A 72,089-nucleotide genomic window follows, 5' to 3' on the forward strand; every position below is an offset into this window, starting at 1 on the left:
CGCGCTTATGTGCTAAGGGCCTTTGGTCCAATGAAATCGCGTACGTGTGCTGACCTGCTTACGCGCTAAGGGCCTTTCCTCGAATTACACACTTACGCGCACATTTTTACGTGCCAAATCACTCCGTATCAAGCTGGCCATGCATACACACACGGAAGACCACGCTCCTGCCCTGAAGGCCATTTTCCTGCCCCCCAGATCCCCGAGCATGCTCCCACCTGCCATCTGCTGCTGCCTGACTGTCTGCTGCCCACATGCCCTGCTATTTGGTGCCTGCACATCAGCCATCTGCAGAGGTCTAGTTGCTGTGTCCACCCCTGCTGGAACAGAAGACTCCCGACTGGGATACCATCGCTCCACAGCCCAGCCCCAGGACCCAGTTGCCCACCCACTCCTGCCTCTGGGGTTGCCATGTCGGGCACATCTCTATCTGGCACCACTGGCAACCCCCAGCCAGAGAGGCAGAGGGCCACCAGCTTCACTGCCACCGAAGTTGGTGTCCTGGTGGAGCATGTCCTGGGGCATTATGATGCCCTCTTCGGAACATCACACGCCAACAAGGAAGGACGGGAGAGGATCTGGGACGACGTAGTGGCTGCCATCAACGCGGAGGGGGTGGCAACCCGCAACATCAAGCACATCAAGAATCGCTGGGAGGACTTCAGGTCTAGGACCCTCCACAAGGCCCGGCGCCTCGTGGAGGAGGGCCGGGCACGCATGAGTAACATCCAGATGAGGGTCCTGGAACGCATAGGCCCAGCGCTCCACGCCCAGATCCTTCGGAGGCAGACCCGTCCGGAGTTGAGCGGTAAGTGGCCAAGCATTGCTGTGTGACACAGGGCATGTTGCAGTGTGCTGCTAGTCTGATACTTGCCTGTATGTGTGACATAGGCCATGTATGGATGTGTGTGTGCAGGGACATCATGGTCATGCATGTGAGACCAGTTATGTGTGAACCAGATGGTTGGTGCATGTGTTTTAATGCAACATGGGGAGCTCTATGCGGAATGCACAAATGAAAGCATGGCTGTCTCTGTTCCTGTACATGAAGGGGGGTGAGGAATGGGTGCTGATGTCATGTACTTGTATGGTGCACGTGTGTGTGTGTGTGCCATAGAAGTATGTGTGTGACTTTGAAACGCCATGGCTGCATGTGACTTTGAAGGCAACATCTTGGTTTACAGGGGCCCTTCTACATGGATGTTGATGTTGATTGCATGCGCCGGGACTGTTTCTGCATGTGTGTTGTGTGCATTGACCCATGGGTTGTGGAATGACAGGATGGAAGTGACATTCGACAGTGCCATTCATGTGTTATTGCTTCCTGTCTAGGGTATTTTGTACTGTACCCTGATGCCTGTGTTCTATGTCTCCCTCTACGCAGCGTCAAGTGAAGAAGAGGGCGGAGACGGCGCTGTGGAGCCAAGCGGCGGGGATGCCTCCACTGGGCGGCGACGCAAGGCCCAGCCACCCTCCCAGGAATTACCATCATCCGGGACCAAGGGGGCTGGTGCTGCGTCTGCCACAACGGCTGTGGCGGAAGGGCCGGGTGAGCCCCCACAGGGGCTTCCAATTGCGGAAGATGGTGTGGACACATCCAGGTTGGTGTTCTCCACAGAGGAGGAGGAGCCCGCTACTGAGCCGCACATGGGCCCCACTGGTGCAAGTGGTGCAGTCCAGGGCCAGGGTCAGGAGGCAGCACAGGTCACCGCGGAGAGGGCTGTGCATGTCGCTGTCCCTGACCCTGTGACTGCACCACCATGCACCAGCAGGGAGGCCCCGTCCCAGGCCTATCCGCAGGTAAGGGAGAGTGCCATGTCATCTGCCTCTCCACTACCTACGGACGAGGGGTCCCATGAACGTATGGGCTCCATTCTGGTTGGTGGGTCCCTACATGTGTCGCGCACTCTGGCGGACCTCTCCTCCTCTGTGGAGACTATGCTCCAGTCGTTCTCCACACCGTCTTCCAGCCCAGATTCCACCAGGGCCCCCTGTGGACCTGGCCCGACCAACACAGCCAGCTTGGTAGAGCTCACATCCCTGCCACAGTCGGGAGTCGGCAGCCCAGCAGGGGTGGACACCACAACTGGAGACCAGCTGATGGAGGATGTGCAGGCACCATCAGACACGGCACATGGACAGCAGCAGCAGCAGGAGCTGGCTCTAGGTGGGAGCAATGATGGCTCGGGGCCTTCGACATCAGAGGGGCAGGCATCGGCCAGAGGGCAGGAGGACCCAGGACTGGAAGTGTCTTTGTGTGGCAGCGGGCAGAAGAGGCACGGTTCACGATGGTCAGGGCGGAGAACTCCATGCGGAGGGCCCTGAGGCGGGCCGAGTGCCTCGAGGCAATTCGCAGGGAGTTGGAGGAGAACATGTCGTTGTCCCTGCGAACCCTCGGGGCCATGGAAGAGGACCGCCTCCAGGACATTGAGCAGGAGTTCGATGATGCCTTGGCCCGGGACATCCAAAAGTGAGCCGTCGGACTAGCCCGCTGCCCTTGTAAATAGTTTTTAGAGTTAGGTTTCCTTTATGCTTTCCTTTTCTTTGTGGTCAATGGACAATGCCACCCAAATTTGTATATAGTTATATTTTTAGGTAGTTAGGTAGGTAGGTTTCATTTGTTTGGTTGGTATCATGGACCCTTTACATCCTTGGACAATGGATTGTATATAGTTTAATCATGTTTTCAATTTTTTTTTTTTTGCATTATGTACATGGAGCAATGGATTTTTTTTTCCCGGACAATGAATTGTAAATAGTTGGACTATGGATTGATTTCTCTTTTATTTTTTTATGAACATGAAGCAATGGATTTTTTCTTTTTTTTACATTTCCTTTGGATTTTCGTTGTTGGAGGGTGACTTTGGACTGTTTTTCTTTCAAATGTATATGGATTGGTTATCATTTTCATTCAATCATCTTTTTCACATGCTTTTCATTTCATGTTTCATATTTTGGTAAGCTTTCATTTCATTTTTGATTTCATGTACATAATACATTTTCATTTTTTAGTTCCATGTGTGGGATTCGCTCATTGGGTTGATGCATGTGAAAATGTGGGTTTACACAAGCAATGCCAACCAGTGTATGTGTGTGACGGACATGTGTTGATGTACAAACTTTTGGTTTGTGTCATGAGATCAGCATTTCACTGCTGGTGGGTGGGGGTGCAAGGGGACATGAGTGGGGGCCTGCTGGCAGGTGCCCTGCACTGCTGGGGGATGGGGGTGCGAGGGGACATGAGTGGGACATGAGTGGGGGCCTGCTGGCAGGTGCCTTGCACTGCTGGGGGGTGGGGATGCAAGGGGACATGAGTGGGGGCCTGCTGGCAGGTGCTCTGCACTGCTGGGGGGTGGGGGTGCAAGGGGACATGAGTGGGGGCCTGATGGCAGGTGCCCTGCACTGCTGGGGGGTGGGGGTTCAAGGGGACATGAGTGGGGCATGAGTGAGGGCCTGCTGGCAGGTGCCCTGCACTGCTGGGTGGTGGGGTTGCAAGGGGACATGAGTGGGACATGAGTGGGGGCCTGCAGGCAGGTGCCCTGTACTGCTGGGGGGTGGGGGTGCATGGGGACATGAGTTGGTGATCAGTAGTGCAAGGTGACATGTGGCTTGGCTGGGGGGCATGCCCATGGTGGATGGGCTGCCTGCGGGACATGACCAGGGATGCAGGGTAGTCCCCTGTGGTGTGGGCTGCCTGCAGGGGCTGTGGAGGGTGTAGAGGGAACACCTGGGAGGACCCACAGTGCCAATTCACGTGTAGGACTCCCATGCACCCCCGAAATACATGTACCCTGCTGAAATCGCATGTGAGACTTCCTGCGAACCCCAGTTATACACATAACCTGCTGAAATCGCGTGTGAAACTTCCCGCGAACCCAAGTTATACACATACCCTGCTGAAATTGCATGTGAAACTTCCTGCGAACCCCAATTATGCACGTACCCTGCTGAAATCGCATGTGAGACTTCCCGCGAACCCCAGTTATACACGTACCCTGCTGAAATCGCGTGTGAGACTGTTTCACTCTTGATCAAACCTATGTTGGCATTGACAAAGAAGTATGTTCCTTTGCCTTTGTCATGGGACAAGGATTGCCAGAACGCTTTTGATCTGCCTATGACTGTGTCGTCCTCAGCGCCAGTTCTGGGTACACCAAATTAGAGAAGAATTTTGTTTTGTACGTGCATTAGCAATAGGGTTGCACTTTGGCTGTAATGACACAGGCACATGGGGGAAAGAGCAAACAATGCGGCTATTTTTCCTCCACGTTAGACCCTGTTGCATGTAATTTGCCGAAATGTTTGAGAGCTGCGGCTGCTGCTGCTGCGTCAGTCAAACAAAGTGAGGGTATGGTTTTAGGTCACTCTTTAACCGTGATGGTACCTCACTCAGTTGATGTTCTATTAAACAGAACACAGACTCAGCATCTCACTTCTGTTCGATTAACGAGATATGAGTTAATTCTATTTGCTCCGCATATCCAAATTAAGAGATGCTGTACATTGAATCTGGCCGAAATTCTGCCGTCTCCACATGAGGGAGACTACATTAATGACATGCCGCATGATTGCCTCTATGTTACAGAACAAGAAACAAAAGGCAGAATCAACTTGAAGGATACACCTTTGAAATCTCCAGATGGGGAACTATTTTGTGATGGTTCTTGTTTTAAACTGCCTGATGGCACCTCCACTGCCGCCTATGCAAAAACCACATTAGACACCATCGTTGAGTGAAGAAAGATACCACATAATTCCACCCAGGCAGCGGAGATTGTTCATTGACTAGAGCGTGCAAACTCTCTGAGGGACTTAGTGTGAACATCTATGCCGATAGCCAGTATGCCTTTGGAGTTGTCCACAATTTTGGGCGATTATGGGCAGAGAGGGGATTCTTGACATCGCATGGCACCAAAATTCAACATGGCACTCTGATAGTACAATTGTTATCAGCACTAGAGCTTCCTACACAGTTAGCTATAATGAAATGCACCGCACACCAGAAAGTGACGGACAATGTAGGAAAAGGAAACGCTTTTGCCGATAGAATTGCCAAACAGACTGCTACCGATCCACACTAGGGAATGTATGTGTTGGATTCGGCTAAATGGGTTACTCACACTAGTTCAATGGAAGAAGGGGTCGATAGTGTGAAAGAAATTCAGGCTGAAGCAACAGCAGAACAGATCAAACAATAGGGGAATGGTCTGGCTGGATTGGAGGTTGAGGGGTGTTGGGTAGACAATGAGAGGCAAAGATGGATGCTGCCCAATGCTTATGTTACTGCCTTAGTCACTATGGCTCATGGTCCAGCACACATATGTGCAAAAAAGATATGCCAGCAGTTAGATCACAATTGGTACAATAACTATATCCCAAAAATTGCTGAACATTTAGTTCAGAATTGTATGGCATGTTTGCAACACAACATTGGGAAGAGCACATCAACACCGAAGGGTAGTTTTGGACCTCCCTCCATGCCATTTGAAGTAATTTATTTTGATTTTATCGAGTGGAATGCTGCCAAAACTACAGAAACGTGTTAGTTGTGATCCGTGCCTTTAGCAAATGGGCTGAAGCTTTCCCTCTGAAAGTCAACACTGCTATTTTGACGGCCAAAGCCATGTTAAAGGAATATTTTCCTAGGTTTGGTCTGCCGAGAGTCATTTGGTCCGACAACAGACCGCACTTTATCGATGACATTATTCTGCAAATCTGTGCGGGATTACAGATCGATAAATGTTTTCACTCAGTGAGACATCCTCAGAGTGCCGGTCTGGTGGAATGCCATAACAGTATTTTGAAGAATAAATTAGCGACGGTGTGTGCACAAGGCAATTTAAAGTGGGCTGACACTTTACCAATAGCCTTACTCTCAATGCGGACAATACAAAATGATCATGCAGAAACCTGCAAATGTATGGAATGCACCGAGACCTAAAATGTTGGCTGAGATAGAGTACCCATTACTGTCTGACTGTTGTGACCAGTTGACTCAAAACTTGCGTTTGATTCGAGCAGCCCTGCCTGAAAAATATGTTGGCCTGGGGAATTTGTGCTATTGAAGAATTTTGAGAGGAAAACGTGCCTTACACCACGCTATAAGGGGCCTTGCCATGTGCTATTGGCTATGCAAACAGCAGTAAGTGTGACCGCCAAGAAACACTGGATACACGCAATGCACGTGAAATGAGTGCCACTGCCTTTGCCTCTCGATGAGTGTGACAAGAAGGAGGTCGACCATCATGTGCCTATTCTGACCGACACCAAGAGTGATACGTAACCACTTCCTGGGTCCGTGGAGGCTGGGGAAACAGTTCTTTCTTCTCCTTCTGCATCTTCTGACATTATTCCTTCGGAGATCAACAATCCTTTTATTATTGACCATTAACTACCTTGCGCTTTAAGGTACAACCTTCGATCACAAAATCGGATTTAGTTCAGGGTTTGACATTACGTTTTGTAATAGAATAGTAAAGTGTGGTAGGCCTACTGCACAAACAAAGAAACCAACGTTGTGCCATTCCCTCGTCATTCCCCTCCAGACGAACTAAGGGGCAGGGAGAGGCAAAGAAGACTACAAGCAAGATTGGCCATGTGGTCAGGTGCCACCAACTGATGAATTTATAGAGCCTATCAGTGAGGCTTCTTAACAGACGCTGAAGGAATATGCCTGCGTTCGGGGCTGCACGTTTAAATGAGGATCATGGTACATTTTCAAATTGATGGGCCTGTATGTCAAGGGCCATTGTCCCTGAGTTCAAAATGGATAACACTTACAGTGATAACCCGCATTATGGTCACATTGATACCTGTACTATTGTATTTGGAAAGTGCACATCCACTCAATACCCTGTTGCCAACTGTCAGTGCATCTACAATGTCTCCCTTACATGTGTACGCACGCACTCTTCGTCCATGTGATCTCAGTCATAGAGGGGGTTATCATAACAACGCTCTCCTGATGATTATGAATGCAACACATGCTATTTTGAATAAAACAAACTGCCTGGTTTGCTCCCATCTGCCACAGCATGTTGAGAAGGGAATAGGTTAGTATATTCATCCTCTCCCTCTGTCTTCTGCATGCTATGTCTCATTCAGGGCACTATTTTTTGGACAATGGAATGACAGTGCCACTGGTAACTTTAATGGAACAAATGTTAATGAATTCAACCGACTGGTATTATTGCCCCTCGGATTTACAGTATTTGCAAACAAAAGCACCCTCAATACTGCTACTGCCAAACATTCTGACACATATTCCAGACCTTACCAATCGATTATTTGTTTTAAAATGACTCCAGTTGGGAAAAAGGAAGTCACTCCTCCATCATAACCATCAACCATAACCCCGACTCTGCCCCATTCTGTTTACGAAAAGAGGGTTCCCGACCTATGGGCTGTTTTAGTAAAAGAGGATAGGCCTCTATATCCAGGGAGCTCAATCTATTTCATCTGTGGAAGTGAAGCTTATCCTTGGTTACTAAATGATTGACAGGGCACATGTTATTTGGGAATCACTTCCACTGCTGATATCTTGAAAACTCATCCTAGAAGGGAAATAGAAGGTAACACTCCCCTGCGGGTATTGGGGGATATTGCTAAGTCCATGGACCCATTCTGAGGACAGATAATTAACTCCCAAGACATTAGGAAATTAGCTAGGATTTTAGAGAAAACTATCAATGAGATTACTGACATTATGGTCAGTATGACACTTGAATAAAAGGCCATTAGACTAGTGACTCTTCAGGACAGGATGGTGTTAGACGTCATCCTGGCTGAGCGTGGTGGTGTATGCAAAATGGTTGGGTCTGCGTGTTGCATTTACGTACCTAATTCCACCTCCACCATTTCCCAAGAAATAAAAAGACTGCATGTTCTGGGTTCAGAAGTACATATTCCCCAAGGGGATGGGTTGGGAGTCTACTACGAACTTGGGGTTGGAAGATATTCTCTGTTATGGCTATAATCCTTATTATAGTTCTTTTTTGTTGCTGATGCATCCAATGTCTACCTGTCCTGGGTTCCATGGTAGGGGATTGTTGTGCACGATCCTTAGTTAAATTGAAACCAAACCCACAGTTGCCTGTACACGTCACCAATGCACTGGTAATGCAGGATGTTGCTATAAAAGAGTTTATGGCTATCAGTATTTATGACAGTGATGACTCGGGATGTTCTGATGATGACTCCACAACCCGGTCGTCTGAGGATGCCATTTTGGATGATGCTCTTGGCTTAGACCAAAAGGAGGGTTTGTGAAAATATATTTAGTTTAAGTGTCCAATCGGTATGCATATTGACCTAAGCACATTCGCATCATGCTTCGAACCTACCGCCACACTAATGGTGGATACATTGTCATTTTCTATTATTCGCCATCTTGGATGCATTGTTCAGCTTAGTTCCTTGCTCATTTTGCCCTTCTCACTCTGAACGCGGTAGAAGACAGCAGCATGAACTTTAATGTTATTTACGAGACATGAATGCACATTCTGCTGAGCATGTTGTTTGTTTTACACTGTAGAACCTTGAAGTCCTTGCAGAGGCATAGCTAATCTATAAGTTAGGTGCCCGCCTGTCTCGACCATGTTTCTCCATGGAACCATTAATTGTAATAATGTGCAGCTGCAATGTGCTCCCCTGGTGGAAATCTGTCACGATTCCTGCCCCCAGCCCCTCGGCATATCAGGCTGGAGCCAGGTCATGGCCACCTAGTCGGCCCCTAAGGGCCTCTCCATCTCCCCAGAAACCTACTTGGACTCAGACTTGGCGCCTTTGGCACCAAGCTCACACACAGTCCTGCGATCCACTTAGTATTGGACTTACGATGTCTTATGTGGCAATGGATGCCCCCATGTAATTCAGTGGTCTTTTGGGTGTGGCTCAGCCTAGGGATACCTGGGATACCTACAGACTATTTAAACCACACCCGGCCTGAGAAACATGCTTTACGTTTCTCTGCACCTGCAGCGTGACTCTCACCGTGCTCGGATCTCCAGAAGAGGCCCACTTCTTTCTTCAGCACCAGCGCACCTGCAAGAATAAGAACTTTGTTGCCAATACTCACCTCGAAGAGCATCCAACTTCTGTCCAGCTTTTCCCAGTCTTGCGGATTCCTACGACAGAGTCATCTCCATCTCGGCACGCTGCGCCCTACCAAAGGGGAGAAGAAAAGAAAAAAAGACGTTAGTAAGCATTCTGCAATACTTAGCTCTCTTGAATTTGCAAATAGAGTTTAATCCTTACCTGAACTCTGTCTATCGGACAACTTCTGCTCTGGAGCATCCCGCCGATCTAAAAAAGGGGAAAAGACACATCAGATTAGCGCAAAACATTTAAGAGGCGCCGCACGTCGCGCTTTCTCACCGCATCTCATCTCCTCAGCTCGCTTCCATGCTGGGTTACTGCGGCACCTAAAAGGACACGGAAAAGACGAACATTGGTTAGTGCTAAGGAAGCCAATAATCATCACACTCCGCATTCCTACTTACTTCAGCAGCGCATCACATCCTCAAGACCTTCATCACCTAAGGAAAGAAAGACACAGTATTAAAGGGACTACAGCCATCAGAACTTTTGTAAGACTCATTCCAATTACCGGTCGGGCTGAAGCCGCAGCAAGCCCCGTCCGCCAGGCCCGTGCCAGTGAAGCAACAAGGCACACTCCAGCCCGCATCACCCAACGCACCCCTGCATCGAAGGCAGGACGGAGAGCGCCCCACATCAAAAAACAAGGTTAGGAGAGTTTCCGGGTGGAAGGTTGGGACCTAGGGAGGAAATGGGGGGCCAGACAAGTCAGACCAATAGGGAATTGACCTCTGATAATACTGTGTTTCAGGCCCAGTGCTTGGTTGAGCAAGTCCAGGGAAGGGTTCGAAGTGGTCGGAAGTCCCGACCGGCTGAGTGGCGTCCCCGTGGATATCAGGTGAGTATTACAAAATCCTGTTTTCCAAGATTTAGAGCAGACTGACCTCAGGCTTCAAGAGCAACATAGATAAACTATATAGCAAATGTTACCTTGTACCAGGGAAAACAATATGCCCCCACGCACGATTTTGCCCCGCTCCAGACAGTAAATTGTCAATAGGAGGATGGGGAAGAATGCACAAACATTGTCTCAGTAATATCACCTATGTGGAAAGGTCATGAACCCTATGGACCCTATTGCAAGAGGGGGTTGGAAAAGTGTATCGTATGTTATCCCTGAATGTATATATGCATCACACACTGACTGTTCAGGGCTCTCTCTCACCATGGTGTCTGTACGCATGCATCGTGGGGCGCTGAGACCCCAGTCTGGGCTGTAATAAATACTGTTGTTGCACCTCGTAACTGGCTATTTCCTTTTCTTTGTAGTAAGCCTCATTTTGTGGTCTTTCACTGTAACTGTGTTTGTTGACCCCCATCCACCCCCATGCCCTCCAGTACCTTGTTTGTGACCGCCACCCTCCCCCATGCCTCTGTGACTGTGTTTGTTTCCCCCATCCACCCCCATGCTCTCTGTTACTGTGTTTGTGCCCCCACCCACCCCATGCCCTGTGTGACCTTGTTTGTGACCCCCACCCACCCCCATACCTCTGTGACTGGGTGTGTTACCCCCACCCACCCCATGCCCTCCGTTACCTTGTTTGTGCCCCCACCCACCACTGTGACTGTGTTTGTTGCCCCCCCACCTACCCCTATGCCCTCCGTTACTGTGTTTGTGACCACCACCCACCCCATGCCCCCTGTGACTGTGTTTTTGATCCCCCACCCATCCCTACGCCCCCTGTGACTGTCTTTGTGCCCCCTGCCCCCCTGGATGGTTTGTGCTTCTCCCTCCCCCCAGGATGGATTGTGCAACTCAACCCCCCCACACTTTTTCTCTATTGTTGTGGTGTTGTTTTACTTATAAGCATTGTGTGTCCATGCATCTGTTCCTCGCACATGATTTCCTCACAAAGCCAACAGCCTTGACACCTGAATAGGCATTTGGCAGGCACTGCCTTCATATGCCCAGGTACTAACACCCTTTGCCAGCTATTGTTATATTTTGGCCACATCTTACCATTAAGGCAGTGCCTGAAAATTGGCTTCATGCCTACACAAAAGCTAAAGCTGTTGGCTTTATCATGATTATTAGCGGTGTGTATATAGCACTTCATGCCAGACTCGTGCTCCAGGATCATGTTCTCAAGGCATGCAGAATGGCTCTGACCTATCCTCCCAACCTTTACAGTGCTTGATTGTTTTGCTGTGAGGTTGCCCTTCAATTGGGTGTTTGCGTAGCTCGGCTGTCTAAGCTGTTTACAAGCGCAGAGAGGACACTTGAGTTTGCGATTAGAGAGGTGAAGATGGACAGTGGACAGAATAGTTTCCTATGTTAAAAATAAACACTTGTGTATAGGCGCGTTATACATGACATATCATATCATATATCATATCATTCACCTTTCAGTTCACTGTTCTTCATCCGCACAGCACTTTTTTGCCACTATTAGCTTACACTCCCCTGCACCATGAAGGATATCCAGTTTATGCATGCTGAAATATAATTACCATTTACTTAAGCTATGGCCATCTGCCACTCTGTACATTTTTCTAGTTTCCTCTTTCAAGCTGTCTTCAATCTCGTCCGTTCCACTGCAGAGAGTTGTCATGGCTCCGTTGGAGCAGGTACATCATAAATTACAAGAAATTAGCACTGAAGAGCCATTTTATCTGAATCTTTAAGGTCCATTCCAAAGCCAGAGTGTACCTGAAACAAACAAATTATACTTGTTTTGAAAGTGTGAGAGTGCGAAGGTAGTAATGTATAGAAACAAGAACTTGAAATGTTTTTCCTCTTGAAGAGATACAGGAAGATGATCAGGTAGCAGTATTTGCCAATGTACTAATCAACCCCATTTTAAACTTAGCTCTAGGTTCTGAAGGAGATGCAAATCGGAGACGTCTGGCTGTTTGGTGCAGGAGTAATGAAGTCCATGAAACAACTGCAAACAGTACAACACAACACTGAAGGTAACTTGTCTAATCAGAAGAAAATGGGGAAAGTGCCAAAATCATTAAAGTCTGTGGATGCCATCGACTAGATGAATACATGTTCTCTGGTGAAATATTCTCCCTCTCCCCTTTTATCTTGGCTTTCCCCTAACCCCATACCCACCTATCCGCCACTGTAGTCTCTGTAGTCCTGTTGAAATACCAGGCCGGATCCACATAAAGAGGGGATTTGGGTTCCTACACTTCCCATATGATGATCCATTCTTGTATTAAATGTCACAATACAGTGATATCGTAACCATATTTGTCTTAGTGTACTGAGGGTTAGTGCTTTATGATGCCACTTCCTGCGATGTCATGTGGGGGTGTGGTCAAATGACATCACTTCCTGTGATGTCACATGGGAGCGTGGTCAAATGACATTGCTTCCTGTGATGCCACTCTTCGGGGCATGGAATTGGGATGTCTCTTCCGCTACCTCTGGCATTTGGGTGAAATGAAGTCCCTGCACATGAATATGCGTTTCGTGTGGTGAGCAGGGAAAATGTGTGCGGAATGGCCTCACACATTTTCAGAGGTTGATCTCCCATCATTCATTTTCAAAAAAATCAAAAAAGCCCGGGCGATCACACACTCCCTGTGGGGATGGTCGAATTCCGCACACCCAAGCACCAAAAACTATAAATATAGCTACTAACCAATTATGCTCAAACAAAATCCAGCATCCAAGAAAACACGTGTGTCTCTCACCTAACTCAAGGAGAGGGGAACTCAACAAAAATATTATTTACACAAAATGATACGAGTAGAATTGATAAATTATAACATTTCATAATGACTTTCACTTTGTTTTATGATAGGTATGCATCCTTATTTATTTATTTAAAATGTTTTATGAAGCGTGAAGATGGCACGAATGCATCAGAGCGTTGTGCAGCCAGCACATATATATGATCATATTGCAAGCATGTCTGACTATGGGTATCAGATTCTAAAGGCCACGAAATCGGATCATACCGTGATCCAGCCTGGTAAAAAAAAAGGGAAAATGAGCAGATACGCAAGGGGTGACATTACATGAGGACATTCATTCACACAGGTGCGTGTGTGCCCAGGAATTGAGTTGCTACACCACAACATTCACATTGTTCACATTTGCAATGCAAACACTTTGCTCCAATGTCCATCTGAAGCACTAGACACTTATGTTGGCGTTTTGAAAAACGATTTCATTTATTTGGTGTTTTATAACGTGTCACATGTGTAACAGACACTTCATAAAGCACCTTGGGCTAATCCGACATGACCCGCCTCTACTGGAAGCCAAGGTTTCAGGGGAAGTCTGCAAATTGCTTTCCTTGGAACAGTTTTACATGTTCTGATGTCATCACCAGGATGCGGAAGACTGAACAAATGTTGTTCAAAGTTGGTATTACATTTGCCCCCGTGGAGGGCATAAATGCTAGAATTGGATATCGTGAGTCATCATAAAAGATGACCGTGATGCTATCCTAACTGGAAGATTGCAAATGTCCATGCTTACATTTTGATGTGGAGGAAGAGTGGTGCAGTTGTGATGAAGGCGGGAACGGATGAGGCTTGCTAATGTTTTGCAAAACATGCTCCTTCTCCTACTTCTTCCTCTCTTAGACTGAGGACTCCAGCTTTAATAGTGAGATATGATATGATTTGATATGATGTGGCATTTATAACACGCCTGTACACAAGTGTTTCTAGGCGGGACATGGCAAGGAGGGGAAACAAAGGTAGGACAAAATAACGATCTTACTAGGCCTTGTGTCATTCAGATCCTGCACGTGCAGGGAAGGGGAGAGGTGCAGAGAGGCTGTGACCCCTTCCCCTCAGCTGACCTCCTTTGGGTGCCCTGCATGTCTGTAACCTGGGCTTTGCCTGTTCCTGCCTGGATCATGTAACCTGGGTTAGGTGGAGATGTTTCTTTCTCGTTGGTGGTGTTTTCGGGTCTGGCTCTGGAATGCGTGGGCTCTACAGGGACTATGATGACAACACTAGTAGTAATGTTGCCTGGTTTATGGAAGTGGGTGTAGGTCTTATGAGTGTGCCCTGCCATTAAGTGCCTTGGAGCAAGGACACAGGATGGATGGTCTTGGGTTCTCAACACCCACTAACTTGGGGAAGTACCTGGATCCTTCAACCACCCAACTGTTGTCCCTTAATGTCACAGTTATGTTTGTCTGTTCATATGGGACTCATACATATTTTGTTTCTGTTCACATGGGCATTTTTCTATTTGTATGTTTCTATATGCCCTCTTTTATCTTTTGCTATAATTGTTTCAGTCTTATTTATCTATTATTTATATATTACAATGTTAATGTCTTTGGCCTTAACCTTGCAAGGTCGTTGAGATAGGGGCTGGCGTGCTTGGAGTGGCAGGTGCTCGTGGTCTATCTCCAAAGTCAGGTAACTATTAGCCACAACTCGGCATGAGCAGGAAGTGATTATCGGGGTGTGCAGAGCACCATGATTCCATGTCATTTCATCACAGGATGTTTTTTCGCTGAGTTGTTTACTGCAAATTTGTTTACGATGAAAAGACGGTGTACCGACTATCACATGGGGCTCTGCATTAAACATGTTGGATAGCAGAAAAGCGCTATCACGAGTTGTGCACTCTGCGTACCTGTATTTCTTCAATGGGTGTCTAGCCAAAGTTGCTGGCAATAAATTAACACAGAAAAGAAATAAACAGACTTGTTCATTTATATTCAACTGGGTTGGGGCATGCCAACTGGCATAAACACTTGAAAGTCGATTGTTTCTTCTTCAAGTGAATGTATTATTTGGCAAATCAGTATTTACATTCAAAGGCATATCCAGCTCTATTCCAGGACGACAATGATCTCTGCAGACCTGCACCTTCTGACACCTGCCATGGTATGCATTCTATCCATAGACAAAGGGTTATTTTCCTTCAGTCCCGCAGGTTTGGAACAATCGCTTTCTGGAGTTAGAAATATCTGTTTTTTTTCTTTTAAGTGGCTGACGGTTCTTCTATTCAGAGTTTCCCTTTTTCCGTCTAATGAGGAAAGATCGGCAGTGCCTATAGGGAGGCGAGTGTGTAAGGCACACTTTACGACTGTTACACTTGAACCAACCAATTAGAATATGTCTTCCCTAACAGATACACTGTGGCTCAAGAGGGGAGCATGAGAACCCAACAGCCTCTCTTTCCGGAGTAACTGGGAAATATATTTGTGGGGGGCGGGGAGGCACCCACAAACAAGGTGTGTGGAAAAGGGGCAAGGAAATGTAAGGGAGCCATGAGCAGAGCTGAGCTATTGATCTGTGCCCTTACGCAACTCTTCCACTCGTTTGACCCATAAATGTGGCCTCATTATAAATCTGTAAATAGTTCATAGAGTTCAAGTCCAGCCTTCTCCCAGTCTCTGTTTGGTGTGAACTAGTACTGTTGCATGCTACCACAGTTGTGGAGAGTGATGGGATTTCAAGTACCCACACCTCACCCAATCAAGCAATGAAAGGGTACATTTTGAAGACTGAACATGGAGGAAGCCACGCCAACCCGCCATTTTTTAGAATCCCAAGAAAATCTCCCATTCCTTGGAATCTGTGGCTGAAGCTGTTCCAGATGCCAATGGAAGCACTAAGAGGAAATGACATCCCCAGGTAGAAAGAAAGCAATGCTGTTGAATGCCTTGGGATGGGAGCCTATATGATTTATTTAAGATCACCAGTAAAAAAAACTGTTCCTATTCTGATCTAATTCAAGATTTGGATCTTGCCTTTGTCTTGTGAAAAGATGAGTGCCAGATAAACTGTATGTGCCTTAATTATATTTTACCACCAAACTATAACTCACATCCAAAAAACAGACTGTCCAAAAATGTAGGTGGAGTCGTAGTCGTCTATGAAGATTCTATGCCCATAGCCCAAATTGAAACTCCACACATCTCTAAAGCCAATGTATCACATGTTAAAAACATCATTCGTAATACTAATGTTTCTTGGATGTATTGGTGGTATATTGCCCTCCGGATATGAATTCTGTCTTCTCTGGAATGGTTGGTGACTATATAGCATCTTTAATTCCATCAAGGGCACACCTTTTCATCTTGGGAGACTTTCTTGATTGGTTGTTCCAGAGAATTAAAAAATAATGCCTTTTCTAGCAAACACGTGAAGAATAAACTTGAAGTGGTTAATAGAAGAGATTGCACACAAACAGGGCTGCATTCTAGATGGGTTTTTATTTCACATTAGATCCTTCAAGGAATATTGGTTTGCCACAGAAATTAATTCAGCAGGACATATCATTTTACAATTCTACTAAACTTCCCCTGTTGAACATTAAGGAAGAAAATAATCCCTCAGAACAAAAAATATGGAAATGAAAGAGTATTTCCTAAGAATATCGAACCATTTCTCAATGAATCCTCTTTGGAAATGGATATTGATAATATAGAATTGGTTCTGGATACACTCATAAACTTGAATGAGCATCCAATTCTGTAGATCCAAAAAGACATCTTAAATGCTGGAAGACACCTGAGAAATGACAACTATGGTATAAGTTGTTATTTACAACTGAGAAAATACTTCTCAGAAAATAATAAAGGAAATGTCAAAATAAGCTGCAGACATGATAAACACACATGTTGTGGCAAACATGTATGTGAAGAAATCAAAAAGTGAAAAGATAATAAACGTATAGTTTGTTTTTCCTCCTCAAACACACATTAGGAACTCGTTAACATGTTAAATGAACAGAAACCTGCCCAAGGTTTTAAATAGGCACATTGATCAATATGCTGGTCTCTGTGAAGGAAATGCTAAATGTGGGCTAGAGGTTCTCTCTGATCTGCTCCTGTGACCAATTGTGAGCCAAATAATTTGCAATCATGGCACACCAAAATAGTTGCACATGAACAGAATTATTTTATGTCTCTTACCCTAGCAAAGACTAGCACATTTATGGAACTAGGGGTACACATTTTGATTTGCAAGCTACTAAATTACTGGAACCAGAGGTAGCATTTCCAATTTGCCAGCTACTAGCCAGCAGGCTCAGCTCCAGGAATTTTCATCTGGGTGGGCCAGGTTTGTGATCAGAGGGGGCACATTTCCATTGTTTATGGGTGTATGAGTACCCTAAACAAGGTGCTGGCCTTATTCCAGATTTCCCAGATCCATGATACAGAAAATAATGTCTTCCCAGATCCAGACAAATATACATTTGCGCCACTCAATAAAAAACAGTACATACAAAAAGAGAAACAAGGAAAACAGGGGAAATAGTGTTGCAATAACAATCTGCCTATCTTCCCTTGCCATCTGCTCCCCCTTTTCTATTATATCCACTTCTCCTTCACCTTCCACCCCCAGTCACCTTGCATCAGCTCCCTCTGACCACCATTCCCATTTACCTCCACTCCCACCTACCCAAAAACAACCATCATGTCTTTCTTGGCCGGGCTGGGGAGAATCAAGTATGACGCATCCTCCTGCGAGGACTGAGCAGCAAGGCCCTCAGTCTGTCTTCCATTTCAGACGGTGTACGCTCAACAAGGTAACCCAGAACAATGTGACTACACCCAACAGGCCCCGAAGGAGGTGCTTGTGGTCACGCCATCTTGTTGTAAATGACAGCCCCCCTCCCTTTTATGTTGTATTTTGAAGAGTTAGTGCAAGCATGCAGGAGAGAGAGCCAGGGTTGGGGGGGAGTGGGATCAGGAGGCAGACAGTGCAGGTTGAGGGGTTTCCAGCTTCCCGGTATCGCTCCCGCTGGCGCTTGCCAGGGAGAATAGGCCATTGCTACCCTGCCATGCTCTTATCCATCATTGTCTGGTACATACTGTTTACATACTGGTTATAAAATATGCAATTGTCCTTGATGGCTTTTCGTTTCATTTGTTTACTTTGATTTGCTATTTAATTTCATAATTTTCTTCAATACATTTGGCCTGATATTTTCAAAAAATGGTGTGTGTGTTCTTGGCAGGTCCTGACACATACACTACCCATCTATTAAACCACGAGTGAGGCTTTTTTGAAAAAGCTTATACCGTGAACTGAATCACTTCTAGAGGTACCTAATTTTGGCAGGTAAGGGACAGAGTGATTAAATGATTTGCCCAGGATCACACACTTTGGTTAAGCGGTAAAGCCAACATTTCAGACTAGCTTGACATTTAGATACTTGACCATGTTACCTCCAAGCTCAAGTTGGTACAAATATGTGTTGAAGTTTGGTTTTGAATACCTAAAATAATGCTCAATATTACACAATTACTTTAAAAAGTCACATGATAAATCTACCTGACAATGTCATCATTGTAGAAATGTGTTGATGAAAAATAGTAAGGGAGTCATTTTGTTTTGAATCCTAAATTGCACCACTCCTGTTTGCAGTTTTTTGCAAAAGGGCCCCTCCATGCAATTGTAATTGTTTCCACCAATTACCGGTAAAGTAAAGCATAAAACACTGGTATATATCGCTTTTGTTCTTCACTTTTCTACTATGTGTGTGGAAAAGTATAAATCCCTCCCACAATTAACAATTATGGGAACCATCCACAATGGTTTCCTTTGGAATCTGCCTGCGTTTAGCAATGTGTAAAAGTCAGGTGTATACCGTAGGAATCCTTTGGTTTTGCACCAACATAAAAATGCACGCTGGTGGAAAACCAATCGGATTTGGCAGGGGGTCCCATAAGAGCAGGCAAACTTGTTCAGTCTGATCTGCTCGCCAACTTCGCCTGCTACATCATACAAAATACTGCAGTGCAAAACAAGTGGTGATAAATACTTTTAGCTATATTTTTTCCACTCTGCCTGACTTGGCAAATGGCCCTCTATGAGTGTAGCTTCCTTTTCCCCATCCTGAATGGAAGCCTACAAGCTCCAGCATAGACATTAATGAGAATTTAGAAGTAATCTGATAAGACACAAAGTGAAATGAAATGCATGACAAGATCATTGTTTCACACAACTTGTTCTGCATCGCCTTAATTTCGAATCACCCAACAATCACACATTATATAATTTTAAGAAAAAAGTGCCACAGCAAGGGTCACTGCCAGTTACTGTTTCGCATCTCTAATCACTTCCTCTTGTAAATAATCTTCTTCTGAGACACATTAAAACGATAAAACCTCACTGTGAGGGCCTGTGTATCCCTGGCTGTTTGTGTTTGAGGGGAGAGAGACAGAGCAGGGGGAAGAGGGCATGGGCATTTTTCCCTTGTGCAGATGTTAAATCCACCTTTGATTGCACTCATTAGGACATATTTAAATATTATTTTTTAGTTTGAAAAGATGTACACCCTTCATACTTTTCCCACACCATTAAAAGAAAATGCTCTTCTCGTGTTATTTTTCAGGCGTTCATTATTACTCTACTGAGAGGCAAATATGTATTGGGGGGGTGGTAACAATCCTTCTAATTCACTGCCCTACCCATCACTGGTGGGGTCTCACAGCAAATAATTTCCATTTCCGGCACTGCCTAAACACCCAGCACCCAGTATTTACATCATACTTTCTAAACAAGATCCACAAAACACATGATCTATTCTGTTTGCATGCAAACTCTGTCAAGTTATTCGAAGAGTATGAGGTTATCAATTCAGTACTTACCAGTTTGAATCATGAAAGGTTCTGGCAGAGTAGACTAGGCTTCCACACAGACAAAGATACATTCTATTTAGGTCCGAACCACACTGGTACATACACATGAGATGAAGATCTGAAACTAGTCCATACTTGCCATCCTAGCCTTGTCTTTTTCATGCAGGACCTTGTTGGAGCAAACCACCGACGTGCTGTTGTATTTCCTAGCAGAGGCGTTGCTGGGGGGGGGTTAAAGAAGCTCAGGGACTACAACCAAAAGGCTATAGCTAGCCCCAAATCCCACCAGTCCTAACATTAGTTTAGCCCCTGATCTTTTCCAGACCTAGCAACACCCCTGTTTCCTAGGCATAGCAAACAAGGCACCCACCTCTGGGCATATACACTTTCACTTAGGGAGACAAACTGAAATCAACACGCATTGGCAAAGCCAACAGCTTCGGCTTTCGATTAAGCATGGATAGTCATTTGGCAGGGACTGCCATAAAGGTACTACCTGGCCATAAAATGGGAACAGCTGGGAACTGTCTGAGTACCTGGGCATATGATGTAATTGCCTGGCAAATGTCTCTCTAATACCTATACAGAAGCCAACAATGCTGGCTTTGCGATTGCTTGTTTTAGACAAGACACCAGTCCAAGGAACAGAGGCATTACCATAGAAATTGCTTATATAAAATCTTCTTTTTTTGATCATGCAAGAGCTCATTTACAGAGGCAATTATGTAATTAAACACTTAAATGAATGCTTAGATATCAAACTGGTAGGTCGTATACAACAGAAAAAGTGGTGTTACTTTGTGATAGAGCTTGCTCAAAGAATTTCCAAAGGGTACGTTTTGGCAGTGAGAGGCAGGTGGTAGTAATGCCATAGGCATTCACAAAGCCATGGCTAGTCATTGCGTGTATAAATGACCAAACACACCCATAGTATGTGTGTTTCTCCTCACACCTTGTTTCCATCCTATCTGTGTTTCATTGCAAGAGTTCTTAGGCAAAACTAAAAAAGGATGGATGTAAGTCTCAGAATCAATCATAACCACTGGCATTGCTCTGGTCAGCCTTCCATACTATTGTCTGCAAGTTAGCCTTGGCCCTGCCACACCACTAAATTGAGCAGCCCTCCCCAAATAGTTAGACAGATAGACCACAAGTAACTGATGACTAAGTGCGCTACATCATTTAGAGGTGTGAATGGCCCTTCATCTCCCTGGGTTTGTGCTTTCATGTCTGTGAAGCATAGATCTTTATCCAGGGCAAGCAAACATATCCTGGCCGGGCCACCTGCAGTTCAGTCTCTCAGATTGCTAATCTCTCAAGGTTCCTGCTGCATGTTTAGAGTGGACTGCACCCCCAACACCCCAACTTGCACACTCCCTTGGGTCCCAAATTCAAGGTCTCCTTTCTAGGGGGTGCCAGGCAGTGGCTTGTGGGGGGAGGGGCTGGCCCCTTTGGCCCCCTGCTGGAGCTGGGCCTGCTAGCCAGGCATAAAAGGTCATTCAGCACTTTGGATATCCTGGACACAAAGCACACAATTGCTTACTCGTCAAGAGTTCATTATCACTACTCAAAGGCTAACGGTGAGTGCAAAGGTTCCAGTGAACTGGAACAGTGAAACCAATTACCCTCTTCAAGAGACAGTGTCAAAGAAAGTTAGCCAATCTTCTTAGGATATTCGATCGTTCTAATTCAGATGAAAAATGCATTCTTTGAATCTGGAAGTATACCAAGCAAGAAACTCATATCCTGGTTTTATAACTACTAAAAATAGCATTGTCTCCTAATGTCCTAATGTCCCAGAAAATGTACATGCCAGACTGCTCACTTTTTGGGCTCAGTTCTGGAAAAGGCTGCTACACGTCAGCTACAAAATCATGAGGTGACTAATGACATATTGGAATATTTCCAAGCAGGATTTTACCCCAGAATGGGGACCGAAATGGCAGTAACAGCAATGGTAGATGACTTTTGAAAACTGGCAGACAAAAGCACTGAAGGCAACCTGTTATTATTAGACCCGTTGCCAGTGTTATTGGCATTGTTGGAACTGTCGACCACACCATACTAATCAGAAGACCCCAACAATGTGGATCTGAAGAATGCCCCAGAAATGAATATGCTCCTTCTTAAAGAATACATTGCAATCAGTGACCTTGAGAGAGTTTGCATCTCATCCAGGAAAGGTCACTTGTGGTGCTCCCGAAGATGTGGTATTATTTGCATTGCTTTTAAATCTCTTCCTTCTGCCGCATGCCACACTATTAGACTAATGTGAAATGCACTTCTACACCTATGCTGACTATACCTCATGCTTGCTGGACTTGTATAATAATCACAATGCTTTGCATGCTTCCTTTAAAATTGTGATGCTGAAGTGTAATTATGGAAGAATTTCAACAGGTTCAAATTTAAAGCTATAAACACTGAGAACATCATCTATGCCCCACAGACCATACTCTTGAATCCTGTGATCTGGCCTATGTATGCATGGTACACTTCCAGCACCAGTTAGTACAGTCAGGCATTTGTTTGATAACATTTTTAACTAATTAACAAACTCAGCCTCAATTGCCTTGGCAAGTCACCATAGTGAATACTTACCTCTCCTCGACATTAGACTAAAGTAACTGCATCTATATGGGCACTGTCAAACAGGCCTTAAACAGACTACAATGCATACAAAATGTGGCAACAAGATTGCTTTCAAAATGGCCAAAGAAAGCTCATACCTCGACGGTGTTAAGAGTTGTCTCTCAGTATGCCAAAGAGCACAGTTCAATACTCTCTATTCTAAAAATAAAGTTCCTCACTACGAGTTGGGGTTGATGACACCGGTAATTTAGTAGCATTGCAAGTTATCGGAGCGTGCACACTCCATCAGCGGTAAAAGTAATTCCGTTCAGTGGAATTATACCCCTAAACTTCGGACAGTAATTCCACTCAGCATCAGTAGAATTACTGTTACCGCCGACCAACTCAGTGCTATTTCCGATGGAATTATCTCTGAGCAGAAAAAGCATTATTGCAGAAACTGGAAGCGTCACAGGGGCCCTCTTTAAAAATCCAATCCATCCTGGATCTCCCATTTCCTGGTGCCATCCGAAGACAACAGTTGTGTAGAGCATGTCGAAGGAAAAGGGAAAAGGCAAGGTGCCGGATATGAGGATGCAAAAGCAAATATTCAGGGAGGGGGACCTGCAGGTGATAACGGATGAGTTGGTTGCTGATCTATGGCTCAGAAAGTGGAGGGCCTCTGGCCAAAGGAAGGCTGTCATCTGGGCCAGCATTTAAGACAAGGTTGTGGCATTGGGGAAAACTGCTGCAAACGACCACAAAACCAGGGTCCCCAGCCTCATTACCAACCACAGGAATGAGACTTCCACCACAGGAGTCGGCACCTTTGAACTACTCGTTCTGACACCATGGGAGGAAAAGGACAGCTGTGTTCTCCACATCGAAGGGATAGAGGGCGTTGGCAGTGCCGAAGTGGAAGCAAGCAGCCAAGGAGATGCTATTGAGTCTTTAAATTCCCTCTCTAATGAGAATTCACAGGGCAAAAGCATGCATCTCCCAGCATATTTGGGGCCCAATGGTCAGGGGGATGGGCAACCACATGACAATCTGTACACATGTGCAAGGGAAGGTTGGATGTTGTTGAAATGAACATGTACCATAGGGGAAATGTGCATGTGAAGCAATGGAGCCATGGCAAGCACCCATGTGTGCTGTGAAAGACCAAGTTTCAAAGTAAACCCCCTGCACAGCTGCATCAACAAGCCATATTAGCAGGCCAACAGGCAATGAGTCATGCAAGTTAATGTGCTGAGTACACCCTCAGAAGACAATACTCCCCCCTTGCATGACCTGTACTTATTAGCCTGAAACCGGCCCTGCCTATCAGACAAAATGTGTGTAGGATGACCATTCATCATGTTGCATGAGTGTCTCACTAGCCCACGTACTGGTATGCATGACGACTGACAGCATGCCATTATGCACGAAATAGGTTCACAGTCAACTCAGCCTGATGAGATCAGCCCCTCCACTTCCCAGAAGTTCTCTACTGGTGGGAACGCAACAATCTCCACCCTGGCAAGTCAAGCCATGGAAAAAGCACGAGGATGAGCAGGAGCGAGGCACCAGGGCCAGAGCACAACATCACCATCTTAGCCGTGCCAAGTGGTGAGACAGCCACAGTCCCAACAAGTGTGCCTAGTTGCCTCTCCAACAGCATTGCACATGGCACAGATGCCACAGCACCTAATGGAGGTGCTCCACATACATCTGGTGGAGCTGATCCTCCAGCATTTGAGACCACCATACCACAGCCGGCCTCTGTGGTGATCCCTGATTTGCAAAATCCAGCATGTGTTACACATGGCACAACATCTCCACCAACCCATCTGCCCCCTTACTCCCTCTTGTCACCTGAGGCAGATGGCTATTCCCATCACCAGGGTGAGCTAGATACAGGGAGTGATGGCATTTGTACACCTGATGGAGATGGCACTGGCTTCAGGTCCTCCTGCTTCAGCCCTGGCCCTCTCCATAGTCCACATTCTGTGTGTCAGCATTCACTCGATGCAATCTGGGGGAAGATGGACATCATGGAATATGTATTGGGGATAGGGAGGTGTGTGGGAGGTGTTGTTGCGGATGGGTGAGGTGGGTGGAAAGGAGTATTCGGGATGGGGAGTTGGGGGCGAAGGGGTCTTGAGGATGGGGGAGGTGGGTGTGAAAGGGTATTGGGGAAGGAGAGCTGGGTGTGAAGTGGTGTTGGGGAAGGGGGAGGTGGTTGGGGAGAGATGTTGTGGATGGATGCTCACCACAGTTCACAATAAAATACAAGTTCACTTGAAGAAATGCACGGATAATGCCTTCTTGTTGAAGGTGATAGATTCAAAAGTGCCTACATAGAAAAAATGTGATGCATGCAAAAAGTAATGCGTCTAGAAATATTTTTCAGTAAGTTCTTGCCACAGCAGACGTCTGTCCCTGGCACCCTGTGAGGCAGCACTGCATCTTCAGACAGTGCAGTATTGTCTGCTGAGGAAGGCATGTCCACATCAGGAAGCGGGGGGGCATTTCTCCTGAGGCAGATGTTGTGTAGAATGACACAGGCAACAAATATCTGACCAACCTTCTCTGGCCTGTAAATAGATGGCCCTTCTGTACAGACGGGGCACCGGAAACGTGCCTTCAGCAGGCCAAAGGTCCGCTCAATGCAGAGCCTTGTCCTGATGTGTGCCTCATTATAGGCCACTTCCTGTGACATACGTGGATTGCGCACAAGTGTCATCAGAAACAGGAGCTCGGAGTAGCTAGTCACCTACAAGAGCATAGATCACAGATATCCGTCACAGTGCATTGAGGATGCTAGCATGTTACATGTCCCATTTTTGGACACTGACTTGATGCAGTCATGGCACATTTGTACAACATGGCTTTCATTCCAGGTAATTAAATTAAGTGTACTTTTTTATTTTGTTATTGAAATTAGCTGAAATTAACCCCTTAAGTGCCAGGCTTTTATTGAAGTCTATGTAAAAAGGACAATAATTACAAAATAACAATTCATCAATCAATTTAACAAAAATGAAATAAAATAATAAGTGCATTTAGCAATCAATTTACAAATACATTACCTCAAGATTAACATTAACATATGCTATTTAAAATTCATTTATACAACACAATAAAACTCAAGATCAAATACTATTAAGATCGACAAAACTAAGTAATTACATTAACAATTAAACTCTTAGAATCACAAATGCAATTTTCACGAAGAAATAACTTAGGACAACAAAATAATATATAAAGTGAGCTTGTAAATTGAGATACAGTATGTTTTTTTTATGTAGATTGCAGTAACATTGTAGTTAGCATTGTTTTTCAGGGTTCTTAATTTAGCCAGCATAATTTAAAATAATGTATTCCATGTTTAATGCATGCAAAAAGTTAATTGTTGCAATTCTGATACTTGTGCTATTAGTGGCTGCTATTGCGACCCATCTATTTTCATGTTTCATTTGTGCAAAATAAGCTAGATGTTTAATAAAGTGGATTTGTCTTAAATACATAAGATCTGGACAATCGGCAATGACATGCTCTAATGTTTCTACAATTTCAGGGTTTTTACAATAGCAACACATTTAGTTTCAGGGTCAATCTGCTTTCTTCGAGCTAAAACTTCACGAGTGGAACACAAGTTAAAACGAAAGCACAATATTGCATTTCTTGTAGCAGGAGATGGTGCTTTAAAGAGATAGGGTGCTATTTCTCTGTATCGCTTAGGGCCAAACACAGAGGTGTCAAAGTCTTTATACTTTAAACAAGTGGTCCTTGTGTCGATCCAGTCCATCATGTAAAGGTTTTTCTTTGCACAATCAGGATTAGTCACAAGAATATCAATGGATATTTCAGCATTTAACATTATTTATTTATTTATTTACTTATATTTATATAGCGCGCAAGTAGCCCATGGGAATTGAGGCGCTGTTACTTGCAAGAGCTTAGTTATAGGAATAGAGGAATTCAGTGGTACATAATGAATTCCAAAAGGCATAGAGCTGATATTTTGGTTGGTACAGTTAGTCATTACAATACAGTTTATGCATTAGGAACATATGATATGTATTCAACTGTTGCGAGGCATTTTATGTGAATAAGATGCTTTTCATGGTTTTGCGGAAGGCACTGAGGGAGGCCTCACCTCCGATTGTGGGAGGTAAAGACATGATATTTCTGGACCATTGCTTAGGGAACTCATGAGTCGATGATAATAAATAACTTGACACTGTAGCTAGTGTGGAATCGTTCAGAGTGTACAATAGACATTTCCAAAATAAGCTACACAAGCGCCAGTTGTACAAAGCAGTTAAAGATGTTAACCCCAATTCATATCGGATCATAGCCCCTGGGATGCACTGTGGAAGATGAAGAATCACACGCCAGAACTTTGCTTCCAATACATTCAAGCCGGTTGAATAGCACTGTTATCTCTAGCCCATACAGTATGGTGGGCACTACATTTTGTGTCCAAAATATGATTGCTGATTTGATGGAGAATTTACCATACTTGAACACGATTAGTCTTGTCTGGCGTATTGCAGCAATTCATTTATGTTCAATTTTAGATAGTTGAGAGTGGCGCGATGGTAGACCATTGAATATGAGGCCTAAATAAACATAATTTGGAACCCCCTCTAAGATCGTGTGTTCAATTTTCCACTCCATTTTATGACGGCGAGAGCCTCTAGGTGTATACACAACAATTTGTTTTTTTTTGCTATTTACCACCAGCTCATTGGTTCTAAAATAAGTACAAAGCGCCGTCAGAAGGTTTTGAAGACCAATTGGCATTTTTTAAACCAAAACAAGGTCATCAGCGTACCAAAGATCTTTCACTTCTACACCATTAAGTTTTGGAGCATCAGCAAGGACCTTCTCAAAGACCCATCTAACATCGTTGATGAAAAAGTTAAACAGTGCCGAGGCGAGAATACATACCTGTTTCAATCCTCGTTCAGTTGATACTGCTGATGACAACAACCCTTCAGAATTCAGTCTTATTAACACGGCCGTATGAGAATGAAGCGCAAAGATAATGTCGCTCAAAGTGGAGGGGCAGTCCGCCTTAATTAGTTTGTCCATTAATTTAGGGCTTGAAACTGAATCAAAAGCAGAATGCAAGTCCACGAATGCAAAGTAGATTGGTTGTTTTGTAGCTTGTGCTTGCTGTTTGGTGGCGTGTAAAGTAATTAGATTAACAGCGGTCCCCAAACCTGCTACAAAACCGGTCTGGGTTGGATCACGCTGGTGGACTTTGGCCGTCCATATGTTGAACTCCCTCAGGACCAAGCGAGAAAAGATCTTCCCAGGGGCATCCAACAGTGCACTAGGGCGATAGTATTTGGGATCCTTACGATCACCTTTTTTGTAAATAGGCACTATTAGTGATGTACGCAAGGACTTTGGTATCGCTTTAGATAACAAGATATGTTGGAAGGTGTTATTTAGTATAATCACCAATTCTTGTGGATTTTGCTTGAACATATAGTTCGAGAGGCCGTCAGGACCAGCTGCTCTTGATGAAGACGATTTGTTTATAAAATCTTGAAAAGCATTGCCAAGTGCCAGCACGTACAAGATATATTAATGTACTCAAAATCAGTCATTTTGTCATCAGCATATAGATTAGTGAAATGAATAAGCCATTCTTCCGCGACCCCGTTGAGTTGAAAGTCCACTTGGGTGGTGGAGTTACATTTGTTTAATAATTGCCACACCTGGGCAGAATTTTTCTTATCACAGGCAGACATGAAATTTTTGCCGTCAATTTGAAAAAGATGGGCTTTTCTAGATCGAGTCCAATTTCTGTAGGAGCATTTCGCTGTTTTAATGGCTTTGAGCTGGTCAATCAAGGGCAATTTACGTAATTTTCGTATCTCTCTTTTGTAAGCTGTTTTTCCCTCTTGTAGTGCGAGGTAAAAGCCATGCGTGTGAGTGCTAGACTGTCTGTTGTTGGATAGTAAAATATTTCTAAATGTATCTAGCACATCTACATATGAGTTAACACCATTTTATCTTTGATTATTCAGAATGGAGATATTTAATAATGTTAACTTATCCAATGACCAACAGAATCGATTTTTACCATTGTTGATTACCAGCATTTGTTTGGACCACTTTTGATAAAGTGTGCTAGTTTGGTCCGCGATGGTCGAAAACAAGGAGAGCAGATGATGATCACTTCTAGTTTGCTTAATAATTTCGAATTTGGTGATATTCATGAATATGCTATTGCACACAAAGATATAATCAATTGTGGACGTAGAGTCTCCCCTTTCCCACGTATGTTTAGGAGGGATGTCACCCAGGATGGCTCCATTGGCCATTTTAGATTTAAATCTTTCACAAACATACTCCATCTCAGACTTGCATTGCTAGTTCCCTTGTTATTTGGGTTAAAACACGTGAGATTCAAATCACCCACCAACAAAATGCCAGAGATCTGGTGCTTAGCAATTGTTTCAAAAACCAAAGATAAGGCACAATAGAAGGCATCATCAGTAATACCAGCTGGATTACGGTAAAGATTAATTAGATCATATACTTGAGATCCATGAGTGACCTTGACCAATTGTATAAACCTGTTTGGAGACAACCACTCAGAAATTTGAAAACCCCTGCTTGACTTCACTGCAAATAGCAATCCTGAGGTAGGATGGCCTTTACCTGACGTTACTGCTGGTAATAAGATGAGATTGTGATCGTCCCATGTGGGGGAGTGTAGCATCCATGTTTCTTGTAATGCCACAATGTCATAGCAATTGAATTGATCATTGGAAGCCCATTTAAGATGTAAGAAACCTTGCATGTTCCAACTTGCCAGCGAGATAACCTCTCTTTTATTGCTTGTTAGTGGTTACGATTGATGTTTTGAGGTTAATACTCTCTGTGTGCTGTTTTCAACAATGCAAAATGGACACACACAATCCGGAACGGGCAATGGGACTGCATTTGTAGCCACTTGGCTAGCCTCATGATGATTTTGACGAGCTGGATCTAAGGTTAGCAAAAAACCCATATTGAAAAGATCCATTTTCGCTTTCCATAATGTATTACGTACCAACCCTGATTTGATCCATAGCCTTACAATTGATCAAAGTCACTCAAGGACAGGTCTTCTAGCGCCTGGATTTCAGCAAAAATATTTAAAACAGTTGAATGACACAGATCATATTTTGCAAATGGTCCATCACGACACTTCAGAATCAGGGTGTGGAAAGAGTTAAACCTTTGTATATTAGGATTTTTCTGATTATTTATCTGTGATTTAAGATTTGGGTTATGGTCCTCATTAGTCATTACAGTGTTTTTAGGGGAGGAATCACGGTGGCTACTTGGCTACTAGGATTCACTGGAGCTAAGTTTTTTTAGCATACCATAGCATTTTCTCTGTGAGGATGCTTGTGGCATTAGAGAGGAACTCATTTGTGAAGACAATGATTTATCAGTTACCCGGGAGACCTCTGGGTTCACCTTGGTTAGCCATCTAAGCATCCACCGCCGATTTCAATGTAGACATACGATCCTCAAGGCCCGGAATGTATGCTGGTGCGTGGTGTTTATCAGTGCCTAGTGAGGATAGCCGAGTCGGGATAGATGAAGGTACCTCAACAGAAGTTAGATTCTGCAGGGAAGGTGCCATGAACGAGTTGTTATCAAGTAAGTCTACACGCTCGTTCAAAGGTGCATACACAGAAGGCAAAGCCTGAGTCTGTCTTGTTCCTGGAGGGTGTGATGGAGGCAGGGAGGTAGAGTCTTTAGCTACTGGAGGCTTGGGGTTCGTAACATCATCAGTGGTTCCTCCTATGGCCTGGGAAGACTTGACTGTTATTTGGCTAATTGGAGTTAAAACTACTGGGGGCGGATTTGATGCATGTAAAGCGTTTGTACTGATGTTGTTAGTCTTTCCCAATGCTGACACTTAATTTGTCAATGTTTTGGCTTTTTTTTATAAGCAATGTTTTCTTGCCATTTTTTTGGATCTGCTGAGAGCTCTTTTCACTTACATTCGCTTTAGATGGTTCATTATGTTCAGGCGAATTAACACTGACCCATGAATCATTTTTCTTATCAATTGTCTCATCCACACACTCCACAGGACAAATGATCTTCGTAAACATGGGTAAGGCCGACCTTGCGGGCCCTGAGGGCAATGGGCCAGAGATGTTCTCTAATACTGATAGTCTCTGTACGATGTTCTTAATAGACGCTGCATTGAACGAATCATGTGAGATGCATTTCATCCATTCACCAATCTGATCTATTTTTGTTGATTGGTGAGTGATCTTGCGATCCATCGCCTCAAAGAGTTTGAAAAGACTTGACATAGTAGTATTAACTGCCCCTAGAGTGATCTCTAAGAGCGCAGAATTAGCAAATGCATCACCTGGATTCTTAGAGGACAGACAACACTGCGGTGTTGGTTAAATGAAGGACTCATCCACAACATGTATTGTAGAGTCCATAGAACCTGGAAGGATATAGTCCGTTACAACAGACAGTCTTGAGCTTTCTAGATCTTTAATACTAGTATGCAGTGGAATGTCAATCATTGTGGCCTCTTTGGCACTCACATCCACAATTTTGACCACTTCTTTTAGGGGTCTGAGGAATTGTCAGAATGGTTTGGTCGGATATGATAACCGAGGGATTCAACAGATTGTGATCAGTATTGTAAGTAGTTGTGGACTCCAGAATGGAGTTAGCCACTTGCGCAGCAGCCGCCTCAGTTTGCGTAAGCACTTGAGTTAAAGCTGAGGGTTCGGTTATTTTTTCATAAAAAATTCGAATATCTCGATTTTGTGATGCCGTTTTGTTAACTGGAGTGAGAGTGATAGTTTTCTTAGATGTGCGGGAGACACGTTTGTTTTGATCGCTCGGTTTTGGCACCGAACCATTGATTGGGGTTACACATAAGTTGTTTGTTAATGAACCATTAGGCGTTGCACTTACATTATTTTTGCACGGACCTTGGCCTAGCACACTAGGCATGTCAGATTTTAGAGTATACATAACTCGTGACATTGTCACCTTATCACCCAAGATCAAGAACACAAACGTATTCCTTAGAAATATGAGCTGTGTGATACTTCGTTAAAGGATAGTTCCGGGACTTTTTTTTTATTGTCCCTACGGGTCGGCCATGTGTTTGTAAGCATAAATCGGTAGATCGTAGGAAACTTTCCTATGGACCTTACCCGACTTTTCGCCCATTATCGCACTCGAAATCAGCCTCCATTTTGTGATAATCCTATCATTCCGCCGCATCGACCTGGCTCACCTGCCTTTGCGGCACTAAATCAAATCCCCCGCCCCTGAAACAGACTTTATCAAAACATTCATATTCCCCGCCTCTATCCGTGACGTGACTGAGCTGCGTAGGCAAACGCGCCCAGGCGTCTTCTACGCGACTCCACACAGACCCCGGAAATCAACACAGATCAGCTCACAATACAGCGCACCACAATTCGGAATATGAAACTGTACTTTGAAATCAAACCGCAAGATTGTAAATGTGGTAAAGTACATTTATTTGACATCAAATGTTTAGAGAATATTCAGCGATTTGCATTTTTATTTGCTCATGTTCCAAAAAGTTCGTATTGAGGAACGCGATGGTCCTTTGCTGTACACAGGGTCTTAGAGCATCTCACAATACAGCACCACAATTCGGAATGTGAAACCGTGGTTTAAAAGCAAACGGCAAGATTGTACATTTGGCAAAGTACGTTTATTGGACATCAAATGTTTAGAGAATATTCAGCGATTTGCATTTTTCTTTGCTCTCGATCCAAATTAGTTCGTCTTGAGGGAAGCGATGTTCGTGTGCAGTACACAGGGTGTTGGTTTACGATAAAAATAAGCTCTTCTGTCGCACTGATAATCGCATGGCTGTTCCAACAACGAGGCACTAGGCCACCACAACGGTAGGTATGTTGCATCTAACCGTTAGTACCGCGTAAGGGCATACTTGTACTTGGCGATCGTCCCATAAAATGGTCAGGGTGGTAACGTTGTTCACGCGGAGAAGCAACTGGCGGCTGTAGAAGCCGTCCGCCGGTGTCTGGTACTCGTGACACAGACAGTAGTGAATGATGTACCTAAAAACATAAAAAATGAAATTAGTCTCACCATCAGATCCTTATTAAAATTATTCATTTCATAGCGAGGACAGCGCTACTGGGTGTACACAAGTGTTTAAAGGCGTGGCGAGGCATGGAGGGGGGGGGAGTGGAGTACAAGGTAAGTAGCATAAAATAATAAATAAATAGGGCCAGCTGGTGGCAAGTGCAAGGTAAGTGCAGAACAAGTGCTGGGAAGGGGGGGCTGTAGGATACTGAGACAGTCCCCCAGTGCAGGGGTTGACAGGGAGGCAGTGCAGGTGGAGAGTGGAAGGGCCCAGGACCGAGGTCGCAGACAGTGGACCAGTTGTAGCAGGGGAGAGGGAGAGAGAAAGCAGAAGCAAAGAGGAAGGTTTTGAGGTGCTTCAGTAAAAGCAGATGTTTCTCCTCCAGATAGTGCGCGGTAGAAAACACTATGCCACATAGAACGAACAAGTACAACTGAACCCGTCTTTAAAGCCACTGTATAGTAATGAAATTGCGGTATAAACTCATCAAAAGTTACTTACATTATATTTGCATTTTCCATTGTGTCTCTGTGTAGGGCAGACCCGAAACACCACTCCTTCTTTGCCGACGTTACTTCTTCTAATGAACGTGGCTCATCGTTTCGTTTCTGAAATTTTATTCATTATCTTTTCTTAGTCTTTCAGGATGGTCCCGGCCTGTCAAGGTCAAATCACAATAGAACCTTATATTGGGTCGTGGGCCGTTCCGCCACCCGAGCAAAACATCAAAGCAGCTGACCTTCACTTTGAGCGAGCACACATTTCTAGTTAGCTGCAGTTAGTTTTAGGGACATCTTGTCTGCGTGCCTTTTTTTTTATTGTCCCTATGGGTCGGCCATGTGTTTGTAATACGGAAACATTCTATAATTTTTGTAAAAATGATTTATATTACTGTTTGGTTTAATTGCAATGGGCCTGCAACATGAGGAGACTCGAGAGAACAGACAATCAAATTACAATCATTTAAACCGTGATGTGTATTTCTCAATGAGCTCTGCTTTAGGTGGACATGGAACAGAGGCAATGTTGGGTGGCAATGCAGTTGTCCCCTGCATAGGTTCGTTCACCACTCCATGTATGTGCCTATCGAGGACATCTACGATAAGTCTCTCAATAAACTCATATTGCATATCCTCAAACACTGGTTTGATCACCCATTGTTTACTTCTTTTAGTGAAGGCCTTATTGTAGCGAAGCGTCCCTAAAGTTCCGGTCGTCCTACTTTGTTGACGGCCAACATTATGGTTATGTGCCAAGACCGCTAGAAGAGTCCGATTTATCATGCCTTCCATGCCAAAATGCAATCTTTTGGGCCTGTACTTTAGGCACATATTGTGGAACACCTCCAAATCTCCTGTGTGGCAGAATTCCGTGAGTCCCCTCAAATCTCTTGTTATAGTTTTATCAAATACAATCTTTTCAATGGCCTTGTGAGTGGGTGATGAAGGAATCAACCACTTCTTCTTCCGTGCCTCCTCTGTGGACAAATGGCCATGTTCACATTTGTGGAAATGCTCATTTGTCGACCATCGATGTACGTTGCTACAGTGCAACATTACTGACCGCCATTTTTCCAGTAGAATTTCCAACGACCCTTCACATGTTTTTGAGCTCCACCAAAGATGGTTGCTGATTGACTTGGACCACTGTGAAATACCTTGCATATCTTTTTTTTTTCCTGCAGCCGACAATTTTTTATTGATTGATTTTGCAAGATGCCAAACGTCAAATTGGTGATTTATATTTTTGTACTGTTCTCTCATTGTCTTGGCAATTGAAACGTGTCTGTCCGTGGCTATCAGGTCGATCACCATTCCCCGCGATTGTAGTTCTTGCAATGATGCTACAAAGCCAACTTTCTCCATGGCCACTGAGGATGTACTTTGTGACACCTGCACGACCAACGAACTCACAATTTTCTTACTTTCCATGTCCTGAAAGTGGTAGGTGCAGTACTTGGCTGAAAATCCTGGACTGTCGCATTGTCCATCACCGGCTAGCCTGAAGCGTTTGCCCGCGAATGTACTTTCCATTGACATTTTTTCCATTCTCCAAGCTTCGCTGATGGCTGGAAATAGATAATCGGTTTGGTATTTGTAGAACTGACTTTTCGCAATGAAATGGATTCCCACAAACTGAAAGAAATACTGTAACTTTTTAAAACTTGAACCACTAAAAAGTGCGGCCGCTGCACAAAGTAGATTGCCTGCTGGCAGTTGCCCCAGCATGGGTTGTGCAGACCATGCGAACGGATGATATTGTGTACAGGTGGCATGTATTTTAAGGTTAGTGCCTCGAATTGCACGAGTCACATTAATCAATGGCTCCCCACATACTTCCCCACCAACCCAATGCCCACATTTCATCATCATAATAATATCCATCAAACAGCTATCGAATACAATGAATTTGGCCTCTTTCCTTATACTGTCACTCTGCATCCCAGCTGGTTCGGCCTGTAACGTTGAGGACATGTCACTCGCATGAAAGGTACAATCTCTGATATCGTCTTCCGCTATGCTGAGTGATATTGATGGTGTTTCATTGTCGTCCACTTCATTCTCTTCCATTGCAACATCTGTTCCTTGTCCGGAGATGGGAGAAAAAAACAATGTCTTCAACTTTCGCGTGCTCTTATTTTTTGCGGGTGTGGATTCTGTGAATTGATCTACGACTGCATCCAAACTACCAGGAGGACATTCACTATCAATGGCTGGTGGTGGTATAGCTCCGTTGTCAATCACTTCATATTCTTCCCATTGGCACGATGCATCTCCAGTCTCAAGTCCCTGCCAAAAGGTTTGACAAGCAACATCTCTCGTTCGCTTCACTGTCTGTGTAGATCTAGTTCTTACACCCACTCGCAACTAGAGGACAGATTAGAAAAGGGATGTTCAGTTTAAACACAACTTACAGTATTGAACTATTGACAGTGAAAGACAACATAATATAGTGAACAGGACACTAACCTTCTTTTGCTTTCTTTTCTTTGAAACTTTCTTTCCTCGAACTTCAACATCTGGACGCTGTTGCTCCGACTCGTGTGTGCATGTCTCCACTTCCTCTCGCGCTGCAACGACTATACTTTCATGATAAGCACATCCATCACTCACTGAGGCTCCATCGACTCGCTGAAACATAGAACTTTCATTAGTATGTATAATAATATTGAAAACACAAAATGTACTTGGGGACCAATACCCATACGTACATCTCAATAGCAAAACACGAATGAACGCATTGTGTAGAACATTCAAACGACAATAGTTCACGCATTGTTGATCTAGTTAGATTGAACTGTCAAGATCCATACCTCGGGCTCCGCATAGACTTCCATTGATGATATTATTGAAGATGAGGCTTCAGCAACTCCCTGAAACACAGTAATTGCATTAGTATGGTTTTGTATTTTGTTTAAAAGAACATAAACTTTCTGCAGGCGTCAACGGCTCATCTAAATAGACCTGCACAAATGATCAGTTGTCTAAAATAAATAATGGATATCTAAATATGATTCGATTTGCTCCATCGTTGGAAGTGTCACCACCCAGAGATCTGCATCAACTACTAGGGGTGATGTTCTTGTTGAAGAAGCTCCGTCAGCTCCCTGAAACATAGTACTTGCGTTAATAAAGAAGGAAGTATAGCGGATGTAATCACGTCATTTGATCTCGCATGATTGATCTGTCAGTATCCATACCTCGAAATGCATAAGAACATCAAGGGACGCTGTAACTGCGGTGCACACTTCTGCAAGCTGTTGCGCCGACCCGTAACTGCATGCTCCCCCTTCCTCTTGGACTAATGCTCCATCGACTCCCTGAAACATAGGACTTTCATTAGTAATGAACACAATATTGAAAAAAGAAGACACATAGGAGGGCGACGACAAAAGGACATACCAATGGCTAAAAACGAAAGAAACATTGTGTGTAACAATCACGCTACAAGAATGCAAGATCTGATGATCTCCATCGATGGAACTGTCCGGAAACGTACCTCGAGCATCTGAGTGACATCTACGGTTGTCGTCAATGCGTTGGACTCCTCAGCATCTCCCTGAAAGACAGTACTTGCATTATTTTGGATAACAATAATTATAACTGAAAACAAAGACTAGAGGACGAGTACTGTGGTGTACCATTAGGTAAAATAATTACACGATCAATTAAAACTATTGATTTACATGCCTAAAACAAGTCAGTGTCAGAATAGCTAAGTAAGATTACCCGATAGGCGCTTGAAGTGGCTGATGACTGCAATAACGACACGGATGGAGAATCTTCAGCCTTCATATTGAGTGGATACATAAATGGGGAAATTATTGTTAGCTAATGCTACACACTACCGCAATGCCGAGAGATAAATACGTAAACTTGACTCACCAGTGGAGGGATGTGGACGAATAGAGTGGGAATAGCGGTTGAGAGCAATTTTCGCCTCGCTCGCGGTGTTTTCGTCCTTATTAGCAATGATGTGGAGTACATGTCTGTGCTAAAGTGCCTGCTGCAGATGCGGTATCGATCACCCCTCTTGTCCGCAAAGACTTCTAGGACTCTACTTTCTATCTCAGAGGCTGGATATCCGCAATATCGGACCCATTCTCTTATCTGATCTATTGTCTTAGGGAAAACATGCATTATAGTACCTTCAGATTTGTTATGGGTCTTCGAAGGGCAACCGCCAATGGAACAGGCAGGCATTATGGAAAGTTCTGAAAAGTAAAGATCAACAATTCTCTATGAATACCAATGTGTTAAAACATTAAATGACACATACAAGGTTCAATGCAAGGTCCGTTTTGGTTCTTGGAACTATACACGTTATTCACATGCGGATAAGTATTTCAATAACTTTCAAAAAATAGAAAAAGTAATTTGACTAAACTCAGAACATGTGACTAGTTCCTTGCATGTACTGTCGTGAACGAAAAGAAAACATGGATGCAATTTGATGACTACTAGCAAATAGATATAAATTAAAAAATTGGACGCAAAATGATTATGGTACATGGACTTACCTTGACGAACAAACAGTTAGATGCAGGGATCAGAGTAGTTTCTTGTCGTAGAACAGGGAGCAGTTCACAGGTTGCAAACTGACGAGTTTGCTCAAAGTGGTCACGGAAGTTCACAGAGACGAAGAGCAGATAACCAGCACCTTCACGGGTTGACTAGCAAAGCGCAAAGAAGTTCTCATTAGAAATATGAAGTGGGTTATAAAGAATTCGAAACAGGGGTGTGTTTGTGAATGAATGACGTGTATATGTCGTGGCATTATGCGGTCTGCAGGGGGCCGTCCAGCGTGAGGGGGGATGCTTGGCAGGAGACACGGGGTCTGTAGGTAGACATGGGAACAACAACCCATGCTCTATAGACCACTTTGAAGTGTACATGGTCTTTGGCACCTCTTGGCCTTTATCGCTCCCTGACAGCTCCACTTGCCAGCACAAGTACCCCGGTGCGAACTGCCTTTGATAGGGCGGGGGGTGGATCGGGGCGGTGGTCGTGCAGACAAGACACAGGAAGACTCGTGAATGGAGACACACTTATGTGGATTGCAGGGGGCCGTCCAGCGTTAGGGGGGATGCTTGGCAGGAGACACGGGGTCTGTAGGTAGACATGGGAACAACAACCCATGCTCTATAGACCACTTTGAAGTGTACATGGTCTTTGGCACCTCTTGGCCTTTATCGCTCCCTGACAGCTCCACTTGCCAGCACAAGTACCCCGGTGCGAACTGCCTTTGATAGGGCGGGGGGTGGATCGGGGCGGTGGTCGTGCAGACAAGACACAGGAAGACTCGTGAATGGAGACACACTTATGTGGATTGCAGGGGGCCGTCCAGCGTGAGGGGGGATGCTTGGCAGGAGACACGGGGTCTGTAGGTAGACATGGGAACAACAACCCATGCTCTATAGACCACTTTGAAGTGTACATGGTCTTTGGCACCTCTTGGCCTTTATCGCTCCCTGACAGCTCCACTTGCCAGCACAAGTACCCCGGTGCGAACTGCCTTTGATAGGGCGGGGGGTGGATCGGGGCGGTGGTCGTGCAGACAAGACACAGGAAGACTCGTGAATGGAGACACACTTATGTGGATTGCAGGGGGCCGTCCAGCGTGAGGGGGGATGCTTGGCAGGAGACACGGGGTCTGTAGGTAGACATGGGAACAACAACCCATGCTCTATAGACCACTTTGAAGTGTACATGGTCTTTGGCACCTCTTGGCCTTTATCGCTCCCTGACAGCTCCACTTGCCAGCACAAGTACCCCGGTGCGAACTGCCTTTGATAGGGCGGGGGGTGGATCGGGGCGGTGGTCGTGCAGACAAGACCAGTTTGCCGCAGGGCCTCACCAAGGAGAGGCCATCTAACTGAATGTAAGAGGATGGCTGCAGGATCTATCTACTACATGGAATGCAGGGGGGTGAGTTTATAAATACCTCACCCTCCCAGGAGAATATACACTAGATTCATTTAAAAAATCAAAACAACCATTGTTAAAATATATGTTGGGCTTTATTTTAGATTTTAATTAAACATAAATAATAAACATTACACATTGTAAAGTTGAGGTTGCAGCACATCGAGGGAAAATCCGCGGTATTGTCCACTGTCACTGGGGAAATGTTGTCTAATGGCAAGTACCGCACAGGCAGGTATTACTCTCCGAACGCGGTGTCCGAGCCTCCCGTGAAGCCACCAAGTGAAGCAACGATAGGCCACCAGCCTGTACCACCTGTGAAAAAAAAAGATGCAAACTGTATTAAACTGACCAAACTTTCTTATCAATGTCGATTCAGGTAACACATGTCATTTTTCTTAGAAAAAAATTATATCTAGAAAATGCACTATATGGAACAAATTTACATGCGTTCGAATGATATGTAAATGTAATTTTATATGTGGGAGACGACCATGAAATAGTGGTGGCATCACTGACATCACAAACAGAGTATACTTACTCGTTACTCGGATTACGCGGACGAACAGTGCCGCGAAGTTCGTGCATAAGCACCATCATCATCCTCAACACGGTCCGTGAGAGGCAGGCTTCCCTGAACTCTGGCAGCTCGGTGATGCATTGCGGACTTTGCTCGCCTTCCTGCAGACTTTGCTCGCTTTCCGAAATGTAGGCCAAGCACCCGGAATTTTCACGGCAGCAGCAGTTCTCCTCCTCAGTTGGCATTAGCTCGCACCGATTGCACGTGCACCAGGTGGAGACGCCGTCCATGCGACATGGTCCAGGCTCTTCATCCGTTGACTGGTCCTCCCAACTGCCGTCCGAATCCCCATCGTTTTCGCGTGCTTGACTTTCCAGTAGTTCTTCCTCGGTGTACTCGGGCTCGTACATATACGGCATTATTGTGGCCATTGTGCGGTAAAGATAGTAAAATAATTTACAGAGATGGTACAGGTGTTCACACGGGCTACAAGCGGCGAAGGTAGCTGACCAGAGCACTGAAACGAGTCACAGAATACTCAAAGTAACACAGAGAGAGGAATGGAATCGAAAATGTGCTGCTGTGTGTTGTGAAACGGTCTGTTTATACTTATTGGGGAAAGAGGCGTCCTGCCATTTCCATGGCAACACGTCAATAGCTGAGGCGCAGCGATTGTTGACACGAGACGTGCTTGAAATGGGCAGTACGCGTCTGCTGATGTCAGGCTCAGGGGCGGGGGATTTGATTTAGTGCCGCAAAGGCAGGTGAGCCAGGTCGATGCGGCGGAATGATAGGATTATCACAAAATGGAGGCTGATTTCGAGTGCGATAATGGGCGAAAAGTCGGGTAAGGTCCATAGGAAAGTTTCCTACGATCTACCGATTTATGCTTACAAACACATGGCCGACCCGTAGGGACAATAAAAAAAAAGTCCCGGAACTATCCTTTAACTATAAAAGTGAGAAGGGAAACAGGTTTATCAATGGCACAGAATTCGCGCGTTAACAAAATAAAACAAAGAGGGTTCGAGTGGACTCAAATTTTAACAAACCTGAATGTGCTCGCTGACGAGGCAATGAATCTTATCCTGCGTTTTGCTCCACCAAAACAAAAAATAAAAAATAAAAAATAATGCACCCGCAGCCCAGACCCGGACACCGCGTCGCCGTGGCTAAGCGGCAAAGCAGGACTTCAATGGGATTTGCTACAATGCGCGCGCGATGCGCGCAGTCTACTGTTTAAATAAGCGGGGCACGTTATACATGCTGCAGAGCCTAAATAAAGTAAAAAAACACGTTAAAGCTGTAATAGTGCATGGATGGAAGTCCTTAAGTCCTTATATCTTTGGAAGTATGTCAGCAAACACCTTTTGGGCAATGTAGTACTCTTCCTCTGAAAACGCTGCAATCCACAACAGACGAAGACCACGGGCAAAGCGGGACTTTAACAGGACTTGCTACGATGCGCGCGTGCGATGCGCGCGGTCCGCTGTTTAAATAGGCAGGGCACGTTATACGTGCTGCAGAGCCTTTTGGACAATGTAATACTCTTCCTCTGAAAAAGCTGCAATCCACAACAAACGAAGACCACGGGCAAAGCGGGACTTCAACGGGACTTGCTACGATTACTAATATACTATAGAGTTATATGTGCATTGTCACTTACAGATACAGTGTGCACACAGCTCGCACACACCAGTTCTGCCAGACATAGCCTGTGATAGGATATCAAATGTGCCTGTTGTCTGTGTTGGGCCTGTGCTGTCACGCATTGTGCCCTGCTGGGTGATTGGTTGTTCTTGTGCATGTTTGTAGTTTCTGCGTTCTTGCCGCAATGGATTAACATGCATGGTTTGCAGTGTACATGCCATCACTGTCTGGCATTGTTGCATTGTAATTTTGCAGTGTTGAACTGTTGCATTGGCTGAGTAGGTATCTGTGCCCTGTGCATTGTGGTTCCATTAGTCCTCTGTTTGCATATCAGTTACTTGTTCGGTTAATATGTATTGCTGACATACTACTGCATTGTCCTGCTGGGCCCAGTCCTGTGGGTCGGTGAATGTCATTTGTGGTGACCAGAGGGCAGGTCCTACATGTGCATTGTATCACGTATGCACATTGTATCACATATGTACGTGAGGATCTTGGTGACATCTCTTTGAATGATGGTTTGTTTGTTTGTTTATTTATTTATATAGCGCTCTTGACCCGGGGGTATATATGCGCTTTGAACATCAGGTTACAGGTAAAAGACAATAGTACAGTATTGATAGGGCATAGATAATAGTATTCAAACAATATACATAAAGTTGGACATTCGGAGTGCATACATATGTGGTAGGACAGTTATTTGTTGGTTAACCAGGAAATGACCTTGGTTCTGAAGGGTTGGAAAGTAGGTGTAGATTTAATATCCAGTGGGATGGAATTCCAGAGTTGTGATGCCAAAGTTGGGAAGCTAGATCCTCCAGCTCTTTTGAGGGAGTATTTGGGAACTGTTAGTTGTAATGAGTTGGACGATCTGGTGGTTCTAGTGTTCTGTCTTAGTGTAAATTTGTTCGAGAGGTAGGGTGGGGCAAGATGATTGAGGGCTTTGTAAGTAAGGCATATGGTTTTCAAGTCAATTTTCTGTTGGATGGACAACCATTTGCAGGCAGTTCTGGTGGCGGAGATGTGCTCCCTTCTAGGAATATTGAGGGCGGCACGGAGTGCGTTATTTTGTAAAACTTGCAATTTATTGATTACTGTTTTGTTGGCACCTACATAGAGGCTATTACAGTAATCCAGTTTAAATTGAATGAGTGCTCTGGCTAGGATGAGACAGTTGCTAGGGGAGATCAGTGGTCTGCAGGCCCTGATTAGTTTACCGGTGTAGGCAGTGGCTGAGGCGGTCATGTTGATTTGTTTAGCTAGGTTGATGTTCGTGTCTAGGTAGAAACCGAGGGTTTTTACGCTCTTGGCAATGGGTATGGTGTTACCGTCAATAGTGAAGCTAGTGTAGCCGGGACAGAGTTTACTGATAGTGTTCGGTGAGCCGACAAGAAGCAATTCAGTCTTGTCATCATTCAGGCATAGGCCATGTGTGGCCATCCATGCCTGAATGATGGAAAAGACTTCATTGATCCATTTGGCGTCCTTGTTGTAGTTGCCTGATAGGGTGAGGAGTATCTGGGTGTCATCTGCGTAGTTAGTATAGGTGACACCCAGATTGTCCAGCTTGTCGAATAAGGGCTTGGTGAAAATATTGTAAAGGGTAGGTGAGACACAGGATCCTTGTGGGACACCGCAGGTGATGGGGATGGGGTCAGCCGCTGCTAGGGGGGAGAAGACCCGCATGGTTCTGTTGTCCAGGAAAGATTGGATCCATGTGACTGTAGAGTGGGAGAAGTGTGCTGCCAGAGACAAATGGTTGCACAGGATTTTATGGTCGACCAGGTCAAAGGCAGCGGAGAGGTCAAGGAGTAGAAGGATGGCAGCCTTGTTTTTGTCTTTGAGTTCGTCTATCTGGCATTTGAGATCAACAAGGGCCGTTTCTGTCCCGTGTTGTGGTCGAAAGCCAGATTGGCGAGTTCCTAGTAGGTGATTGGCCTCAAGGTAGTCCTGGATTTGTAAATAAGCCACTCTATCCAAGATTTTTAGTAGGAATGGGACGGTGGTAATGGGTCTGTAATTCGTGGGGATGTCAGGGTTGAGAGTAGTTTTTTTTAGTAGCGGTAGGACCCAGGACTGTTTCAGATTGCTGGGGACCATGTTGTTGGCGAAGGACAGGTTTATTAATTTGGTGATAAATGGGGAGAGATCCCTAGCTGCATCTTTTATGATCTGTGCGGGGCAGCTGTCCCCCTTGCAATTCGATGGTTTAAGGGATGCTATAATTTTCTGAACCTCCAATATGGATACCTTTTTGAAGGTGAAGCCTGAACTAGTGGCAGTAGGTGGAGGGGGCGTGGGGAAGGAGGTGGGATCGAGAGTGAGTTGTTGTCGTTTGTTGTTGATTTTAGTTTGGAGCCCTGAGATTTTGTTAGCTAGGGCATTCTGGATCCCTGTGCACCAGGGTTTATCCTTAGTGCAAGAGTCAGTGGGGGTAATGGGGTTTTCTAATTCCTTTAGTATGTTAAAGAGCTCCTTAGTACTGGAGCTTGCCTGGGAGATCCTAGTATTGAGAGATTCTTTCTTGGCCCGTATAATCTCATTTTTGTAGAGGGTGGAGATGTTGGTGAGATTGGTTCTGTTGTTTATAGAAGGCACTGATTTCCAGAGTACTTCAAGTTTGTTTTTTTGTTGACGCAGGGTTTTGAGCTCCGGGGTGAACCATGTGTTCAGGTGCGCTTTGGGTATTCCTTTGCGCAGTTTCAGTGGGGCAATGATGTCAATGGCTTTGGCCATGGACTCATTGTAGGCGTTGACCAGTTGGTTCAAGTCCGTTGTGGCGGGTAGTGCGTTTAAAGTAGGGATCACCAGAGGTATTAGGGCTTCCGCTGTGATATTGCTCTTTTTCCTAGTAGGGCAGGCAGGTGCCATGATAGGCCTTTTATGTGCTGAGTTGCTGGTAAGAATGTCAAACGGGAGGAGGTGGTGGTCAGTCCAGATAAGTTGTGTGGGATCTTTCGTAGTAATGTTGCAGTTAAGGGTAGTTATCCAGTCAAGGATTCTGCCTTTCGAGTGGGTGGGTTTGGAGCAAAGTTGTTGGAGGCCATGCTCCTCTAATGCCATGGCCAGGGCAGTGGCTGGGGTGTCTAGGGGGTCGTTAAACCCAAGGTTAAAGTCTCTGAGTATAATCAATTGTGCTGATGGTTTGGAGCTTTCAGCAACTAGTGAAGTGATGTCTTCCTCAAATGAGCCAGGAGGGCCCGGGGGTCGGTAAATTAAGTGCAGCGTAATAGTACTTTTAGGGGAGGTTTGAAATTTGACTGTAATGTGTTCACAGGATTTGAGTGGGGGAGCAGAGGATAGTCTGATGTCAAGCGTGGACTTAAAGATGATAGCTACACCGCCACCTCGAGCGTTCGGTCTATCTGCTCTAAGGATGGTGTAGTTATCAGGTATGGCTAGGGTAAGAGATGGACCTGCAGCATCGTGCAGCCATGTTTCGGTTACCGCAAGGAAGTCCAGGTTGTTTGTTAGAATAATGTCAGCGACTTCTGTGGCATGGGCGACTAATGATCTGACATTTAGGAGAGCTCCTTTAAGACTGGGATTGATGGTATTGATATACTGAGCAATGGGTTCCGTTATCCGTCTAAATACACTCACAATTGGTCTCCCTTCTGGAATTAGGTTATACTCATCTCCCCTTTTCCTCTCTCTACGTTTTTGGTTGTATTGTTTGTCCCCCTCATGTAATCCTGCAACACACACATTATTTCCATGTATGCCACATCAACCTTGTAACCATCTTGGCATGGTGCACTATTGACACACCACATATATGGATGACTCATGAATGTAAACTGTTTAAACCGATTATCCTTGAAAATGACCTGTAAGGTCAAAAACACGTGTCAGCAAATCGCAATAAAAGACAGTCGTTTGCAACAGAATATATGAATCTGTGAGCTTGACTAAAAGAGGATTCTATTGCAACAATACAAGAGAGAATTACTTGAGTGTTCAGCGCGTACATGGTTGGTCTCAAACACAATTGTATGTCATGCAGCATGCCCACAGTGTGCTGGAAGGAGCCAATGGTAAGGAAATGTGGCACCAACACAAGCTTCAGGAAGGGTGGTAGGGTAGTCCAGATATTGATCCTGCTCTGGATGTTGTCGCAGATCATGGACAGTACCTCTACAATCTCCCCGTTCAGCCAGTCCAGGGTAATTAGCCGGGCATCAGTCAATGTTCAGGTTGAGGACCTGACCGGGAATTGGGGGTGCACTTTTCATGCCATCTCTTCCTCCTCCTCTCTGTGCCTTCTGTTGCTGTTCCTGCCTCTGCAACTCAATGTGGGGCAGGAGGTGCTGCATGTCCCAGTTAGCAACTGCTAGTGGCAGCATGGCGTTGGAAAGTGTGTTTGGGTCGGGCATGGGTTACGTACTCCATCTGAGTGAATTGGGTGCACCTGTGACTTGATTCCCTCACCTATATGTATTTATGTACTGTGCATATGGTGGAATTACCACCCATTTTGAGTTGTATTTCAATTTGTAATCTGGCGGAAATACCATTTTGCATCTTGCTAATGACGCCATATGTTGGTGATAATTCCACTGGTGCTAATTCAGCCGGTGCTAATTCCACTGGCAGAATTAGCACCCATTTCTGTGAACCCCCAATTCAGCAGTGTGGTAAAAGTGACAGTAATTCCGTAATGAGCCCCAAAAGCATTTAATGGACAGGTTCAACTTTCTCCAATGAAACATTAAAATAATACAAACCGAGTTGAGACCCAAGCTGCAGAAGGGTCGTGACCTAGCAATTTGGGCTTCACTACCCCTTTGAGGGTGGGACCAAGCCTGATTTGCATATGGTTTTTATCCTTCCTGTAATGGCTTGGCAGGTGAAGAATGATGGTCTGGAGGGTTGCTCAGAGCAACTGCCAAATGTTTAAGATTAAACCTTCCAGCCATGACCTCTTTGTTTTGCGTTTGCCATTTGTAAAATGACAATCTTCTTATTACACAAAAATATAGATGTGAAATGCATGGAAAAAGAGTATTCACAACTCAGGCAAACAAGCTCTCGAATAGAATTCCACGCATTATGCAATACGAAGGATCATTTGCATTTCAAGAAACTGAGAAAAGGACTTGTTTCTAATATACTTTTTTAAGAGAGAATCTACAGGCGTGTATTCCTCGGCTTTCTGCAAGCCATGACTTAATTTATTTATTTGACTTATTGAACATTTGTATACAGCAAAAACTGATTGCAGGGGCCACAAGACAAAGGGGGAGGGGGAAACAGGGGAGGATAAACCAACAATATACAATCCTACTAGGTCTCGTGGCATTTGGATCATGCAAATGCAGCAAGCAGAAAGTTCAGGGGGAAGAGGGCCAGGTCAGGGCGAAAGGAAATGTAGGGGAGGGGGAAAAGGGGAAAAGGGGAAGGAGGAAGGGAGCCCCAGGGGCTGGGTAAGTGCTGGGAGAAGCCAGGAGGGAGGGTGCGCAGGGGATGGGATGAGGGTCAAGTGCAAGGATGGTGGAGTGGGCCAGACACAGTAGTCTAGAAGTGTGCAGGTGGACGGGATGAGAGTCAGCTAGTGCGAGAAGGGGGGGGGGGTAGACCAGACTCACTCAGTAGTCTAGTCAGGGAAGGGTGCCTGAGGACAAGTGCTGGTAAGGGTGTGCTGAGGCAGACTGGTTGAGTCAGGGCCCGGCCCCTGTATGACTCAAAAGGGACCGGGAAGCCAGTCACAGGAGCACAGGAGCATTAGCAAGGAAGGGGAGGGGGAAGGAGGAGGAGAAAAGGAAAGTCTTGAGAAGCTTCTAGAATTTAAGGAGATCCGGCTCAAGTCTAAGAGGGACGGGGAGGCCATTTCAGAGGGAGGCTCCTGCCGAAGAAAGAGATCTACCCCCCACTCTCTGCTTGGAGAAATGTCTGACCTGCAGAGAGTTAGAGCTAGAGGACCGAAGGACTCTAGCAGGGAGGTATTTAGGGAGAGAAAGTTGGAAGTAGCGCAGTCCCAGGCCTTGTGGATGATGCAGAGGGTCATGATCGTTGCAGCCACTGGGAGCAAGTGGAGAGATGTTAGGGATGGAGAGTTGTGGTCCCTGTGCTTGAGGCCAAGGATAAGTCTTTCAGTCCTATTCTGGATTAGTTGGAGAGGACAGAGGGAGGAAAGAGGCAGGTTGAGGAAATGGCTGTTACAGTAGTCTAGCCTGGAGAGAACCAGAGCTCTAGAGACATTGGGCCTCATCACAAGTTCAGCTGTAACTGTGCCGGTAAAACTGGCAGGTTGCCGCCAAACTTGCAAATTTTACCGCCACCTGGCTTGCCGGAAAACACTGTGGGATTACAACCCCGGGGTTTCAGAAAGTCAGGCGCCGGTAATTGCAAATCCCCATTCCCATTTCAGTCCAACAGGACTGAAATGGGAATGGGGACCACAGAAGCACTGGCACTGTTAATAATGGCGCTGATGCTGCCATGAAACTCTGTGGCCGGGTGCCGTTCTGCCCGCCAGGTCTGACCCTGGTGGGCAGGACGGCACCCACCTGCAGAGTCGTACTGTGCCGGTCCGGTAACAACGGTGCCGGTAGGCTTACCGGCACCGTTGTTACCGGACCGGCATAGTTAGAATGTGGCCCATTGAGTTTATGGGGGAAGGTAGGGAAAGGGAGAATGTCTCTGAGTAGGTGAAGCTGTATGTGATCTTTCTTGGCAAGGTCAGCGATATGAGGTGAGAAGGAGTGCGAGGAATGGAACATGATATCCAGGTTTTTTGCCTCACAAGATAGTGAAGGGAGGGGGGCCCAAGGATGGTGGCCAGAGAGTAGGGGGTATAAATGGGGAGGAGGTCTTACTGGCGTTAAGACAGAGATAGTTAGCAGCACACCATGTCTGAATAGTAGCCAGACAATCGGAAATCAGAGAGGAAGGAGAGGATGTAGAGGAGGGAAGCTTAAAGGAGAGCTGAGTGTCATCCGCCTAACACTGAAAATGAGGAGAGATGGTAGAGATCAAGTGAGCAAAAGGGGCAAGGTAAATGTTGAAGAGCCATGGCGAGAGGATAGAGCCCTGAGGGATGCCGCAGCTAGAGAGTGAGGTAGAGGGAGAGCAAAGGGCCCAGTTGAACTTGGAAGGCTGATTTGAAAGAAAAGAGGCCGGATATGAAAGAAAAGAGGCCAACCAAGCCAGTGCCTGATCCGTGATGCTTAGAATATCACAGAGTCGATTTAAGAGGGTGGCGTGATGACAGTGTCGAAGGCAGAGGACAGATCAAGGAGGATAAGGATAGATGGGGTGTTGGAGTTGAGGTTAGAGAGCAAATCTTCACAAGTGTTGAGGAGAGCGGTTTCTGTGCCTCTGGCTGCTCTGAAGCCAGACTGGTGGTTGTGGAGACAGCCAACAGATTCTGTGTGGTGGATTAGTAGGGAGATGACCAACTTCTCCAACGGTTTGCCCAAGAAGGGAGTAGTGGTGATAGGGCGGTAGTTAGTCAGGCAGGAAGGGTCCACAGACTACCTTTTTAGGAGGGGGTGCACAGGGGAGTGCTTAAGAGGTAGAGGGAAGGAGCCAGTGCTAAAAGAGTGGTTGCAGAACTCAACCAGAGAGGGAGCGAGGGTGGCAATATTGTCGTTCACAGTTCTGGAGGAGCAGGGGAAAATCTGTGTAAGTGATTTCAATCCAGCACCCCAACTAAGTCAATGCCTAGTATGGGATGCCTAAAGGAAACCCTTATTTATATATTTTTATGTCAAATGTTTGTTTAATTCTGGATGATGTACCCTTATATAACACCCCTCTCTTTGAATCCCCCCGGCCTCACTGAGCCAAGAAATAGGTTTGTTTTGCAAATTAAAATATTTATTTGAAGAATTGAACAATATATCTAGATTACACTTTTATGAATATGAATAATATCTGAATATCACACTTATGAATATGAACAATGATCAGCAGTGGGTAATATTACAATATCAACAATCTCTTTAATCAATTAGGAGTAGGAATAGGAAAAATAATGTAGCAGAGAATACTTTGTATGGGTTCAAGATATTGCAATGATAGGAAGAAATGCAACACAAAAATAAAACTTGATATGACTTCAATCAAAAGACAATATGATCACTCTTTCCCCTGTTACTACTCACTCCCCCAGTATGCAATATGGAGATATGGAATGAGGGCACACAGGTATCGGGAATAACAATCAACAATTGCAGTTTCAATCCCACTTCTCCCCAGCAAGCTTAGAGAGAACAGGAATGATTTTAAAACAGGTCAATCGCTTTTAAATGTGATTTGCAACGAATGGGAAAAATGTTAAAAATGATTTTAATTCGCTAAGTGAGATTCAGAACTAGTGAGAGTTGCTTTGGATTGGTTCAACAATAGCAATGATTTATGAATGATTAGCAGAAGGAAAACGAAATTCAGAAGTTGAAATCAAGAAATAGCTATTTTACATAGAATGAAATTGAGCCAAATTGCAAATTACAGAGGTTTTTGTGAAGGTTGATTTTTCATAAACAGAGTCAATATTTCAAAATGAATGATTGTGCTTTAAAGATTCGGAACCAATATGGACTTATACTGAGAGGCTATGAAAGTACAAGATACCCAACTGGACAACCACCAGACCAGGGCACCTTCCGCTCTGATTGTTGTGTGCAAGGACACTTGACTTTCTTCAGAAAATATCAGCGCACAGATGCTTATCACTACAATTATCCCAGGCTATATAATGAGAAGAATTCAAGATGGACACAAGATTCTATAATGCAGTTCTGGACAGGTTGAAATGGATTGAATAGGATTACTTTAAACTAAAAGATAACTATGCACAGTTCTATACTAAATACTCACTCCTATGGCTTTGGAATGGAATGGGCCCGTCAAAGATCTGGTCAAGGGTTTGGACTTCACTCGCCACCGGACAGGTCTCAGGCACTGGGTTCTGCTCTCAGCAAGGCCCTCTGGTCTGCATGGCCTCTTGGACTGGATCTGACGGGTTGGTTCTGGGTACAGCTCTGCTCTATGGGTCTGCATCTTGGTTCTAGCACAGGTTTTTGGGCGAGAAGCAAAACAGCTCAGCCAGGCTGTTGGATTTTGTGGTGCCCCTTCGAAGTTTAGGGGTTAAAATCAGGTTGCATAAGATTCTGAAGGCCAGCTGAGAAGAGTTCAGCTTTTGGGATTGGCCTCTCTGCTTCAAAGTTCTAGAGTCTGCATTCTGGGTCTATGTCTAGAGTCTGGAGCCTGGATCTTCCTGCAGGGTGCTTCGCCAAGGAATCAGTTAATGAGTGGAAAGTGTGTCTCTGGGTCCTCAACAGTCCCTATTTATCAATTTCCAAAGTGGGTGGAGAGGCTGATTATCTATGCCCAACCCTCGAAGGATCTGATAGGTCAGAGGATTTCCCCTCTCCTGATTTGAGAAAGGAGCAGTGTGTCATCATGAGTCAGAGTGACACTGCATTTATGATCCAAAAGAAATCCCTCCCCTTTGGTTTTACATAGAAACTCTATTTTTTCCAAAAAACATGTTTCCAAGATACACAAGTTGTTCATAATACATAATTACATGACATATTGCCTAAGGTACATTTCTGTCCAACTCTCATTTTCCTATGAGCTACGGTTCATAATTGAAAACTTTTTCGTGCTTTTGGTGGGTTTCTCAATGTTAGTTCTGCACCAATTTTTATACATGCATGCACATCCCATCCGGGCACATTGCTGTAATTTTTCATGTTCCTAACATAAAGACCATGGCTACAATATGAACAATTTCCGTGGTTCAGTCTCAGAACATCGCACAGATTTCAGCTTAGTCTTAAACTGTGAGTTAATTATCCATTTTAAAAATCTCTAAGTTTCATATTTTTGTCAGTTCTGTACACTTTGCTATAAGCATTTTTATAAAACATACGTTTACTTCCGCTTCAATCCACATTTTCAGTCTGGCCCGCCTCCAAAGCTGGGCTGAGTCAGAGGGTCACATGGCTTGCCTTCCTGCCAGAACACCAGTTGTGGTCAGTCCAAGGAACCCATTGTTTCTTGGTCAGGGCAGCAGAGGAAATCTCCTCCCCTTCTGATTAACATGCCAATGCGAAATGATCTCCTTTTGGTGGGAAGGAACCTGGTGTGAGTTTCTCAGGGGAAGAAGGCCTCTTAGAAATTTTAACTGAATCATGTTACCTTCTGGTCAATTGTAACATAGTTCCTTGTGAAAAAAATACATTTATAAATTTAAAATAAGCAAACCCATCTTTACTTCCAGTCCTTTTTCAACATGAAAATCAATGTGTGGCACTCTTATATGGCATTTTGATGGAAATCTCTTCTTTGGCATAGTTTGAGTTCAATGTTCAACTTTACACATGATAGGTTTCAAATCGCCGGCTTCTGACAGAGGTGAGTAACGGTACTACACCCATTTTTGACAGATTTCTTTCCATCAAGTATCTTTAAAAGTGGATTTTGTTCTGACAACATATGATTCTTGCTGACATTGTATTGATGTGGATTCTTGCAGTAGAATTATGTGGAACACCCAACAAGGAGGTTGGATCTTTTTGTGTGGTTTGTGAGCCATGATTTTTGCAATTTTGATAACCAGGGAAACAGATTTTTAAAATAGATCTGTGTTTCTTTTGCAATGATTTTGCTCTGTAGGTAGCCAAGTAATGGGTTTTGGCAGTGGTCTCCTGTGTTACCACTGACATAGGCAAAAGTGGATGCCGGCATATGTTTCAGATTTTTACTGCGCACTTTCTGGTGATTTTTAGAGAGCAGCATGCTTTCCGGCGGCCATTATGATGTTTCTGCTGCAAGCAATGCACAGTAATGTTGCAAGGCTTAGAATAGTGGATTGAGACATCCCACAAGACCCCCTCTTGCGATTGGCGTTGATCAACCATCAATGGCAACTCGCAAGACTGGGATGTCAGCCTCATCTCTTCTGATTCCACAAATGGCAAAGTTCAGCATCTTTTCCTCCATCAGGGGTCGATCACTCGGTTCTCCTCGCCAGTCCTGATGTGAGTATTGAGCGATACTCCGGGCCCCTCGGATCTTTCCTCCTGGTCCCCGGGTACTCCTCCTTGGTTTCTCCATGGTTTATCTCTCCTAGGATGACAAAGCAAAAACACATTTGTAGACATTTCCCCACCACTATTAATGTAGTGGGGCGGACATATACATTTTGAGAAATCAGGAGACATTTGCATTATTGTATTTTATAAACTATATGTGGAATATTTTATAGTTGGAGTTTTATGGATCTGGAGTGGCCTGCTCTGGGGTTCCAGAAGACACCTCCGGTTGCTGCAGAGTGTGCCTAGGATGGCAACACTTTAGATGATTAATATGGACCCACTTATCTTCCCCCTCTGCCAAACTGCCTTTGGGGATGCGGATCTTGTAGGCGACTGGTGAGATTTTGTCTACAATTTCAAAAGGACCCCTCCATGTAGGCAGACATTTTCGCTGTTTGGCCTGGTTCCTTTGGAAATTGTGTAAGTAGACCCGGTCTCCTACATTGTATTCCTTTCTGGTAGTCTTTAAGTCATAGTGGGTCTTCATGCTGTCGGCTGATCTTTCTAGATTTCGCTGAGCATAGGCAAAAACATGTTGAAGGTGTGTACTTAGATTTTCAACATACTCATGAGTTGTGCAGGCATTGATCAATGTCTGCTCTTGGGTTCTGTAGAGCAGATGCTAGGGAAGCACCATCCTGCGTCCAGTCATTAGCTCAAACTGTGACATTTTAGTTGCAGAGGAAGGGGTAGATCTGATGGCCATTAGGGCAAGAGGTAATAGAATATCTCTACTTGGCCCAGAATCTGCCACAAACATTTTTAATATGCTCACAATGGTTTTGTTGTATCTCTCTACTGCACCACTAGAGGCTGGCTGGTAAGCAATGTGTAGCTTCCTTTTGACCCCAATAATCTCCCACATCTTTGTCATTACTTCGCTAGTGAAATGGCTACCTCTGTCTGACTCGATCCTTTGGGGTAGACCAAAACGCGAAAAGATGTCGTTGATCATCAGGGCAGCTGCTGTTTCTGCCTTGCAGTTTGGGGCCGGGAGACATTACACCCATTTAGTAAACAAGCATGTCATGGTCAACATGTACTTGTTCCCCCAAGAGGAGCGAATCACAGGCCCAAAGAAATCTACTTGCAAATCTGCCAACGGCAGTGTCATCCTCCTCTTTTGGGAGGCGCGCAGTGTGTGAGGGATGTTGGCTGAAATTCTGCACACACAAGACACCCCTTCAATTACTGGTTGAGGTTCTGCCCCATGTGTGGCCAGTATGCAACCTCTCTTAAGATTTCAAGTGTTGTATGAAACCCCCTATGACCGGCTGTGGCCGCATCATGAGCGTTACTTAACATGAGGCTTTAGAATGAGGTAGGGACCACCCACTGATCATGGCCAGCTAGGGATCTCCTTACCAACAAACCGTCTTGGATTCAGAACATATTTGGACATTTCATCAACACTCTGAGGTCCTCTTTACCTATATAATCGGAATCAATCAGGGGAAAGTTCTCAGGGTCCTCAATGTGTTGATAAAACTTACCAATTATTGGATCCCCTTTCTGAGCCGTAATCAAATCAGCATCTGGTGTCTCCTTACTCCATTGTGCCGCTGAGAGGTCATTGTGAGCATTTTTCTGGGACCTAGTGATAGCAGTGACCTGGATTTCCCCCAACAGGGACTCGATCTCAATTAGATCCCCTTGGATGGCCCCAGTTTTGGCCAGCTGATCAGCTAAGTCATTTCCAGTTTTGTCTGGTCCCTCTACTTTGGAATGACCCTTGATCTTTTTCCAGTAGATGGTCATCCCATTCAAGGTGACCAGATCATCAATATTTTGAATTAACTTCCCATGTTTCAATGGTTTGTTGTTAGCACATAACATGCCTCTGCTTTTCCAATTAACCAGGTGCTCCATGAACCCGTTCTGTACATAATCTGAATCTGTGATTATGACCAGTTTGTGGAGTTGATGTTGGACAGCAATGAGGATGGCTTGATGCACAGCCATCAACTCTGCCACTTGACTACTTCGGGGACCAATCTTGTACCCAGTGGAGGGTTCTGGGGTCTCATTCACCCATGCATTCCCTACGCCGGCCACAAGTTCTTTTTCCCCGTTGTTGTCAACATGGTAAGAGCATCCATCCACGTAGACAGTGGGCATTCCCTCACACTTGTCTTCTTCAAAGACTTTGTGTGGGGAATTAAGGTATGCCTCTATGTTGTCCTTGATTTTTAGACTTTCGTCCTTTAGACAGTTTTCTCTGGCACAATCATGCAAGTCAGCCAGACTCAGGGGACTCTTCTTGTTTTGACCATATCTGACATCCACAGGAAAGCCTTGCATTGACAGAATCCAGGAAGTAATTCGGGAATTACTCACATTTCTGATCCGGATTATGTCACTTTGGAGATATTGCAGAGGCTGGTGTGAAGTCTCCACTATGATGTGTTCCCCCTGGATGAACGGGCGGTAATTCTTCAATGCCCACACCGTTGCCAGGAGTGCCTTCTCACAATCGTTGAATTTGTCCTCCACCGAGGATAAGGTTTTACACGCTTAGGAGATTACTTTATTGACCTTGCTTTTGGTATAATACTGCAGTCAAGCATGTATTAGAGAACCCTGTCTCCAAGAAGAACTCCTTGTTTCTAACAGGGTAAGCTAGGCAAGGTGCTTGTGAGAGGCTTCTTTTGAGTTGTCTTACTGCCTCGGCTTGTTCTGGACTACATACCCACTTGACCCCCCCCTTCAAAAGATGAATCAGGGGTCTGGTGATCTCTGCATAGAACTCAACGAACTTTCTGCTGTAATTAGTCAGTCCAAGGAGGCTCCTTAGTTCCCGCAGAGTTGTGGGGTCTTTCAGTTTCTGGAGTGCTTCCACTTTCTTTTCCTGGGGACAGAGACTCTGAGGTGTAATCTCATGCCCCAAGGAATTTACATGGGTTCTACACCACTGTGCTTTTTGAAAGGAAAGTTTAGCTCTGGCCGCCCTCAACTTTGTTAGAACATAACGGATCTCCGCTATGTGTTCCTCCACAGTTGGGCTTTTGAGGAGGACATCATCTACATAAGCCAGGTTACCCCTTTCACCCAGGTCGGGCATGGCCTTATGTAGAAAAATGTTGAACTCACTGCCGGAGTTGATGTATCCAAAGGGAGTCCGGGTCCATGTGTACTGCTGCCCCCCAAAGGTAAAGGCCAGCTTGTATTCGTCCTCTCTACTGACAGGTACAGTCCAGTATCCATTGGTCAGGTCTATTGCAGTGAATACCTGTGACCCCTGGATCTGGGCCTTGGTCAATGTAGGGAAGTGGCCATTGGGAATTAGGGACCCGTTTGTTGAGCTCCCTAAGGTCAGCGCAATCTCCACTGGCCGTTTGGCTTCAATATCCCCAGCACCGGATTATTGAAGGTTCTGTGGACTGGAAAGATTATCCCACGGGACTGAAGGTTCTTAATTATTTCAGTAAGGGACTCCATTGATGCGAGAGGCAATCGATATTGCTTCACAAACACTGGAGTCATGCCAGGGTCCGTAGGAATTGTTGTTGTGTGGATGTCGGTGCACCCACAGTCATATGAGTCCACCGCAAAGAGATCTTGAAAATCCAAGAAAACTTGTTTCAACTTTTGCTTCTGCTCCAGAGTCTCACAGGCATCAGCTAGGTTGACTCTCTCTTCAACCATCTGCCTGAAGCCTGGAAAGACTTCTGGTTTCTCTGTCTCAGCGGCCTCCTCCAGCTGGGTGGAGGAGTCCCTGGTCAAAGTGCTGATTTGGACTGGTGGCTTCAGGTGGGAAAGGCAACCCTCATGGACCTGGAAAATTACCTCATCCCTCCTGAAGTCACAAGTCACATCTTCCTTACCATAAGGGAAGGAAGTGTACACCAGAAAGTTCCCCCCATGCCGGGTAAAGATCCTGTCTGGTGTTGTGTTGTCACCACTGTCACTGTCAAAACAGTCCTTGGGGATTGGTCCTAACAGTTCATTGCCTAAATCAATGGAAAAATGTCGGTCATCAACCGCCATTGCAATAATGGTGCCTGCGGCTAGAGTGATACTCTTTAAGTTGCTGTTATCCACCTCCATTGGAATGGTGTCATGTTCTATGTTGACTAATGGTGTTGGGTTTACCCCCAACCCTTGCTGTTGGGGAGAAGCATTTAGATGAATGTAAGCATCAGGGTTTTTCAATTTCTGTCCTCTTTTAACTTTCACTTCCAGGGAGAATTGTCGGGTCCTTTCTGGGATGGTGACTTCCTCTCCAATCTGAATTTCAACTGCAAAAGGCAGCAGTTGAGCTGACCTAAATGCTTTCTCTGGATCATCAAAGCCCATGGCATCATCCGCTAATCGAGACCAAGCCTTGAAGTTTATTAGGTCCAAACTAATGTCCAAGCGATCGAGAATATCACTGCCTAAGTAAAAGGCGGCAGTGACGTCTCGCACGACCCAACAATTATGAACTATGCTCTTGTTGCCTATGGAGATTTTGAGCATACACCTGCTTGGCAGGAGATGTTTGGAGTTGGGTGTTTCCAGATCCGTTTCCCATTTGTCTATCAGTCTAAATGTTGGAATGGCTGGATCTTTTGGGAGTTGGCGGAACATGGTTTCGCTGATGAAGCTCTTACCGTTGTTCACACACACTCGGGCGAGAACAGAGTCCTTCCCTTCATTTAACTGAACAGGGATGAACAACTGCTCTCCAATTTGCTGAATATCAGCCAGGCTCTGAGCTGATTTCTCATCGTTCTGGACTATAGGAGTGGGAATGTCTGATTGTGGAATGGTAAAGAATTTCAAAGTGTTTCCTTCCAGTGTGGAATGCCACCTTAAGCTGGAAGGAAGGTTGATTTTCAGAAATAGAGAGGACCCCCATCACCAGTTTGTTGTCCTACTGCTATTACTGTCACGTCTGGAATTTGGTTGTTCTGGAAGTGAAATTCGACTTGATCAGATTTTTGTTCAACCATGTGGCATGTGCCGTTTAAACTAACATGGTTGATGCTCTGTTTCAATTTCATTGGTTGGCTAGTCTGGGTCTAGAGGACCTTGTTTACACAGTCTATTAGGGATGACAACCTTCTCAGGAGGTAATTCCCTAGTAAACAAAGAGTGCCCTGTGGAGTCACAACTATGACCGGGTGCTTCACCTTGTGTCACCCAATTTTAATGTCCAAATCCGCAGTCCCCTCGATGGGAATTTCCTTCCCGTCAAAGTTATAAAGTTGTCCAGGAAGAGAGGTGAGAGGAATTTGATAATTCTCCCCCCTTCCTGAATTCAGTTTATCAAAGGCCTTTTTGGACAGAAGGGTAGCTTGGGATCCAGTGTCCACCAGTGCCAAAATTGTACCCTGCCCCTGTATTTGTACTGGGGCATAGTATCTTCCCTCCTTCTCCACAAGGGGGCACAGATAATGCACATTTTTGGACAACTGGTGGGCTAGTTTTTTAGTTTTGGACATTGAGAGAGGAGAGATTTTGGCAGAATTCGGTGGAGAGTCTTGGGAATCTGAAATGAAAAGGTGGCAACTAGCGATGGGGGAAGTTTTGAGTTCACCTGGTTCCGGTTCTGGGCCGCCCCCCCATTTTTGGAGGCAGTCACCAGGATGGGTTTGACCAGGGGATTTTCATGTTGTTGGTTCTGGGATTGGATGATGGGCGGTGCTAGCTCAGTCCCCACATCTACCCAGTCTGGATTTGAATCCTTTGGGACCCAATTTTCTTTGGGAGGAGTTCCCCCATCTCTGAATGATAAGATCCTTTTCCCAGGATCCTCTGAGGATCCCTCTCCTTCAAATTGGAAGATCTGTACCTCCTCCACAAAATAGGTCTGTTTGGGTCCTTTGTTTCTCCTACCCCCTCTCTGCTCCTTGGGTGGCAGACTTTCAGGGGCAGGAGATTTTGTTTCCGGTTCCTGGGTTTCCAGGGGCTGTTTACAAGTGGGGAAGGAAGCTTCCTCCAAGGTTTTACACCCCCCTACCCCTTGTGCCTCCTCCTTGGGAACCGGTGGTTTGTCAGGGTGCTGCCCCCGTCAATGTTCTGGAGCACCAGGTCCAGAGTTTGGGGCATTCTGCACCGGCATGCTCATCTGAGGGTTCTGCTGAGCCCTCAGCATGTGACCCAGATCCTGGGCCATGTTTTGGATCTGGCGCTCAATCTGTGAAACACGCTCCAGCTGATACGGGGTTCTGTTTTCTCCCCTGGGCTGATCCCAGGAAGGGTAGCTATCCCTTCTCTGGTAATACCCCAGGTTGGGAAGATTTGGGTACCCTTCCACCCTTGGCCTCCCCTCTCCCAGATTTGGTTGTTTGGGCTCAGGGAAGTGGGGAAAGAAGGATGGATTTTTCTGGGGTTGGAAGTTTTGTGGATACCTGGGGAAAAAGTTCTGTCCAGGATTTGGGGAGTTTCCTCCCTCCTGGGGGAAGTTAGGAGGGAAGTTCCCTGGGTTAGGTGCTGTTTGGTTGGATCCTCCCCCTTGGGCTGGAGGAGTCCACACATAACCCAGAATGGGTATGTTCCCCTTGTAGCGGGGACTTACATAGTCAGGGGAGTGAGGGATCCCATTTGTGGGACTACCTCCTTGTCTCCCTGTCTGTGAGTGGCCCGAGGGCCTTCTGGGCTTGGAATTAATCTGTTATGCAGGCAGGTTTTTAGGCCCCCCATCTCCAAATCCAACATGGGGGCAACCTTTACCTCTGCCACCTTAGCAGCAGCAGGCGGGTTGGTTGTTTTGGGGCTTTTTTGAGTATTTTTGTTGTCTATGGGCTTTTGCACCTCATATATCCGGGTGGCCTGTGCAATGACCCAGTCTAGTGATCTTTTCTCATGAAAATCTCTCACTAGCTGTGAAGGGGCCACTGAGGGACCCTCGGATGTGGAAACCAGGCACAGTCACCACACACGAATAGATACGCCGAACACAAGGTTCTTTTCCCAAAATCTAGGGTTTATTGCAATACAAAGAAGTCCCAGTTGGCCAAGTGGTCCCACGCCCCGCGACATGTGTCTAACCGACCTCGGGGGACGCAAGAGATTGCGAAACGTACATCAGTTACATATACACAAACGGAGCATCTTACAATCAGTAATGACACATTTGATGCCGCCCCCAATTCATTTCCCTTTGAATTAGAGGCAATGATTGACCATCGTGACAAATATGACACCTTAGACCACCATATTTAGTAACAGTTTGCAATCTCCAGTTTTACAGACACCATTCTTTGTTTGCAAGAACACCGCGTTTCTGTTTTTCATGGGCAAGCTGCGCGTAGGAGACTGGCACATACCAAGCCTCACTATCTCTAAGTTTCGATTCTCGCTCTAGAAGTCAGCCCGCTCTCCGGGGCCTCACTGGGCTCAGAAAGGGGGGCCGTAAAGAAGATCATAATTCAACTCTTTAAATGCTAGTTTCGTACATTGCTATTCTTTCAGGAGACTCGCTGGCATTCGTGTACTGATTAAATGCCTTGCTCCCTGTCTTCAAGGATATGTGAGGGAGGGAATCGGGCATTTCTGTCTGGCTCTCCAGTGTAATGTTTCAACATGTTTCTTAGCCTTGGACCATTGAAGCGAAATAATATCTACAGCAAAGCAGTTTTACATGAGGCAAAGTGGCAACGTTAGAGAGAGCAGAGAAAGAAAACAAAATGGCGATTCTGGTCATCTTAAAATGGCTTCACTCTAGTTAAACTAATAGCTACGTAATAACCAATGACTAATGAATATATATTCTTACACTGTAAATGAGGTGGTTGGTCTTCAGCCAACCAATTATCATTCATTTCCGGACCCTCAAGGGGTGTTTGGTTTTTCTGGACTGACAAACCCTCCTCTTGGCCGTAAGCCAAACGTCTTATCCATACATTGCATCCTCCTCCTACCAAGTATTTGGATTAGATTCAGAATCTGATTCAAATTCGGACTCATGTACACTTGTTGTCTCCTTGTTATTATTATCAATATCAATTGCCATGAATTCTTTAATGGTTTCAGATTTGTTACTATGGCGAGTGCTTGGTTTAGTAATGTTTTTTCGTTTCATCATTTGTCCACACTCTTCGCTAATTTCAGCACATATTATGGGGAGACAATGTATGCAACAACAACATGTCACGAATATTCCTAGGATTGCTACTAGGATTGCAAATAGTTTCCATCCCCAGGATCGCAACACTTCCCAGAACCAGGAGCTTATGTTCAATTGCCAACCGCCTTCAGGCGGATGAAGATCAGAACTTAACACATGCAATTTTCTTATCGCCTCAAAAATCGTGGGGGAGGAGTCACTTACAAATACGCAACACGCTGATCCCACGATTTTGCAAACACCTCCGTTCCATTTATTGTTTCTTCTAATATCCTAGACAGTCGTCTTATGTTATAATTGTGTATCGCCTGGCCCCAAAATGGTATGAATGATTTTGCTATGTCCTCTACAATCAACCCGTCTTCAATATTACTGCGAGGTCATGACCTAGTCAATTTGTTATGTCTGATGTTTTTAAAAGAAACACCCCAGGAAACAGAAATCCCAAATAACACGTACCTCCGCAGTTCCTAGGTAACCAAGGATATGCTTTTTCTCCACATATGAAATACACAGGAACTCCCACATATATTGGTTCCACTTCTTTATCAAGGAATGCTATATTCCTGCATCTGGTAAATGTTCCTACCTGGAAAGAACCCTTTTCTTTAAACAGAATGGGACAGAAAGAGGGTTATAATTCACTGTATATGAAGGGGGTTCTGCATCCATATTCCCATGTGGGTTCATGTGGAACGTGATCACAGAGGTTTTATAAGGTACAGACAATCTATCCTGTGGCATTATTACTGGTGTAATTAATCGTCTTTTTTGGAACTCGGAGCAACCCACCGGTTTCATAATCACTTCCTCGAATTCATTCATATTTGTTTTATCAAGTTGACCAGTTTCACTTTCGTTCCATTTCCCATAATATAGGGCACTCAGAGAAGCATAACATGCAGAAGTTAAGGGCAGGGGCTGTACATACCATCCTATTCCCTGACCACCATGCTGCGGCAGGTGGGCACAAACCCAACAATTATTTTTTCTTAGGATTGAGTGTGTCATATTCATTATTAACAGCAATGTGTTGTTCCCATTTCCTTCCCTATGTTTCTCTTCCATTGGGGACAAGGTATAGGAAATCACATGGACTGGGCTTTCCGTTGTGGAAATGTTCATCATAGGCAAAAGTACTTAAAGAGGGTGCATTTCCTCTAGGTAGCATAACACTGTTATGGTCAACACTGGGGCTAATATACTCATTATGCACATTACTATGGTTAGACCCAACATACCATTCTTTCGACCATGTCCTTTTTTCACCTTATTATGTACTGCGTTTAACTCGCTATCAGCATTGGTGCAAGAGGGGGCATTTGCTGGTTCGGCCATTTCTTCTCTCGTCCTTCTTCTTCTGCTGTGCTTGTCGTGAATATCTCTTGTTCATGTGCTTCCCAGGATGTTGAAAAAGTTCAATCAATGTCTACAATCTTTTATGCCAGTTTTCTGTCTGCCTGGATTGCTTTTTCACTTGGCAAGGCCTCCGTGCATTTTGCACACTGCTCTAGAATTTCAGAGCAGCTTCCTTTGTACCATGTGCGCCCGCTTGTTCACTCGGGTTCCTGACACATGGATTTAGCACCGAGGAGTTGCGTTTCGTGAGCTGTCTAATTTGCACAACTCTTACGCCACCCTCCTCTAGGCCTCCGGTTCCCACTTCATCCGAAAATAGGAAACAGAGGCAAGATATTCACCAAGAGATGAAAAATGGGATCACTCCTTCTTTCTGCTCCGTAGGTTGTACCGATTTGCTCCTGGTACCGTGTGATCAACAAATAGTGTGGGTGCACTTCCGGTCTCGAGCTTGGTGTCAGCCTGGGGCACAATGGCAGATGATGATGGGTGCCCAGGCGACAATGCAGGCTGTGGCGCAACAGAAGATGGTGGGCGCCACAGAGGTATGCGCTTGATGTCAGCCAGCAGAGATGCAGAATCTGCTGGACAACGTTGAGGCACTCTTTGCTCTTCCGTTTTTATGGCAATCTCATCAGGCTTTGTTTCAGGATCAGGCAGTTTCTGTGGCAAGGGACTGGCAATGGCATTTTTCGTTTCTGGAACCGCTGCTATCTCTTTCTGGTCTTTGTCCCGATCAGTTGACGTGTCGAATGGCGATGGGACTTTCTTGGCGTGCGTGGCATGAATCCACGCCTTGCGTCCATCCACGCGTAATGCTGTCTGCGTGGTTAAAAGTACCTGGTAGGGCCCACGCCACCTGGGTGGTAGCAATGTTTTCCGTTCATAATTTCTGATGAGCACCCAGGCTCTGGGCTCTAATGCATGTCCTGGGCCAGTATACTGCACCGGAAATGCCTCCTGCACCTGCTGATGAATCAAACACAGTTTTTTTACTAAGAAATTACAGTAAATGCTGAGTACAGGGTATTCTACCTCTCTCATTCTTTTAGGCTGAGGTGCGCACCACACATTCGCCGGTCTCCCCATTATGATCTCATAGGGGGAGAGCCCAGTTCTGGCCTGCACTGACGTTCGCATGCAAAGTAACGCTATTGGTAATGCATCTACCCAGTTTAATTTTCTACCTGCACAGATCTTACTGATTTTGGATTTCAAAATTCCGTTATGGTGTTCTATAAGACCGGCCGAACTCGGATGTCTCGAACAATGGAATCGCTTATCGATCTGCAATCCTGCACAAATCTGCATTATCACTGCACCTACAAAGTGTGGACCGTTGTCCGACCATATGACACGGGGCAGACCAAAGCAAGAGAAATACTCTTTTAGCATTACCTTTGCCGTGCTCTTGGCTGTGCAATCTTTCAAGGGATATGCTTCTACCCATTTGCTGAATGCACATATGATCACCAGAACGTATTTCAGATTTTGGCATCTCTCCATCTATATGAAGTCAAAGTGCATCACTTCGAATGGCATAGAGGGAGGTCCAAAACTTCTTGTTGGAGTCACTGTTCCTTTTCCCACATTATGCTGTAGGCACGTGATGCAGTTTTGCACCAGCCTCTCAGCATTCTTTTTTATGAGTGGATTTTCCCAGACCGTGGCTAAATGTTGGACCATTTTCTTCGCACAGATGTGTGTGGGACTGTGAGCCATTGTAACCATTGCATTTACATACGCATTTGGCAACATCCAATTCCCATTTTTTTTGTCCACCCAACAACCCTCCAAATCCAGTTCTGCAGAGCCCCTGGCCCATCCCTGTATTTCGTCGGCGGTAGCTTCCGCCTGCATTTCTTTAACAGTCACAATTCCATTTTTTATCATGCAGGGCACTTCCTCCGATTGTACTGTCAACATTTTTGTACTCAAATCAGTAGCAGTCTGTTTCGCAATCTTGTCTGCAAATGCGTTTCCTTCTCCCACTTTACATGTTACTTTTTTATGCGCCTCGCATTTCACTATTGCCAGGTGCTTTGGACACGTAAGTGCAGACAGTAATCGCACAATCAGAGGGCCATGTTGAATTCTAGTCCCATGGGATGTTAAGAAACCTCTCTCGGCCCATAATCGGCAACAATTATGAACTGGCCAAAGGCATACTGGCTATCAGTATAGATATTTACGCTCAAGTTCTCCGAAATTTCGCAAGCTCTTGTTGAAGCAATTATCTCTTCTGCTTGGGCGGAGTTATAAGGAATTCTTTTACTCTCCACAACACTTTTTAATGTCGTAACAGCATATGCGGCAGTTGATGTGCCGTCACGTAGTTTAAAACAGGAGCCGTCACAAAACAGTTCCCCATCTGGTTCTTTTAGTGGTGTGTCACTCAAATCAATTCTCCCTTTTGTTTCTTCCTCAGTAACCATTAGGAAATCATGGGGAATCAATTGAATCCTACCACTGTTTTCCCCGGGCATTGGCATCAATTCTGCTGGATTCAAAGTGCTCCACCTCATAATTTGGATGTTGGGCGCGAACAATACAATTTCATATCTAGTCAATCTAGCAGAGATGAGGTGTTGTGTCTGTGTTCTATTGAGTAGAACATCTATGGCATGTGGCACCATCAAAATCAAGGTGTGCCCCAAAACCATCCCTTCTGTTTGTTTCACTGACGCAGCAGCCGCTGCAACTGCTCGCAAACATCGTGGTAGTGCACGCGCTACAGGGTCCAGCGCAGATGAAAAATAGCCGCACATCCTATTTCTTCCACCTTGTTCCTGTGTTAAGACAGACAACGCGCATCCTTCGTTCTCATGCACAAATAGCCTAAAAACCTTTTCATAATTCGGTGTGCCCAAAACTGGAGCAGAACTCAAAATGGTTTTTAGCGAATCAAATGCTTTCTGACAGTCTTCATTCCACTGCAAAGGCATCACAGCATCCTCTTTTGTTAATTCCACCATTGGTTTCAGAATTAAAGCGAAGTTCATAACCCATTGACGGCAATAAGAAGCCATCCCTATTATCGCTCTCACACCTTTCTGTGTTGTTGGAAAAGGCATACCAGATATACTCTTTATTCTCTCTGGAGTTAATCTTCTTCCTTCCTTTAAGAGTAGGTAACCCAAATAAGCTACTTCTTTCTGACAGAACTGGAATTTCTTTAGGCTTGCTTTATGGCCATGCGTGGCTAGATGAGTCAATAATAGAACAGTACCTTTTTTGCATATCTCCTCCGTATCAGCAGCGATTAATAAATCGTCAATGTATTGTAACAATACACAGTCTGCTGGTAATTCTAACATGTCCAACTGCTCTTTCAATGCTCTACTGTATATGCTCAGACTTTCAGTATAGCCTTGGGGAATGCGTGTGAATGTGAATGATCGTCCTCCTAAAGTGAAGGCAAATAAATATCTGCTTTCTTTGTGTACTGGAATGCTGAAGAAAGCGTTTTTCAAATCAATAACACTAAAGTATTCTGCCGAAGCAGGGATCATTGTCAAGATCGTAGTGACGTCTGGCACTAACGGGAATTGGGGATCTACCACTTTGTTCAGTGCACGGAGATCAATTATGAAACGGTACGGTACCTCATTACCCCCTTTCTTGTATACGGGAAGAATGGGGCTGTTACATACACTACCTGTAATCTCTTCAATCGCTCCCAATTTCACCAAATCAGAAACAATACTTTTCAATCCTTTTTCTCCTTCTGCTGAAATGTTATACTGCGGAATACATGGTAGCGTTATTCCTTCTTTGAATGTCATTTTTACTGGCTCTATATTCAAACACCCCACATCATTGCAAGTTTGCAATGTACTCAATTCCCCTGTTAAAGGTTCTCTCATAAATTCAGAAGTCGGCATACTCTGGGAAGAAATAGTCAAAAATACCCCATCTGGTGTACAATGAATAACTGCGCTTAGTTTTTTCAATAGATTCAATCCTAAAAGATTCTCCCCACAATGCTCTGTTAATAGAAATGGACAATGTTCAGTAAAAAGCCTTATTGTCACTGCCACTGATTTGGACTCGGGGTTTATTACTGGGGTACTTGCGAACCCTACTGAGATATTCTGTCGCCCTGACAGAGGTATGTCTGGAACCAAGTGATGATCTATCGAGCACTTTTGTGCCCCCGTATCTACGAGGAATCTATGCTCATCATTCCCGATTTTCATCTCTATGTAGGGTCATTTCTGATTCACGGGAATTGACACTGGTTCTGACCCCTGTCCTGGGCTGTCCTATTGGGGTAACAACACATCATCCGACATTTTCCCCCCTCTCCCTCTATTTCCCATTTGTGCACCTTGCTGATTTTGACTCTGAATAGTTTGATTCGGAGCCTGGCCTTGATTCTGTCTGTGCACCATTCCCTTGATCATTCTGATGCTGCTGCATATGATTTCTGTTGTGACCATTTGTTCCCATGTGCCCTCTGTGAGGCATTCTCTGACTATATCCGCCTCTATTTTGCAAATGCGGAAATTGTGCCTGCCAGTGTCCTTCCTCTCTGCAGTATGCACATTGATTTAATCCCAAAACCCTCCATGCATATTCGAATTTCCCCTACTCTGTGCATTTCCCCTTCCCCTGTGGTGTCATGCTATCTTCTGGAGTAACACCCCCACTTTCGTCCGCAGAGCTTTTATTCTTATTTGCAAGGAATACTCATTACATATCTCATTTATCTCCCCTACCGAAGTCCTAGGGCTTGACATCCATCTCATCGTTTCCCGCACACACACCTGCAATCTTTGTCTATCACCGATCTGTCCAGGTGGCGGCAAAGATTTCTGCATATACAGTCTTGACACTCTCTTCCTGCCCCTCTCAATATTCCTTCTCCTATTCCCCGGTGTGGGAATACTTCTGAATACTCTTCATCCAATTCATTCTTCATCTCAAACAGTCGCTTCACATGCTCTTCTATTTATTCATCTCTCCCTCTACAACGGGCTAATGCATTCAAATCCAACAATCGTTGCGATGGTAACTTCCCAATTAACATTTTCCATTGTCCTGACAAATATTCCCCGATGCATTCCAACAATACCTGTCTTTCGTTGTTTCTTCTGAAGTCATATAGGGCCGCTAGCGTGGATACCTCATCATTATCGTCTATATAAATTTCCGCCTGTTCTTGCAGCTCACGCTTTCTCTCCTTACTGATTGCGCTGCGAGTCACTCTCGTACATTCATTCTGCTCAATTCCACTCATGGGACGGGCAGTCGGGACAGTGGCACCCTCTTGATCAGGAGGTGCAGAGGGGGCAGTGAGAGTGGGATCCGTCTGCTGGGGCTGTGGTAATTGCGAAACACTCAGGGCTGGCTGGCTAGTGGGCAGTGCAGTGTCTGATGCAGTCTGTGGTTGTGCTGGTGTTGGGAGGGGCTGAGCAACGGGAGGGGGTTGAGCGGCAACTACTGCCGTAGTCTTTTTAGTTTCACTCCTTAGGCCTTGTTTTGTTTCGGTTAAGATTCTGTTTATTCATTCGTCCGATGAGTGTAGCTCTCTTTGTGGATATATTTTTTCTATGTTCAATTCATCGCGCCGTCTTGTCTTTCTCAAGCTATTACTCCACTCCTCCTCCTCTTTCTCCTCAGCTTTCTCCATCTTTGACTTATGCCTGCGCGCATGTTTCTCTCTACTTCTAAATCGGAGCATTGCTTCCTCCTCCAGTCCCTAAGGATATCAAGTGCTCCAGGGCGAGCTCTTTTACTTATCAACACCTTTTCCAGGTTATCTATACGTTCCATCTCAAAACTCCCATCCCTCGGCCACTGAAGATTTTCCTGTTTTCTGGTTTGCTCATGCCAAGTTTCACAAAACATTATCGCTCCCATACCATACTTTATGTACATATCATAAGCCAGCGTTCCTCTCAGAGGTGCTTCCTGGCCAGTTTTCAAAGATTGTTCACCGCAACGGAAAAATCCCAGTAAGGTGGACAATACCCCAGGCATGTTTTAACCTTACCCTTGGCTAATCAAACTTACTCTGGGTGTTTGATTTTACAAAATCAACTCTCAACCAATATCAGGATTACTTACGAATTGGGGCACAACTCACCTGATCAATCAATTTGTCTTTTCAAGACACAATTCGTCCGTATACTGACGCAACCAATGACGTTGTGTCTGCGTATCTTGGTTCTGCCTTGTTTTGGGACCATCGCCTCCTTGTTCACTGGCCAGGGACATCGATCAGGGATCAGCGGTGTGCAGCTCTGCAAAGGAGTCTCTCATCGCTTTCACAGGGGTGCCCGAACACCTCTCGATCCCGGCTCGATAGCTCCCGTCCTCGCCGTTCTTACCGCCTTCCTTATTTTGCAACGTACACGATGGAAAAAGTGGGGCAGGGTCCCTATTCGGGCGCCATCTTGAAGGGGCCCCTGAGGGACCCTCGGATGTGGAAACAAGGCACAGTCACCACACACGAATAGATACGCCAAACACAAGGTTCTTTTCCCAAAATCTAGGGTTTATTGCAATACAAAGAAGTCCCAGTTGGCCAAGTGGTCCCACGCCCCGCGACGTGTGTCTAACAGACCTCGGGGATGCAAGAGAGTGTGAAACATACATCAGTTACATATATACAAACGGAGCATCTTACGATCAGTAATGACACATTTGATGCCGCCCCCCAGTTCATTTCCCTTTGAATTAGAGGCGATGATTGACCATCGTGACAAATATGACACCTTAGACCACCATATTTAGTAAAAGTTTGCAATCTCCAGTTTTACAGACACCATTTTTTGTTTGCGAGAACACAGCGTTTCTGTTTTCATGGGCAAGCTGCGCTTAGGAGACTGGCACATACCAGGCCTCACTATCTCTAAGTTTCGATTCTCGCTCTAGAAGTCATCCCGCTCTCCGGGGCCTCACTGGGCTCAGAAAGGGGGGACGTAAAGAATATCATAATTCAACTCTTTAAATGCTAGTTTCGTACATTGCTATTATTTCAGGAGACTCGCTGGCATTCGTGTACTGATTAAATGCCTTGCTCCCTGTCTTCAAGGATATGTGAGGGAGGGAATCGGGCATTTCTGTTTGGCTCTCCAATGTAATGTTTCAACATGTTTCTTAGTCTTGGACCAATGAAGCGAAATAATATCTACAGCAAAGCAGTTTTACAAGAGGCAAAGTGGCAACGTTAGAGAGAGCAGAGAGAGAAAACAAAATGGCGATTCTGGTCATCTTAAAATGGCTTCACTCTAGTTAAACTAATAGCTACGTAATAACCAATGACTAATGAATATATATTCTTACACTGTAAATGAGGCGGTTGGTCTTCGGCCAACCAATTATTATTCATTTCCAGACCCTCAAGGGGTGTTTGATTTTTCTGGACTGACAGCTGTGTCATGATGTACTTGGATAGAGCGTGGAAAAAAGTATTATCAAATTCTCTGCTGTCCATGCGCACCCTTCTGGTAGTCTGCACGCTTTAGTTCCTGCACAAATTATTGTGGGGCCTGATCCTCCCCACATTGTAAATTGTAGGCTGACTTGCAAGCCTCTTGGGGATTTCTGTGAACAGAAAAATGCTTTAGGATGGCTGCCCTATATGTGGACCATCTTGAATGATTTTGGTCCTCCAGCCCTGCAAAGAAACTGGAGTATTCTGGGGAGAATGTCCATTTCACATACTGAATGCAGCTACTGCTGTCTTTCAAATGGAAAGTCTCCAACATTTGCTCAAAGAGCTGTAAGTGTTCCCAAACAGAATACTTAGCGTTCTTATGATAAGGCGTGATGACGCTCCTTCTTGCCTTGATCTGTTTTAAGGGGTCCTTAAGCAAGGCCCTTTTTTGCCTTATTGGCCTTCTTGGTTCGGGTAACCCTGGTCCATTCATCTTCTGACTCAGAGGCACAGCTCCCAGAGGTGCCCATCTGGTCTTCTAGGTTCTCCCGGATTCTGCGAGCCTGGGAATGGCTGGCAGAATGTTGGAGACCAAGTCTCCTGTGGCCTGGGGCGCTCAGAGGAGTCTTCTGATTCCTCCTTGCTCCCAGGATTTGATGGGTACCCCCCCCACTGTCCTAACTGGGCAGAGGTTTTCAGGATGCCCTTCGTGGGCCTACTCTCCTGGAGTTCCCCACTAAATTTCACAGTACTTGGGTGCCCATACCCAGATGCCCGCCCATCCATGCCTGGGAGGTACTGGCCTATGAGTCCCATACTTCTGACTGGATAGAAATCTGCCTTCCCCGTCGCCCTGGGCTCATGTGCGCCAGGGGACATGGGGGTGGCAGAGTCCAGGGACTGGGAGAGATGAAGGCCTCTGGTACTAGGGTTCCTGAGGTTATGCTCAGGTGTTTCCTTTTCCCAGCGAACCTCATCTCTATCAGCCCTGCTACCTGTTGCCATGCAAGAACCTGAGCTTTCTGTTCCTCAATCAAGGCCTTAATAGTCTCTATCAGTCTCTCTTGCATGGCTATCTGTCTGAGGAGCCTATCATTGTTCTCACAGAGAGCCTCATTTTCTCTCTGTGCTTCCTGGTTTGTCTTTGAGGACTGGGCCAGTTTTTGCTGCAGGAGGGTTACCTGAGTCCTGTCCATACTGGCCTGCTCCTTTCTTGCCAGAGCATCTTCCACCTTCCTGGTGTGCTCTAACACGTTTTGATGCTCTTTTTGGAGGTCACCCAGTCCCTGGAAGGCCAGGTGATTTTCTTCCAGTTTCCCTTTTAAGTGGCAGACTTCCTGGCCTAAGGTGTCCCTTTCCTGAGTAAGAGCCTGCCTCTGTGCCGCCAGGTCGTCCCTCTGTCTTTGAAGGGCACCAGCTTTCTAGCGCTCTTCATCAAACTCTGCCTGGGTGTCCAGGTATGTCAGAATTAATTTGTTGCTTTCTGCCTTCTCTCTTTCTAGGTGGCTTTGCAGGGTGACTACCTGCTCTGCACATGCCCTGTTGAAATCCAGTTGTTGCTCCAACTTTTTCTGGCTCTGCAGTAGAGAGGCCAAACCTTCTTGGTACTCCTTCAGCAAGGCCAGAATTCTGGTATCCTGGTCTGCCTTTTCCTGTTGCAGGATGCCCATATCCTCTTACATTTTAATTATATACTGCCTGCTTTCATTTTCTGACTCCTGGCTCCTCTGCAGCCTCTGCTCAGAAGAGTCCAGATCAGATTGGGCCTTTTCGAATGCCATCAGTTGCCTACTTGCCAGATCTTGGCCTTCAGCATATTGATCCTGTATGGCTCCAATAGACACATATAGATATGCCACTATCCTGGCAATCTTGTTGTGCTCCTCCTTGGCCTTAGGGGACATATATAGTTCACTCAGGGCCACATGTAAGGGACCCTGGTCTCTCCATTTATCTGACTCTGTCGCAGTGATCTGTTGTGTGATTGCCTGCAACCACACATTCTGGTCCTGCTCAGTCCACTCACCTCTCAGAAATAACTTATGTAAAAGGTGCTCTCTAGCTATCTTGATGTCTACCAATGTCGCCATTCTGGAAATATTAATTTCCTTCCTGATTTACAGAAGTTTATTATTTTATGTTTGCAAAACAGATCGTTTCCTTAGAGTGTTCCCTTTTGAGGGGTGCTTTTACAGCGTAACACAGCATGGTAGCCCAACAGGATTTATGTATCCTGTCCGTTAGCACACTGTATTAAGCTGCACAAGTGGTAGCTCTAATCCAGAAATCCCGGCCACGAGCCCCCAATCTGTAAGTGATTTCAATCCCGCACTCCAACTAAGTCAATGCCTAGTATGGGATGCCTAATGGAAACCCTTATTCATATATTTTTATGTCAAAGGTTTGTTTAATTCTGGATGATCTGCCCTTATATAACGCCCCTCTCTTTGAATCCCCCCGTCCTCACTGAGCCAAGAAATAGGTTTGTTTTCCAAATTAAAAGATTTATTTGAAGAATTGAACAATATATATAGATTACACTTTTATGAATATGAATAATATCTGAATATCACACTGATGAATATGAACAATGATCAGCAGTGGGTAATATTACAATATCAACAATCTCTTTAATCAATTAGGAGTAGGAATAGGAAGAATAATGTAGCAGAGAATACTTTGTATGGGTTCAAGAGATTGAAATGATCAGAGGAAATGCAACACAGAAATAAAACTTGGTATGACTTCAATCAAAAGACAATATGATCACTCTTTACCCTGTTACCACTCACTCCGGCCAGTATGAAATTTGGAGATATGGAATGAGGGCACACAGGTATTGGGAATAACAATCAACAATTGCAGTTTCAATCCCACTTCCCCCCAGCAAGCTTAAACAGAACAGGAATGATTTTAAAACAGGTCAATCGCTTTTACATGTGATTTGCAATGAATGGGAAAAATGCTAAAAATGATTTTAATTCGCTAAGTGAGATTCATAACTAGTGAGAGTTGCTTTGGATTGGTTCGGGTCAACACTAGCAGTTTCCCTTTTAAGTGGCAGACTTCCTGGCCTAAGGTGTCCCTTTCCTGAGTAAGAGCCTGCCTCTGTGCCGCCAGGTCGTCCCTCTGTCTTTGAAGGGCACCAGCTTTCTAGCGCTCTTCATCAAACTCTGCCTGGGTGTCCAGGTATGTCAGAATTAATTTGTTGCTTTCTGCCTTCTCTCTATCTAGGTGGCTTTGCAGGGTGACTACCTGCTCTGCACATGCCCTGTTGAAATCCAGTTGTTGCTCCAACTTTTTCTGGCTCTGCAGTAAAGAG

The sequence above is a fragment of the Ambystoma mexicanum genome, chromosome 2p (assembly GCF_040938575.1).
Source record: "Ambystoma mexicanum isolate Mex_15411 chromosome 2p, UKY_AmexF1_1, whole genome shotgun sequence".
In the NCBI taxonomy this organism is placed as follows: Eukaryota; Metazoa; Chordata; class Amphibia; order Caudata; family Ambystomatidae; genus Ambystoma; species Ambystoma mexicanum.